This window comes from Eleutherodactylus coqui, chromosome 6 (genome assembly GCF_035609145.1).
Source record: "Eleutherodactylus coqui strain aEleCoq1 chromosome 6, aEleCoq1.hap1, whole genome shotgun sequence".
Lineage (NCBI taxonomy): Eukaryota > Metazoa > Chordata > Amphibia > Anura > Eleutherodactylidae > Eleutherodactylus > Eleutherodactylus coqui.
Genome location: NC_089842.1, coordinates 82,247,534 through 82,319,622, shown reverse-complemented (window position 1 = coordinate 82,319,622; position 72,089 = coordinate 82,247,534). Strand labels below are relative to the sequence as shown.

The 72,089-nt window shown below is 42.0% G+C and overlaps 2 protein-coding genes and 1 pseudogene across 2 annotated transcripts in view; all 3 read left to right on the top strand.

The window, feature by feature from the left end:
* The window catches only part of LOC136633621 (sialic acid-binding Ig-like lectin 13), a 19,070-nt gene extending 18,765 nt beyond the window's left edge, over window positions 1-305 (top strand). Inside the window, exon 6 of the mRNA XM_066609379.1 lies at window positions 252-305. Within this exon, the coding sequence (XP_066465476.1) occupies window positions 252-305 (54 nt within the window). The remainder of the gene's footprint in view (window positions 1-251) is intronic.
* Window positions 306-26,237: 25,932 nt separating this feature from the next.
* On the top strand, window positions 26,238-41,950 carry LOC136631367 (sialic acid-binding Ig-like lectin 13). Its single transcript, XM_066605636.1, has 7 exons — window positions 26,238-26,396; window positions 27,897-28,286; window positions 30,977-31,240; window positions 33,634-33,663; window positions 35,047-35,175; window positions 36,668-36,717; window positions 41,765-41,950. Exons 1-7 carry the CDS (start codon window positions 26,330-26,332, stop codon window positions 41,813-41,815), a joined length of 981 nt encoding a protein of 326 aa, XP_066461733.1. The 5' UTR covers window positions 26,238-26,329; the 3' UTR covers window positions 41,816-41,950.
* A 7,127-nt stretch (window positions 41,951-49,077) lies between these two features.
* Window positions 49,078-49,960, top strand: LOC136633620 (uncharacterized; annotated as a pseudogene).
* Window positions 49,961-72,089: the final 22,129 nt, after the last annotated feature.

The following is a 72,089-nucleotide window of genomic DNA, read 5'->3' as shown; positions in this document are numbered from 1 at the left end:
ATAGATAGATAGATAGATAGATAGATATGAGATAGATAGATATATACATAGATAGATAGATATGAGATAGATAGATAGATAGATATTAGATAGATATGAGATAGATAGATAGATAGGTATGAGATAGATAGATAGATAGATAGAATCTGTCCATCCGACTAAGAAATTCTGCAAACATGATTGAGAGTTGATGATTGACTATAGTGATGAAGTATGAAAATTATTATTCTGTATAAACTTTTGTTTTGAAGGATTTAATAGGACAGAAGGATGACATTTACTACAACTTAAGGATACAGAGATAATGAAGATCTTCATATTCTACAAACTTATTCTTTAAACATTCTCTAATCACATTACCTCTCATAATTAACTTATGTCTAATATAGTCTATTTTTCTTACATTTACAAAAGTTCAACATTCAATTTCCAATAAATGTTTAATGTTTCTTTATATAGAGTTGAGACTTCTTTGTTCATACAATTAAATTGTACTATTCCGACTATAGGGCACATACTACATTTTGTTAATGCAAAGAGTGCTACAGGTATAGTCTTATGTTTCAAATTGGTGGGTGAATATGTGAGATGCTTGTAGAATCATTAACAGGTCACACAGCACTTTGTGTAATCAAGACTGATTTCCTTTATTTGTTAACAGGCCAAAGTTTTTATAATCTTTTTAGACAAATACATTGAAAGCAAGGCTAGAGGACACCTGACTTATGCACATGCAGAACTTGTTATTATTAGTTTATTATTGGTTACTAAACTTTAACACTTGCATTGATTTTGGTATCTGGGCAGAACTCCTCTCTGGTCATGCGCTGTTTGCTAATTGTTTGAGGTTGTTAATTGGTAATCTATCACTGGAGGGCAAGATGACGAGACTCAGACTCACATATTTTGGTCATGTAATATGAGCAGAGTCACTCTAAAGATCTGTAATGCTTCAACAGGTCACTGGTAAAAGAAGACCTGGTTGCCAAAGGACACAATGACTGATACTGTCAAAGTTAATACTGGCATGGATCTGACACAACTGAAAGAAGCAGTGCAAAACTGAAAAACATGGAGAGAGCCTTTAGGGTTGCCAAGGGTCGCTAATGACTAAATGGCTAACAACAACAACAAGCATTCCTGAGTTTAGTTAAGGCTTACATAGTTAAATATATGTGTAGAAGATCAAATTAAGAACTCTTTATCATCTTATTTTACTATTTCTAAAGCAGAGTACATTTCTAAAACAAAGTCCATCTTTAATCAGCCTACTTCCCCTGAGCACACACTTGTGTGAGTGAAGGTCAATTGCAGCTTTTCTTCTTCAGGCCTTATAAACTACTTATTATCTTGTTCATGAGTCAAGACATTTGGATACGAGTTAAGCAATATACAAGAATGGAGTAGAGAACAAGATGGAGTGCAGCAGACATTATAGTTTATCTCACAATACCATATGGAAAAGGCTTCTAAAGATATTCATTCAGTATCGGTAATTCTTTTATTTCTTCTTTGAGACTAACTTTTGTTGTAATGCTGATCCAAATTTTAGACTTAGATATTCGATCTTTAAAAATTGTGTGCAAATAAATTACCTGCCGTTTGCAACTGAATTGCAACAGAGTTTTCATAGCAAAAAAAACGACAGCAAACTCCCACGGCCAAATGTATTCCTAAATGGTGCAAATTTTGCTGCAGAATTTGTTTCAGATTTGCAGCAGGTTTCAAATTTTGTATTGAAATTCGCTGTCCAAGTCCACAGCGTAACTATACATGCTGCGGATTTAGAATCTACAGCATTTTTCAAATACACTGCAGATTCTGTGAGGAAATTTTGGGTTCCATGTGAATTTTTTTAAAATCTTGTCCACATGGCTTGTAAATGCTGTGGACATTCTGCAGCATTTGCAGTATATGATGGTGGCCTAAAACTAACAACAAACACAAGATATTGATCTGCCGCATGTTTATCAACTGGTGAGACTAAACTGTTAGATCAGAGGAGGTACTATAAAAAGCTAAAACAAAACAGCAGGCTTGCACAAAGCAGGAATTGATCATCCACATGGGGTCAAACATGACATTATGTTTTCAGCCAACAGCGGCAGTAAATATCCAACCCGACAAATAACGTTAACAATTTACCATTGGCTTTTGTGAATTATTGTTTGCATTTAATTTTTAAATGATTGGTGGCTGGAATGGTCAAAATCCACAATTTCAGCAACATGTATGTTATGTGTATGGGCAGTTGAAATCATTTGTAAGGTAGTGGAGGAGCACCCCGGGAATAATATCAATATTGGATTCAATTTGTGCATTTAAGAGTTTATTGTGCTGCAAAAATTACATTATTTAGATATGTTTTAACACTGTGAGGTGCAGTGGTATCACAGCGGGTCGTATCCTGGAAAAACATGGGTAGGCATAGCCTGTTGTCATGGTCATCATAGCCAGGAGACAAGTTGCAGTGGGAGGATGCAAAAGATGCAAGAACTTTACATGTCTTATGTCACGGAAGAGAGAGGGGAGACCTGACAGATCCTGCCTCTATGACTGATTTCTCACAGATCGATTATTCCAAACACCTCGCCGCTATGACCACGTGTCACGGTTGAGCCTCGATCGATCACTCTAGTGGGGTTGAAAGCTTGAAGTTGTTAGAATACAGGCTGATTTGTACCTAGCTTCTTCCGGCTTCTGCACGCATGCGAAGCACAAGCTTAAATCACCACCTGATCCAGTCTAATGCACTCCAGCACTCTACAATGCCACGCACATACACACTGCCATCACCAGCTTGTAAGGGAAGCTGGGACCTAGACTATAAATTATGAATACAATCTTCAGAGTTCTGGATCGTTTTAAAACATACAAGGCTTAACTAATAAATTGCAGATTTATTCTAAAAATATAGATATATATACAAAGAATATACAATAAAGATTGTTACATGGGAGTATAAAAGACAATATTTGAAAAGAAACAGGAATAAATTTTAAAAAAGATACAATATTTTTGTTCCAAGGTTCTGATTGGTGGAGTTCCTGGATGCAATGGGAAAGTCCTTATGCTGGGCAAAGGTCTGATGCCTGGCCTCTGTGAGCCCCCCATTATAAAGTTTCCATAAAACACTCCTCCGCTTGCTTCCTTTGAGGTCATACAAAGAAGGAAGGGTTGGATTTGTACGAGCTCCAAAAAAATTATAATTCCCCATTTTAGTCATATCTCCCCACAAGGTCCTTTGCTTGGGCAGATATGCCTGCCATATTTCTGGTCATGATTTATCTATTTATTGATATCAATAATGACACGTAAATTATAACAAGGTACAGGGATACGCAGTTTAAGTGTGTTCCGGGGCTCGTACTGAAACGTGTGTGGGCGTATTTTATTCAGCTGGGCTGCCCAATTCTGGAAATATATTTCATATTGGGCTGGGACCCTCACACAACTAATAATCTTTATTAAAAGATTTTTCCTTAATTTGCATTCTGGCTCCACGAGGTCTGTGAGACTCCACTCCTGGGTGAATGATTTTTCTTAGAATTCATTAACAAGTGCATGGTCATACAACTCAGTATCTTCATGCTAATACTACCCAAACAAACACAGGTAGGAGAAGAAAGAAAGAGGGGTTATTTGCATCACAGCACAGCTCTTGTTCAGGGAAGGTGAGACAATGGCCCTTTCTAAATGTGAATATCAACATGCAGAGGGAAACAGAGAAGCCTCTATAACTGCATTTCTACAATTAAAGGCCTGCATGGGATTATACAGTGGCTAAAAAAATGGATGCTGAATCTAGATCTATGGCCTGACACACAGAGCAAAATGGCTGATGACCTAACAATCTCTATATCACACCTTATGTGTCACTAGGGGAGTCACATGTATTGGTGTTCCTGTTCCCACTCTCATGGTTGGGGTGTTGATGGGGGCTTTGGATGCCGGTTCTCATACAGCTACCCGTATGGATGGAGCTGTGGTAAATCCCAGGGTCTGGAGTGCAAGCAGAGAGATGGAGTGACATAAGGGCACTTTAAGTGTACATAAATCCAGGTTACCAGAGACAAGGGTATCTGTTGCATATCTGCCCTAGGATAAATACCACTGCTGCCAAGGTTGGCCATACTGGCTTTGGATCCTTAGTTATGTCTAACTGTGTTACTGTGGCCAGTTTCTGCAACCCATAAAGACCCATGTTTGCCAATTGCCAGGCCCCTGACATTCTCCATGCGACACCTTGCATCTGACTGATCTCTGCATATGCACGCACAAAAACACGCTTCTGTTAGAAACAATGCATTCCCTATGGTGTGTTCACATGTCCGTGTTTTACAGGTACGTGCCTGTAAAGATACGACATGCGTGCACCATAGGGATGCACGCATTGTCTTCAATAGAGCAGTGGCTGCTGCTGGCGGCTCCATTGAAGACAATGGTCTACCGTCACCCATGAATTGCTTTTCAGGGAAGAGTTTTACATGTAAGCTCTTCCCAGAAAAACAAACATTTTAGTGTAAAAAAAAAATGCAGGCATTGTCTTCAATGGAGCCGCTGCTACTGCCGGCGGCTCCATTGAAGAAGATGGTCTGCTTGCACCCCTGAATTGTTTTTCAGGGAAGAGCTTTATATATAAGCTTTTCCCTGAAAAAACTGAATTTTAGTGTAAAAAAAAATAAATAATGCATGCATTCTCTTCAATGGAGCGGCGGCTGCTGAGTAGGCACTCCTGTGAAGTAAATGCCTTTCCACTTCCAATATTGTGCATTGTCTGTAGCGTTGTGTTTTTTTTTTTAGTTTGGTGTCATCAAACTTACATATTTTTATTTTGCTTCCGGCTATATTTTTGTATATGCCTTGGTCCCCCATTGACGCTCTCCACTGTGTGATGTCCATAGGACCAGTATGTGCCTGCTAACCAGAATTCTGGACGTACCGGAGTTCCCTTTATCTTAAGGGATACCTGATTACGTCAGCGTGAGTCACCAATCTATTATTGTGTCACCTTATTTAATTTTATAAAAACACTATATCTGAACATTCTCTGACCTAGCTCTGGAGCGCTGCCTTTATTGACTATATACTGTACATGTGATTATCCACCCTACCTGCTATCTCCACTGCTCTGAAAAACTTAAATTTAATGCCAACAAACACTTCAGTGGCATAGCAGCTTGCCCATTAGCTTGTTGTTTCCCTTAAAGCCTTATTCATATTTTATTAGCAATAGTGTTCTCATCCCAACCAATAAATTCCTTAGATAGCTTGATAGGAGCATTATTTCTAAAAGAGAGTAAAAAGGGACGTTATTTCTAGAGATGAGCGAGCACCAAAATGCTCGGGTGCTCGTTACTCGGGACGAAATTTTCGCGATGCTCGAGGGTTCGTTTCGAGTAACGAACCCCATTGAAGTCAATGGGCGACCCAAGCATTTTTGTATATCGCCGATGCTCGCTAAGGTTTCCATTTGTGAAAATCTGGGCAATTCAAGAAAGTGATGGGAACGACACAGCAACGGATAGGGCAGGCGAGGGGCTACATGTTGGGCTGCATCTCAAGTTCCCAGGTCCCACTATTAAGCCACAATAGCGGCAAGAGTGCCCCCTCCCAACAATTTTTACTTCTGAAAAGCCCTCATGAGCAATGCATTCCTTAGCTAAGCACCACACTACCTCCAACAAAGCACTATCACTGCCTGCATGACACTCCGCTGCCACTTCTCCTGGGTCACATGCTGCCCAACCCCCCCCCCCCCCACACACACGACCCAGTGTCCACAGCGCACACCAAAGTGTCCCTGCGCAGCCTTCAGCTGCCCTCATGCCACACCACCCTCATGTCTACTTATAAGTGCGTCTGCCATGAGGAGTAACCGCAGGCACACACTGTAGAGGGTTGGCACGGCTAGGCAGCGACCCTCTTTAAAAGGGGCGGGGCGATAGCCCACAATGCTGTACAAAAGCAATGAGAAATATAATCCTGTGCCACCGCCATCAGGAGCTGCACACGTGGGCATAGCAATGGGGAACCTATGTGCCACACACTATTCATTCTGTCAAGGTGTCTGCATGCCCCAGTCAGACCGCGGTTTTTATAAATAGTCATAGGCAGGTACAACTCCGCAATGGGAATGCCGTGTGCACCAACAGCATGGGTGGCTCCCTGGAACCCACCGGCTGTACATAAATGTATCCCATTGCAGTGCCCTGGACAGCAGAGCTAACGTCAGATTAAATGCAGGTGGGCTTCGGCCCACACTGCATGCCCCAACCTGACCGGGGTTTTTAATTCATAGACACAGGCAGGTACAACTCACTATTGTGAAGTCCCTGTGGACCCACAGCATGGGTGGCTCCCTGGAACCCACCGGCGGTACATAAATATATCCCATTACAGTTCCCATCACAGCTGAGGTAATGTCATGTTTAATGCAGGTGGGCTTCAGCCCACACTGCATGCCCTAGTCAGACTGGGGTTCTTTAGAAGTGGACACATGCAGTTACAACTCCGTGTGGACCGACAGCATGGGTGGTTCCCTGGAACCAACCGACGGTACATAAATATATCCCATTGCAGTGCCCAGCACAGCTGAGGTAATGTCATGTTTAATGCAGGTGGGCTTCGGCCCACACTGCATGCCCCAGTCAGACTGGGGTTCTTTAGAAGTGGACGCATGCAGTTACAACTCCGTGTGGACCGACAGCATGGGTGGGTGCCAGGAAGCCACCGGCGGTACATAAATATATCCCATTGCATTGCCCATCACAGCTGAGGTAATGTCATGTTTAATGCAGGTGGGCTTCGGCCCACACTGCATGCCCCAGTCAGACTGGGGTTCTTTAGAAGTGGACACATGCAGTTACAACTCCCGGTGGACCGACAGCATGGGTGGCTCCTGGAACCCACCGACGGTACATAAATATATCCCATTGCAGTGCCCATCACAGCTGAGGTAATGTCATGTTTAATGCAGGTGGGCTTCGGCCCACACTGCATGCCCCAGTCAGACTGGCGTTCTTTAGAAGTGGAAACATGCAGTTACAACTCCGTGTGGACCGACAGCATGGGTGGGTGCCAGGAACCCACCGACGGTACATAAATATATCCCATTGCAGTGCCCAGCACAGCTGAGGTAACGTCAGCTTTAATGCAGGTGGGCAAAAAATTAATTGGATTACACTGTAGGCGAGGGCCCCAAAAAATTGGTGTACCAACAGTACTAATGTACGTCAGAAAAATTGCCCATGCCCAACCAAGAGGGCAGGTGAAACCCATTAATCGTTTTGGTTAATGTGGCTTAATTTGTAACTAGGCCTGGAGGCAGCCCAGTTAAAATAAAAATTGGTTCAGGTGCAAGTTTCAACGCTTTAATGAGCATTGAAACGTATAAAAATTGTTTACAAAAATTATATGACTGAGCCTTGTGTGCCTAAGAAAAATTGCCCGTTCGGCGTGATTACGTCAGGTTTCAGGAGGATGAGCAGGAGGAGGAGGATGGGTGGGTGCCAGGAAGCCACCGGCGGTACATAGAAATATCCCATTGCATTGCCCAACACAGCTGAGGTAGTAATGTCGTGCTTAATGCAGGTGGGCTTCGGCCCACACTGCATGCCCCAGTCAGACTGGGGTTCTTTACAAGTGGACACATGTAGGTTAAACTCCGTGTGCACCTACAGCATGGGTGGCTCCCTGGAACCCACCGGCGGTACATAAAAATATCCCATTGCATTGCCCAACACAGCTGAGGTAGTAATGTCGTGCTTAATGCAGGTGGGCTTCGGCCCACACTGCATGCCCCAGTCAGACTGGGGTTCTTTACAAGTGGAAACAGATGCATTTATAATTCCCTGTGGACCCACAGCATGGGTGGGTGCCAGGAAGCCACTGGCGGTACACAGAAATATCACATTGCATTGCCCAACACAGCGGATGTAACGTCAGCTGTAATGCAGGTGGGCTAAAAATTAATTTGATTACACTGTAGGCGAGGGCCCACAAAAATTGCTGAATCAACAGTACTAATGTACATCAAAAAAATTGGCCATGGCCACCCAAGAGGGCAGGTGAACCCATTAATCGCTTTGGTTAATGTGGCTTAAGTGGTAACTAGGCCTGGAGGCAGCCCATTTTAACTAAAAATTGGTTCAAGTTAAAGTTTCAACGCTTTTAAGAGCATTGAAACATATAAAAATTGTTTAGAAAAATTATGAGTGAGCCTTGTGGCCCTAAGAAAAATTGCCCGTTCAGCGTGATTACGTGAGGTTTCAGGAGGAGGAGCAGGAGGAGGAGGAGGAATATTAGACACAGATTGATCAAGCAGAAATATCCCCGTTTTGGATGGTGAGAGAGAACGTAGCTTCCATCCGCGGGTGCAGCCTATGTATTGCTTACGTATCACTGCTGTCCGCTGGTGGAGAAGAGAAGTCTGGGGAAATCCAGGCTTTGTTCATCTTGATGAGTGTTAGCCTGTCGGCACTGTCGGTTGACAGGCGGGTACGCTTATCTGTGATGATTCCCCCAGCCGCACTAAACACCCTTTCCGACAAGACGCTAGCCGCAGGACAAGCAAGCACCTCCAGGGCATACAGCGCTAGTTCAGGCCACGTGTCCAGCTTCGACACCCAGTAGTTGTAGGGGGCAGAGGCGTCACCGAGGATGGTCGTGCGATCGGCTACGTACTCCCTCACCATCCTTTTACAGTGCTCCCGCCGACTCAGCCTTGACTGGGGAGCGGTGACACAGTCTTGCTGGGGAGCCATAAAGCTGGCCAGGCCCTTAAAGACTGTTGCACTGCCTGGGCTGTACATGCTGCTCGATCTACGCACCTCCCCTGCTACCTGGCCCTCGGAACTGCGCCTTCTGCCACTACCGCTGTCGGATGGGAGTTTTACCATCAGCTTGTCCGCCAGGGTCCTGTGGTATAGCAACACTCTCGAACCCCTTTCCTCTTCGGGAATGAGACTGGGAAGGTTCTCCTTATAGCGTGGGTCGAGCAGTGTGTACACCCAGTAATCCGTAGTGGCCAGAATGTGTTGAATGCTAGGGTCACGAGAAAGGCATCCTAACATGAAGTCAGCCATGTGTGACAGGGTACCTGTACGCAACACATGGCTGTCCGCACTAGGAAGATCACTTTCAGGATCCTCCTCCTCCTCCTCCTCCTCCTCCTCCTCCTCAGGCCATACACGCTGAAATGACGACAGGCAAGCAGCATGGGGACCGTCAGCAGTGGGCCAAGCTGTCTCTTCCCCCTCCTCCTCATCCTCCTCATCCTCCTCCTCCTCCTCCTGAACGCGCTGAGATATAGACAGGAGGGTGCTCTGACTATCCAGCGGCATACTGTCTTCCCCCGGCTCTGTTTCCGAGCGCAAAGCGGCTGCCTTTATGGTTTGCAGGGAACTTCTCAAGATGCATAGCAGAGGAATGGTGACACTAATGATTGCAGCATCGCCGCTCACCACCTGGGTAGACTGATCAAAGTTTCGAAGGACCTGGCAGATGTCTGCCAACCAGGCCCACTCTTCTGAAAAGAATTGAGGAGGCTGACTCCCACTGCGCCGCCCATGTTGGAGTTGATATTCCACTATAGCTCTACGCTGCTCATAGAGCCTAGCCAACATGTGGAGCGTAGAGTTCCACCGTGTGGGCACGTCGCACAGCAGTCGGTGCACTGGCAGATTAAAGCGATGTTGCAGGGTGCGCAGGGTGGCAGCGTCCGTGTGGGACTTGCGGAAATGTGCGCAGAGCCGGCGCACCTTTCCGAGCAGGTCTGACAAGCGTGGGTAGCTTTTCAGAAAGCGCTGAACCACCAAATTAAAGACGTGGGCCAGGCATGGCCAACGGTCCGTCTGCTCTGTCAGACCCTGCAGCAGTTCGTGGGCCGTGTGCCTCCTATCTCCTAAGCTGAGTAGTTTCAGCACGGCCTGCTGACGCTTGCCCACCGCTGTGCTGCCACGCCGTGCGACACCGACTGCTGGCGATGTCCTGCTGCTGCTGACACATCTAGATTGCGAGACAGAGGTTGAGGAGGAGGAGGAGGAGGGTGGTTTAGTGGAAGAAGCATACACCGCCGAACATACCACCACCGAGCTGGGGCCCGCAATTCTGGGGGTGGGTAGGACGTGAGCCACTAACCGCATTGGTGAGGGCGCGTACAATGTTGCGGGAGACGTGGTCGTGCAGGGCTGGGACGGCACATCGGGAAAAGTAGTGGCGACTGGGAACTGAGTAGCGCGGGGCCGCCGCCGCCATCATAGCTTTGAAGGACTCCGTTTCCACAACCCTATACGGCAGCATCTCAAGGCTGATAAATTTGGCTATGTGGACGGTTAACGATTGAGCGTGCGGGTGCGTGGCAGCGTACTTGCGCTTGCGCTCCAACAGTTGCACTAGCGACGGCTGGACTGTGCTGTGCGAGACATTGCTCGATGGGGCCGAGGACAGCGGAGGTGAGGGTGTGGGTGTAGGCCATGAGACGATCGTGCCTGTGTCCTCAGAGGGGGGTTGGATCTCAGTGGCAGGTTGGGGCACAGGGGGAGAGGCAGCGGTGCAAACGGGAGGCGGTGAACGGCCTTCGTCCCACCTTGTGGGGTGCTTGGCCATCATATGTCTGCGCATGCTGGTGGTGGTCAGGCTGTTGGTGGTGGCTCCCCGGCTGATCTTGGCGCGACAAAGGTTGCACACCACTGTTCGTCGGTCGTCAGGCGTCTCGGTGAAAAACTGCCAGACCTTAGAGCACCTCGGCCTCTGCAGGGTGGCATGGCGTGAGGGGGCGCTTTGGGAAACAGTTGGTGGATTATTCGGTCTGGCCCTGCCTCTACCCCTGGCCACCGCACTGCCTCTTGCAACCTGCCCTGCTGCTGCCCGTGCCTCCCCCTCTGAAGACCTGTCCTGTGTAGGCATTGCACACCAGGTGGGGTCAGTCACCTCATCGTCCTGCTGCTCTTCCTCCGAATCCTCTGTGCGCTGCTCCCTCGGACTTACTGCCCTTACTACTACCTCACTGCAAGACAAGTTGCCGGAAGTCCCCAGCCTCATCCCCCGGACCCCGGGAACTTTCCAATGGTTGGGCATCAGTGACGATAAACTCCTCTGGTGGTAGAGGAACCACTGCTGCCCAATCTGAGCAGGGGCCCGAGAAAAGTTCCTGGGAGTGTTCCCGCTCCTGAGCATGTGTCATTGTAGTGGAGTGAGGAGGCTGGGAGGAAGGAGGAGCAGCAGACAGAGGATTCGGATTTGCAGCAGTGGACGGCGCAGAACTGTGGCTGGACGATAGGTTGCTCGAAGCACTTTCTGCCATCCAGGACAGGACCTGCTCACACTGCTCATTTTCTAATAAAGGTCTCCTGCATGGACCCATTAATTGGGCGATGAATGTGGGGACGCCAGAAACGTGCCTCTCTCCTAATCGCGCAGCAGTCGGCTGCGACACACCTGGATCAGGAGCTCGGCCTGTGCCCACACCCTCACTTGGCCCTCCACGTCCTCGGCCGCGTCCACGTCCTCTAGGCCTACCCCTACCCCTCAGCATGCTGTATTACCAGTGATTTGATTTCCCAGGCAGGAAATAAATTGGCGCAAGCCTGCAGGCCAAATATAATTTTTTCGCTTTTTTGCAAAGGGAAGGCCCCACTGCGTATATTCAATGAACAATAACTTTTATAACTGTGGTGTGGCCCTCAAAAAGTGTCACACAACTTTAGTGTAGCAGAGTTATTAACTCTAGCAGAGCAGGTATTTGCCAGTCAGGAAAGACAATGGCGCAAGCCTGCAGTAAACCGTAGCTGGTTGCGTCTGATTTTTGTACGTTCTCCACGCAGCACACACGTACACGGAGACCTTAGGACTGACACAGGCAGGCCAAATATAATTTTTTCGCTTTTTTGCAAAGGGAAAAAGGGAAGGCCCCACTGCATATATTCAATGAACAATAACTTTTATAACTGTGGTGTGGCCCTGAAAAAGTGTCACACAACTTTAGTGTAGCAGAGTTATTAACTCTAGCAGAGCAGGTATTTGCCAGTCAGGAAAGACAATGGCGCAAGCCTGCAGTAAACCGTAGCTGGTTGCGTCTGATTTTGTACGTTTTCCACGCAGCACACACGTACACGGAGACCTTAGGACTGACACAGGCAGGCCAAATATAATTTTTTCGCTTTTTTGCAAAGGGAAAAAGGGAAGGCCCCACTGCGTATATTCAATGAACAATAACTTTTATAACTGTGGTGTGGCCCTGAAAAAGTGTCACACAACTTTAGTGTAGCAGAGTTATTAACTCTAGCAGAGCAGGTATTTGCCAGTCAGGAAAGACAATGGCGTAAGCCTGCAGTAAACCGTAGCTGGTTGCGTCTGAATTTGTACGTTCTCCACGCAGCACACACGTACACGGAGACCTTAGGACTGACACAGGCAGGCCAAATATAATTTTTTCGCTTTTTTGCAAAGGGAAAAAGGGAAGGCCCCACTGCGTATATTCAATGAACAATAACGTTTATAACTGTGGTGTGGCCCTCAAAAAGTGTCACACAACTTTAGTGTAGCAGAGTTATTAACTCTAGCAGAGCAGGTATTTGCCAGTCAGGAAAGACAATGGCGTAAGCCTGCAGTAAACCGTAGCTGGTTGCGTCTGATTTTGTACGTTCTCCACGCAGCACACACGTACACGGAGACCTTAGGACTGACACAGGCAGGCCAAATATAATTTTTTCGCTTTTTTGCAAAGGGAAAAAGGGAAGGCCCCACTGCGTATATTCAATGAACAATAACTTTTATAACTGTGGTGTGGCCCTGAAAAAGTGTCACACAACTTTAGTGTAGCAGAGTTATTAACTCTAGCAGAGCAGGTATTTGCCAGTCAGGAAAGACAATGGCGCAAGCCTGCAGTAAACCGTAGCTGGTTGCGTCTGATTTTTGTACATTCTCCACGCAGCACACACGTACACGGAGACCTTAGGACTGACACAGGCAGGCCAAATATAATTTTTTCGCTTTTTTTCAAAGGGAAGGCCCCACTGCGTATATTCAATGAACAATAACTGTGTTGTGGCCCTGCCTACACAATTCTGTCCCTGTAGTATCAATGGAGGGTGCAATGCTGTGCACAGACGATTTTTAGAAAAAAAAAAAATGCAACACTGCTAACAGCAGCCAGCACAGTACTGCACACGGTTAAATTTGGCCCTAGAAAGGACCGTTGAGGTTCTTGAAGGCTACACTCACTCCTAACACTCTCCCTGCCTATACACCACTTCTGTCCCTAATGCCGGGTGCAATGCTCTGCACTGCCGATTTTGAGAAAAAAAAAACAAAAAACACTGCTAACAGCAGCCTGCACACAGGTAGATGTGGCCCTAAGAAGGACCTTTGGGGTTCTTGAAGCCTACACTGACTCCTAACGCTCTCCCTACAGCAGCACCAGCACGATAGTACTTTCCCTCAGCTAACTCACAAGGCATGTGTGGCGAGCCGCGGGAGGGGCCGACTTTTATACTCGGGTGACATCTGATCGCCCCAGCCACTCACAGCAGGGGGGTGGTATAGGTCTTGAACGTCACAGGGGGAAGTTGTAATGCCTTCCCTGTCTTTCAATTGGCCAGAAAAGCGCGCTAACGTCTCAGAGAGGAAACTGAAAGTAACCGGAACACCGCGTGGTACTCGTTACGAGTAACGAGCATCCCGAACACCCTAATATTCGCACGAATATCAAGCTCGGACGAGTACGTTCGCTCATCTCTAGTAATAATGTAATAACTGTTTGTTAGTGTTATTTAGCACAACATATAATGATATCATGATATTTTATCTATGAGATTGCTGACTGCTTTGCAAAGGAATAACCATTAAATAACAAATTTAACACTGATACATTTATTTTCCTTGGTTATTTGCCAAGTTTCTCATGTATTTGTTTTTGGAAGAGTAGCGGCATAGCATGTGGGCCTTACTTTGAGCTGATTAAAATCTACATAGGCAGAATATTAGGAATACTACTATGAAAAATATGATCTTGTATAATTCATACAATAAATGCAGAGAAGATGAAATGGTAAAAAAGGAAGTGAAGGAAGAGCCGCCGGAGGAAATTACGAAACACAGCAATGTTAAGCAATGAGTGTAAGCAAGAGCTTTCTCGTAAGCAAAATGAGAGGAATAGAGGAATCTTGGTAAGAACTTCATCAGTGGAAGGTGACACAGGACAGAGGGGTCAGTCAGAGGTGCCTTGGTTTATACTCCCATTATTTCTCATTTTACAAGGTGAGTGCAGACTCTTCTTTATCTTTATATATAAGCAATACAATGATCTAAAGTAAAACTCTAGTGCTGGGCATTACCTAACAAATATAGAAATAGTAAAAAGGTAACATACAGCTCACCAAAACTCTTGATCCACAGTGTTCTACCAAACAAAATCAAATCAAAAACTTTTCTTCCTCTAAAGCATCCCAGACTTTTTATCTAAGTTTATTTAAAAACTGTAACACCGCTCATGTCATTTAATGTACTGGTTGTTGTGAGTCATATGTCGGCTGTACATCACGCAAATTAAAACTACATATTGCTGAGCTCTAATCCCTCCTCAGGTGTATATGGAGAGGTTCTTTGTCTGCAGCATCCGGACATTTTTTGAAAATACACCAAGGGGATATATTCTCATTTAAAATCACTGGCATTATAAGGGTGCTCTGCCTAGCGAGAGGTGGAGGTTGGTTTAAAAAAAATGCTTTCAAGAGAGACTTATTGTGTTTTGTGGTTTAAAACTGACTTTCTAATTATTTATTCATTAGTAGGAGTGGTCATGCTTTTGTTATGTCATATCCTGTAACCTTCAAACTACTCGCTTCTTGTACAGGTGATATGCTATGATTAAGACTTGGTTTCTTGCCGAAACACATAGGCCATGTTTACTTATGTGAGCGTTTTTACCTTTTTATGGATATATCCTAATAAATTAGAAGTGCTGGAGCTATATGTTATTTGCATTGCATTCTTAAGCAATCGGCTTGGCGCTGTTCTCCCGTCACTCTCCTAATGAGAGGTGGGCCATTTGGCATAAAGCAGAGGATCAAGATCTTTAGTGAGCTGTATTTTAGTTTTTAACAGTTTATACAATAGGGGTGAGCACCCTACTTGCCACAAGAGCTTACAATCTGGGAGGAAAGTGGATCACACAACACATAGAAGTGTCTATAATGTACAGTAGTCTGTCCGTCTCCTATATACAGTAAATAGAGTAGTAAATATAAAACTGTATAAGCCAGATAGCGGCTGGTAGCTGTCTTCTACAGATATGAAATGCAGTAGGGTGTAAAGGTGTTTAGACAGACGAGAATAGGACATGCAATGTACAGTGTCTGTATACTGGACAGCACACAGACTAGTCTTAGGTTGGTTACTAGATGGCGGAAACACAAAAAGTTCAGTTTTTGAAAGATTCTGTTCAGAGAAAGGACCTAATGTTAGACACAGCGGACAGACAATGACTTGTGTTCTGTAGTAACGCCAGGGTGATGGCACTACAAGTATGTAATTGTGTGTCATCAGAGTAAAGATGATACCGGTAGTCAAATCTTCTGATCAGCAGCACGGTGAACATGGTGAGGGATCTTGGGCAAAGAAAGACAGTAGAGAAAAGAGCCATAGGAATAAAGCAGAGGTCAAGTAGGTTTAAGAGCTCCCAATAGTAGCACCTTCCTTCAGTTGCCTCCTGATTCAGTTCTGGTAGAATTCGGACAGTCACTTATCAAACCTCATATGTATAAATGGCCAAATAGGTTGCTATGGAAGCGATCATACAAAGCTTTTTTATCAGCGCAGAATCTGCTCTGGTAAAAAAGATAGAACAGCGAGTGCCGACTAGTCTGTGAACTCCGTGCTGGGACGCTTTCCATGGTCGTGACCACAGGCTCATATGGGAGCTGCGGCAGCACTGACATGTGAACTGGCGAGTCGGCACTCGCTGTCCTGTCTATGGATCATGAAACAGCTCGTTCACCGCAGAATTCCTGCATGTCAGCAGCATGGTTTACACGTTGCTGTAGCAGCGTGTAAACCATGCTCGTCTGAATGCACCCTTACGCTTCTATCACAGGAGGGCTAGTGGCAACCGCTAGTGCCCATGTTTTCCTGATAATTATCATTGAAGCCTTAGTCACACGGGCGTTTTTTCCCGCGATTTGCGGATCGCATGACGGATGCGCATCCGCAAATCGCGTGACCGGGGCCAAAAAATCGCCCGAAAAAAACTGCTCCTAGACGCGTTTCAATAGAAACGGGCCGGAGCAGTGCAGCGCTGTCCAGCGCATTGAATTCAATGGAGCCGGCAATGCAGCCGGCTCCACTGAAAGCAATGCGCTGCGGGCGATCTCACGATGAATTTTCGGGAAGGGCTTGAATATATAAGCCCTTCCCTGCAATTCATCCAGAAATGTGTAAAAATAAAAAAATATATATATACTCACCTTGTCCCGGCAGACGGAGTTCAGCCGCGGCCGGCGGTAGTTCTCCCGAACTGCTCAGAGTAGTATTCAGCAGCCAGGGATTTAAAATCCCCGCCTGCTGAATGAGCTGCTTCTGATTGGTCACAGCCTGACCAAGCAGAGGCAGCTCTCACTCACACCCATTCATGAATTCATGAATGGGTGTGAGTGAGAGCTGCCTCTGATTGGTCCCTGCGCTGAGCCAATCAGAGGCAGCTCTCACTCACCCATTCATGAATTCATGAATGGATGTGAGTGAGAGCTGCCTCTGATTGGTCAGGCTGTGACCAATCAGAGGCAGCTCATTCAGCAGGCGGGATTTTAAATCCCCGGCTGCTGAATACTACTCTGAGCAGTTCAGGAGAACTGCCGCCGGCCGCGGCTGAACTCCGTCTGCCGGGACAAGGTGAGTATATATATTTTTTTTGTTTTTACACATTTCTGGATGAATTTCAGGGAAGGGCTTATATATTTAAGCCCTTCCCAAAAATTCATCCCGCGATTGCCGACAGCCCATTGCTTTCAATGGAGCCGGCTGTATTGCCGGCTCCATTGAATTCAATGGGCAAACATCATTCTTCTCTGCCACAGCTGTTACAGCTGTGACAGAGGAGAATGATTTGTCCACTATATGTTCTCAATGGGGTCGGTGCTGCTGTATATATATACAAGCTGATATACCCGGGTTCACCCGAGTTAATTTGGTACTGGTGTTTATCTGGTGTTCACATGGAAAATCTTATGAAGTCAAGGTTACTTTAGAGATACCGAGGAAAAAAATATGTTCACCATTTTGCATGGCTCTTTGCGTTACCCAGGAAACACCACGTGGAGGTAACCATGCGACGTTTCCTTTCTATAAAATGACAACAGGAATTAGATTTCGTACGTAAAATTTGAAGGCTAATTCTTTTGCGCTTAGAATTGAACATTCAAGTTGGGACCCATTAACTTTTCCTATATATGACATAATCAATGCCCGTGCCAAATTTCAAGTTTCTTTGCAATTGGGAAGTGAGGGAATTAGATTCCGTACATAAAATTTGGACGCTAATTCGGTTTCGCTAGAATTGAATAATCGAGTTGGGACCCATTAACTTTTCCTCTTTATGACATAATCAATGCCCATGCCAAATTTAAAGTTTCTATGACATCATGAAGTGAGAGAATTAGATTACGTACATAAAATTTGGACGCTAATTCTGTTTTGCTAGAATTGAATAATCGAGTTGGGACCCATGAACTTTTCCTATTTATCACATAATCAATGCCCGTGCCAAATTTCAAGTTTCTATGGCACTGGGAAGTGAGAGCATTAGATTACGTACATAAAATTTGGACGCTAAATCTTTTTCGCTAGAATTGAATAATCGAGTTGGGACCCATTAGCTTTTCCTATTGATGACATAATCAATGCCCGTGCCAAATTTCAAGCTTCTATGACATCGGGAAGTAAGAGAATTAGATTCCGTACGTAAAATTTGGACGCTAATTCTTTTGTGCTTAGAATTGAAAAATCGAGTTGGGACCCAATAACTTTTCCTATTTATGACATAATCAATGCCCGTGCCAAATTTCAAGCTTCTATGACACCGGGAAGTGAGAGAATTAGATTACATACGTATAATTTGGATGCTAATTCTTTTGCGCTTAGAATTAAATAATCGAGTTGGGACCCATTAGCTTTTCCTATTTATGACACAATCAATGCTTGTGCCAAATTTCAAGCTTCTATGACATTGGGAAGTGAGAGAATTAGATCACGTACATAAAATTTGGACGCTAATTCTGTTAAACTAGAATTGAATAATCGAATTGGGACCCATTAGCTTTCCCTATTTATGACATAATCTATACTTGTGCCAAATTTCATGTTTCTATGACATCAGGAAGTGAGAGAATTAGATTCCGTACATGAAATTTGGACGCTAATTCTTTTGCGCTAAAATTGAATAATCGAGTTGGGATCCATTAACTTTTCCTATTTATGACAAAATCAATGCCCGTGCCAAATTTCAAATTTCTATGGCATCGGGAAGTAAGAGAATAAGATTACGTACGTAAAATTTGGACGCTAATTCTTTTGCGCTTAGAAATGAATAATCGAGTTGGGACCCATTAGCTTTTCCTATTTATGACATAATCAGTGCCCGTGCCAAATTTCAAGCTTTTATGACACCGGGAAGTGAGAGAATTAGATTCCGCATGTAAAATTTGGACGCTAATTCTTTTGTGCTTAGAATTGAATAATCGAGTTGGGACCCATTTACTTTTCCTATTTATGACATAATCAACGCTCCTGCCAAATTTCATGTTTTTACGACATCGGGAAGTTGGAGAATTAGATTCCGTACGTAAAATTTGGATGCTATTTTTTTGTGTGCTAGAATTGAAAAATCGAATTGGGACCCATTAGCTTTTCCTATTTATGATATAATCAATGCCCGTGCCAAATTTCAAGTTTCTATGACATCAGGAAGTGAATTAGATTACGTACATAAAATTTGTGCGCTAGTTCTTTTGTGCTAGAATTGAATAATCGAGTTGGGACCCCTTTACTTTTCCTATTTATGACATAATCAATGCTCCTGCCAAATTTCATGTTTTTACGACATCGGGAAGTTGGAGAATTAGATTCCGTACGTAAAATTTGGATGCTAGTTTTTTTGTGCTAGAATTGAAAAATCGAGTTGGGACTAGAGATGAGCGAACGTACTCGTCCGAGCTTGATGCTCGGGCGAATATTAGGGTGTTCGGGATGTTCGTTATTCGTAACGAACACCACACGATGTTCGGATGTTCGGGTTACTTTAACTTTCTTCCCTGAGAAATCTTTTCTATATGCGCTCAATGGGGCCGGCGGCAGCAGCGCCAACCCCATTGAGAACATATAGAAGACAAATCCTTCTTCTCTGCCACAGCTGTAACAGCTGTGACAGAGAAGAACGATGTTTGCCATTGAATTCAATGGAACCGGCAATACAGCCGACTCCACTGAATGCAATGGGCTGCCGGCGATCGCGGGATGAATTGTCGGAAAGGGGTTAAATATATAAGCCCTTCCCTGCAATTCATCCAGAAATGTGTAAAAATAAAAAATATATATATACTCACCTGGTGCCGGCAGACGGAGTTCAGCGCGGCAGGCTGCAGTTCTCCTGAACTGCTCTGAACAGCTGTGAGTAGTATTCAGCAGCCGGGGATTTAAAATCCCCGCCTGCTGAATAAGATGCCTCTGATTGGTCACAGCCTGACCAATCAGAGGCCAGCCCTCACTCACACCCATTCATGAATTCATCCCCGGCTTCCCTGAAAAGCCAATTAAAGGTAGTGTAAAAAAAATAAAATTACTTACCTGTCAGCCGCTGCTGTGTCCCCTGCGGGGATGAAGAATACATCTGCATTCGGCAGATGTTTCCTTCATCCCCTGCTTATTAAAAGAATTCCTACATCTGCCACATCTGTGGCAGATGCAGCAGAGGAATTCTTTAATTCTCTACAGCAGCTGTCACACGTGTCAGCTGCTGTAGGGCAGAGGATTCTGCTGCCGGCAATTGATTTCAGGGAAGTAAAAGTGGTTTATAAAACAAAAAAAAATTGATACTCACCTCCCTTCAGCTGCCGGGGCTCAGCCGCATCTTCTCCTGCTGTCCCCTGCACTGTGGTGCTGATCTATCAGCAGGTGGGGATTTAAAATCCCCGCCTGCTGAAAGAGCTGAATGTGATTGGCTGAGGTGCTCAGCCAATCACAGGCAGCTCTCACCTGTCATTCAATCGGGGAGAGCTGCCTGTGATTGGCTGAGTACCTCAGTCAATCACATTCAGCTCTTTCAGCAGCCAGGGATTTTAAATCCCCGCTGCTGATAGATCAGTACCACAGTGCAGGGGACAGCAGGAGAAGACACGGCTGAGCCCCGGCAGCTGAAGGGAGGTGAGTATCTATTTTTTTTGTTCTTTAAACCACTTTTGCTTGATTTTTAGGGAAGGGCTTATATTTAAAGCCCTTCCCTGAAATCAATTGCCAGCAGCAGAATCCTCTACCACACCTGACATGTGTGACAGCTGCGGTAGAGAATTGAAGAATTCTTCTGCTGCATCTGCCACAGATGTGGCAGATGTAGCAGCAGGGAATTCTTTTAACTAGTGGGGATGAAGGAAACATCTGCTGCATGCGGCAGATGTGTTCTTCATCCCCGCAGGGGACACAACAGCGGCGGACAGGTAAGTAATTTTTTTTTTTTTTTTTACACCAAAATTTTTCTTTTTCAGGGAAGAGCTTATATGTAAAGCTCTTACCTGAAAAACAATTCAGGGGTGCTAGCAGACCATTGTCTTCAATAGAGCCGCCAGCAGCAGCAGCGACTCCATTGAAGAGAATGCCTACATTTTTTTTTTTTTAAACAAATTTTTTTTTTCAGGAAAGAGCTTATATATAAAGCTCTTCCATGAAAAAGAATGCAGGGAGCCGGCAGACCATTGTTTTCAATGGAGCCGCCGGCAGCAGCCGCGGCTCCATTGAAAACAATGGGTGCATTCCCTATGGTGCACGCATGTCCTATCTTTGCAGGCACGCACCTGCAAAGTACGGACATGTGAACACACCATAGGGAATGCATTGTTGTAAATAGAAGCAGAATCAAACAGGTGGGAACTTGAAGTGCCGTGAATAAAAACTCCTTTTATTGTAATCTGTGCATATAAAAATCACAGGTCCAGAGGACCTCATGAGGAGCGGAAACTAGTCCTCTGGACCTGTGATTTTTATATGCACAGATTACAATAAAAGGAGTTTTTATTCACGGCACTTCAAGTTCCCACCTGTTTGATTCTGCTTTACGTATAAATACCACCGGATCGAGTGGTTAATGAAGTATGTGAGTATACTCCTACATGTGAAATATATGCTGCAAGCTGAAGTGGATAAGACGAGGTGAGACTTTTTTTTGCTGCTTTAAAAATGTTGTAAATAGAAGCGTGTTTTTGTGCGTGCATATGTACGCACAAAAACACGCTTGTGTGAACGTACCCTAAATTCAGGGATGGTCTCTTCGTATTTTTTATTGTTATTCATGATAAAATATTTGTTAAAGTTATTTTACGAATATATTTATTTAGATGTAGAGATGTAGAGTTCAAATAAAGATGAGTTAGTTGGTGGACAATAAGATCGACCTTTTTGTAATAGTTCTAGATCATTTTTATACAATGTGTGGCTAGAGATATTGAATATGCCATATTGAGCAGCTATTTGAGGACTTATTTCTGGATTCTGATGAAGGTTTTTCTGTGATTTTTTTGTTATTACTTTTATTTCTTTTTCCGCCTCTTTTTCCTCTCCTGCGTGTGTATTTTTTGTTATTGTTGGGGTTTTGAGTGCTGATGGATGAAAAAACTGGTGTATTTTCAATCTGGTGATCAGTGGTGGGGTTATAACTCCTGTTGTTTTTTTCTTTTTCGTTGATATGATTTCTGAATTTGATGGGGGCACGTTCTTTGTTTTCGGGAGTGCCCCTATAAAATGAAGGGTGCCTTTCTTTTTTAAGGTTGAATTATTTGTGATGGCAACCAAGGCTGTAGAGTTGCTTCCAATAGGGGTCTTTATTGATTCTTTTGTGAATTCTGTTGTTTTTTCTTCAATAGTTGCAAAATTAGGAGGGGATGTACATGAGGGTAGTTTCAGCAAAGTCTGTTCAAAACGAAGAAGGGAAGACAATTCTTCTTGTGTATTTTTTGAAGTTCCTGGAGTAGATGAAATTACCATTGTTGAAATCTTAGATAGACTAAGACATGTAGTGACATTAGATTTATTTTCATTTTTTTTTTTTCATTGTCTATTAGTATCTCGAGGTGTTGGATTTTTAATGTTTTTATATTCGTTTGCATAATAATGTATATTCTTATAATCTAGATGGTCTCGTATAAGCTTGCCTATCTTTTTGTGTATAGTAGGAATATCTATCATATTCATATCAAAGGAATGTAGACTAGAAAGTAGTGAAGAGTTAAAATATAGATTAGACAATAAATTCTGTAATAAAAGATGAGTTAAATATTTTCTTTTTTCCACTAATTTTGTAATCATTAGATATTAGATATTGAGCACAATGAGCCATTCTCCAGAAAAGTCTCATCTTTTTTAGAAAGCCAATTTTAGGGGAAAACCATGAAATTTCTATTATGCGATGTATGGAGACACACACATGATTGTTTTTTTCTGTTAATTTATAAAGAAAATAAGTTAGCAACAGGAGGACTACGTGTTCCCCTAAAATCGGCTTTTCCAAAAGATGAAGACTTTTGGTTTAGCAGAACACATAGATAAGTTGTTGCAAAATACGTTGTCTCCTTACCTACCTATTAAAAAGACACAGGCCATTTGCTTGAACTAGTTAAAGAAATAGAATGGAAAGAGAATTTTATATGGTGTACCTTTATTGTAGAATCACTTTACACTAACCTTCCCCACGATCTAGGCATTTGAGCAATACAAACATTTTTAAACGAGGACCCCCTGATGCTGCCTAATCAGAAATTATTTATTCTTAAAGCCATAGATTTTATTCATAAATATAATTATTTTTTATATAAAAAATCCTTTTATCTCCAAATTCTTGGCACTGCTATGGGCTGTAAGTTCGCACCGTCTTTCGCTAATTTATATATGGTAAATTTTGAAAAGTTGTACTGTATAGATTCTAACATAGCGTTTTATCGGAGATTTATCGATGATATTTTAATTATTTGGAAGGGTTCAGAAGAAAGTTTAAAACAATATTATGTACATAATTTAAACAGAAATGAAAATAATTTAAAATTTACTAGTACTGTAAATAAAAAATAATTTTCTTAGATTTGGTTCTTGCACATGATAATAATAACGCATTTTTAAAAAGTCGACAAAAATACCTATCTCGACTACCAAAGCTGTCACGCCAAGCAATGGAAGAAAAACATTCCTTATGGACAATTAAAAAGCATTAGAAGGAACTGCACGTCGGATAAAGACTATGAGGAACAGTCTGTTATCATCAAAAGACATTTTAAAGAGAAGAACTACCCGAGTAAATTGATTGAAAATGCCTACCAAAAGATTTTCATGGAAACCGATAGTTGAAGACTATCGACAGTTTAGTAAAAAAGAAACATACCACCTTAAATAGTGTAAAGAAACTAAATCCTTCATTTATCACCAAATATAGCAATAATAATGTACAGATCAGAAATATTTAAAAAAAACACATTGGCCAACAGTTTTAAATGATCCTTACCTGTCTGAAAATATTGAAAAAAAACCCTCGATTGGTTTTTAAAAGAAATAAAACAATACAAAATTTTATCGCTCCATCTAACCCCGATAAGAAAAGAATTAATACATCTAAACAAATATCTTTGAACAAACCTGGTATATACAAATGCAATAAAAAGAAATGTAAATGCTGTTCATATATCACGCATAAAAGAACATCAATAGACCATAACACTGAGAGTTACACGCTACGACAGCACATGACTTGCGATACAATAAGGGTTATATACCTAATTGAGTGCCCCTGTGTCTTAAAATACGTCAGAAGAATGAAAAAAAAGCTAAAAACTCGTATTAGCAATCATAGACTAAATGTTAAAAAGAATTTCCGACTACATAGCAAGTCAAGGCATTTCAATGATCATCACGATGCAAATTACTGTGAGGCCTCGGTCAGACGACCGTTTTTTGCCACGATTTGTGGATCACATGACGGATGCGCATCCGCAAATCGCGTGACCGGGCCGACAATTCGCCGAAAAATTTGCAGCTAGCAGCGTTTTCGGCGAAACGGGCCAGACATGAGGAATCGCAGATCGCGCCTATCTGCGATCTGCAATTCCTTGTGTTCTATATATGCTCTCAATGGGGCTGGCGGCAGCAGCGCCGACCCCATTGAGTACATATACTACAAAGATCATTCTCCTCTGCCACAGCTGTAACAGCTGTGGCAGAGAAGAACGATGTTCGCCCATTGAATACAGCCGGCTCCATTGAAAGCAATGGGCTGCCAGCGAGCGCAGCATTAATTTTCGGGAAGGGCTTAAAAATATAAGCCCTTCCCTGAAAATCATCCTAAAATGTGTAAAAATAAAAAAAATATATATACTCACCTTGTCCCTGCAGCCGGAGTTTAGCCGCCGCTGGCCGGCAGTTCTTCTGAACTGCTCTGTGTAGTATTCAGCAGGCGGGGATTTAAAATTCCCGCCTGCTGAATGGGCTGCCTCTGATTGTTCACAGCCCTCACCAATCAGAGGCAGCTCTCACTCACCCATTCATGAATTCATGAATGGGTGAGTGAGTGCTGCCTCTGATTGGCTGAGCGCAGGGACCAATCAGGGGCAGCTCTCAGCTGTCATTCAATAGCTGAAAGCTGCCCCTGATTGGTCCTTGCGCTGAGCCAATCAGAGGCAGCACTCACTCACCCAAAAAGGGTCGTCTGACCGAGGCCTGAAAGTGACCCTATTGGAATTTATATCTGCCAAATCTATCATCAGTCTATGGCAAAAAGAGATGTTTTGGATGCATAGACTGAACACCTCGGCATTCAAATCTTAGAAAAAATTTAAATGTGATTTTATATGAAATTAGGAGAAATACTACATTAGTTAAATTATTTTTTACAGATGTTTATATGGTCATAATGAGATTAATTTTAGACAATTTTAGACAGATTAATTTTAGATAGAAGTATCGACTATCATGCGATAAGGACAAAAAACAATGTGACCTTTATTTGTATACGGTAGCTCCTATATATATTTTATATATATTAATCATTAGTGATTTATATATATATATATATATCATTAAGTGATTTTTTTTGTAAATTTATTCATATATGGTAGCATGTGAATAATGATCGAGGAAGAAGTTCTGTTTTTAATTATCTAAATAGTTATTTTTAACGGGTATATATCTATACACTTGTCTCTCAGATATGAAGATATGATTGCTTGTGGACACCTTGTCTTTTAAGACAAAGTGAAATAAAGTTGGTTTAAAATTTGGAACGCTATGTGCGTTCCATGCGACGTACGATTACGTAACATTTCCCACAGCGGGATTCCCCTCCCTCTGTGATGTCGGAGAACCACCCATGGCGTCCTCCTGCAGCAAATCCATGGGATATGTAAGCTTTATATTGTCTGTGTTGTTTTAATGTATGCAGTTTTGAGCTTGAGAAAGGCTTTACTAGCCGAAACGCGTTGCTCATAATCCATAATAAAAATCGTATGAAGAAATATCAAGGAGACTGAATACTATAATCTTATCCATATGAGCGCGGAAACCTTTTTTTTCCTATTTTGCTTAACTACACATAGAAGTAATGGCTGCATGCTGCAATAGCTCAGCCGTCTCACTATTCTAGTGTTGTAGGTTCTGGGAGAGATCAGCAAACAGCATTCAGAGCAGAGTTTTCAACACATCCAGAAGAATGAGTTTGCGGCGCTCAGCGGTACCTAAAATGTTGCGGTTACTTTATTCCATTGCTTAGTGTGAACAGATCTGTTGCCCCGTCTGTCTCTAATCCCACTAAGTAATGGAATAAAGTAACCGCAAAATCTGTACAATCAGAGAAACAATCTCAGTGCAAAGAAAAAGCCTGCAGAAGCCGTATAGTTACAGCAGTTTTATGTCAGACACAGTAAGATATGTTGTAGTTATCATAATAGTGATGTAAGATGTTCTGCCATATATGTTACTCCTGTGTTACTCTTATAGGACTCCCAACAGGACAGACATAAAGCAAGAACTAATTTGTTCCAAAGAATCTACAATCCATACATGATCTTACCCAAAGGTTCATCTCAGAATCAAGATGAGGCACATAAAGCACAGCAGCATGTGGGTCGGTCTTGTGATTATCCTGCCTCTCTTCTGGGAAGGTAAGTACAACATATGGGTATCTTGGGGATATAAAATAGACCTGATATCAATATTAATGAAGGTATTGAACACTGTTGTCACATCTCAGGTAGGTGAGATCTCCGGCCCTGTCTTGTAGAGTCTCACATGGAAGAGTGTGGGTCAAATGAATCTGTACAGTAAAATGCACACGCAAAATGCACATATGAGAACAAACCCTTTGAAATCAATGTGTTCTATTCTCTATGTTTAGCACACGGACATTTTTCTTGCACAAAATTTGTGCAAGGATACTTGTGTGAAGAAATCCTAAGGGGCTACAAACAAATTTTCACGTAGTCCAGCAAATGAGTCATGTTTGGAAAGCTTATGCGAAGAGGCTAAATCAGTATAATTACAAGGTTATTGTGATCTGCACATGAACACAAAGTTTTCTTATGAAAGAGAAAATTAAAGCCAGTCAGAAGAATTCACAATTTTTTTCCCATAGGCAAACTAAATATGCTGTGGAGCCTTAATCTTCAAGCTGCTGGTGGGGCAGAAACATACAGGGAACATGAGTGTTGCCCACTGATGCTGTTCTCTGTTGTATGTAAATTTGTTTTGCAGCTGTGCACAGCATGATTTAGGTATAGGTACAGGTACAGGTGGGGCATACCCAAGCTGAACTTTTGTACCTGGACCCCTGAGCCTTTAACTCTGACATTGGATGTCAGTCTTTCTCTGAGGCACCTACAGTATAATGTGATGCTTTCTCTCCTGCCCAACACGGATTACACAGATCAGTATCCGCTGCTGCACAGTTTTCAAAGCATCCGGTGGAATGATTGTTGAGGATGCAGTCAGGGTGGTCTGGCACTGGCAGATCCTCTTGAATTTGGACTATAAGACACAGGCACTTTTTGGTAAAATATTTTTAGCACATACTATAATTAGTGGGATGAGGTTGAGTTTTACTGAGTTGTAAAAGAAATAGATAAGGATTAAGAGTGGCTTCAGACAACTATGTGTGCAACTGTGCACACCTCAGCGCAACATATTTGCGTAGTGAACAAGGTTTGATGAGATAGATTTGCGTGAGTATTGACGCATAGTACTATACTTTTCACACAAGCAGGGACTGTTTACATGTGTGTGTGTCACACACCCGCAGTGATTTAAAAGGCTATTAAATCCAGTTGTGTAGACTTTATTTATGACATTGTGCGACGTATTGCGCATTTGCGCACATATTGAGTGCACATTTGCACACCTCCCATAGACTTTTATGGGGCCCTTGGTGTACAAATACGTAAGAAAATAGAGAAGGTACTATTTTTGAAGGGTTTCCTGGGAACAAACCCATTGACATCAATTGGTTCTACTCTCTGCACGTTGTGTGTGTATATTTTATACGCACAATAATGCCCACAAATATGTCACTGAAGAAGTCCTAAGAAAAAACCTCAATGTCTTTGTGGATTATTTGATAAATGTAAAATACTTGATATGGAGTAATGACATATTTTCTCCTTCTGCAGGTATCACATGTCAGGTGGCTGGTTATTCTATTAACGTGCCTCGTAGTGTCCGTGTACAGGAGGGTCTCTGTGTCACGATTCCATGTAACTTTACTGCTAATTATAGAAATATGTTCAAGAATTCCTTTGGATACTGGATGCTGAATCCACCCAATTCACCCAGTCCTTCCAATCCGGCTACTATTGTAGCTACTACTGATAAATTCGGGCCTAGAGGAAGAACAAACTTCTATCTGACAGGAAATCCAGACACTGGAGACTGCAGCCTGACAATAACCGATGCCAAGAAAGAAGATGCCGAGACATATTACTTTAGATTTGAGGAAAGCAAGACCAGTAAAGTGAAACTTAATTTTATTGACTACGTAAAACCCACTATTTCTGTGACCAGTAAGTTCTCAGGAATCCTACAGTAATTATCAACTGTCATTCATATGTACTACAATGTGGTGATTGGTTGGAGCAAATTAAATGAAATGTAGTTTTTTTTGAAATTCTTACATTTGTCAGTAAAATCAATTACTGATAAGAAAATGCAGATTTGTGGAGAACTGCAGCTTTTCCATTAGGCCCACTACACATGAGCATATGCGCATTTGCGCATGCCTAAGCGCTACATATTTGTGATATGGACAATGCTTTTTTGTGCGTATTGGTGTATTTTGCTGCAGTTTTTTGCACCTGCAAGGCATTTTCATTTGCGCACAGCAAGCAAAGACACACCAATTGAAATAGCTAATTAGTCTAATGAGTTGCAGGTGTGTTCTTTTTTTTACACAATTAAGCAGTGCTTCATGCTTTAAGCATCTTCTGCTAGCGTATTTTTCGCACATTTGTACATCCCCTTTGACTTCTATGCGGACTTAGAGGGCGCAAATGTGCACAGAAATAGAGCATGCTGTGTTTTTTTGTGTGACCAAAATGTGTAGGAAAATACACACGTGTATGAACTAGAGATGAGCGAGTATACTCGCTCATCACTAGTATGAACCCATCGAAACCAATGGGTTCTATTCTCTGTGTGGTGCATGCACAAATACACCCGCGTGAAGGGGGCCTTAAACTATAAAAGTACAAAAATTTTTCTTGAGGCATTTGTGTGTTCACAAAATATTTTCATTATGTGCCTCTGGGACATGTCCATGGCATGAGATTACTTGGCTCGGCAGCAGCGGCCTGGCGCTAGTTGCTACAGTTCAGTTCCAAATGTTTCTCTGTGTTAGTTTCACCCAGTAACATTAATATGACAACATTACATATTTCATCATTTTCCTCTTTTTATTGGTTTATGTGACTACTAGTTTAAAAGTGTACAGTGTAAAAAAAGCCATAATGTTCTCTTGTATGCTATTTTGCCATTGTTCTGCGTTTCTTTTTCCATTTTTCTCTCTGTATCTTCATGCAAGACAGGTGCCCAGGTGGCTAATGAAGAAAACAACTAGAGAAATGCAAGGTCACTTCTCTGAAACCTGACAAGAGCAATTATCCTTCTCCTAACTAGATCAAAACTACACGCAGGCTACAGGGGAAAAAAAAAGGGGGGGGGGATATACGTGATTTAAAAGCTTGTTTAGAAACAGATATCTGCATGCATAATTAGTCTATCTATTTATCTATCTATCTCATATCTATCTATCTATCTATCTATCTATCTCTCATATCTATCTATCTATCTATCTATCTATCTATCTATCTATCTATCTATCTATCTATCTATCTATCTCATATCTATCTATCTATCCTCATATCTATCTCTCTACCTCTCTATACTCTATTTAACTTTATATTCCTTAACCAATTAATAATTACTAAACACTGCCAGTAATATACATTAACCAACTAATGATTTTAAAGAACGATAACATATATGTAAGTAACTAGTAACTAGAGATGAGCGAGCATACTCGCTAAGGGCAATTACGCGATCGAGCATTGCTTTTAGCGAGTACCTGCCCGCTCGGAAGAAAAGGTTCGGCTACCGGCGGCGGGCAGGGAGCGGCGGGGGAGAGCGGGGAGGAACGGAGGGGATATCTCTCTCTCCCTCTCTCCCCCTCGCTCCCGCCTGCTCACTGCCACAACTCACCTCTCGCCCGCGCCGGCAGCCGAACCTTTCCTTCCGAGCGGGCAGGTACTCGCTAAGGGCACTGCTCGATCGAGTAATTGTCCTTAGCGAGTATGCTCACTCATCTCTACTAGTAACAGAATTAACTCAGGAAACTTATACATTATATATATATATATATATATATATATATATATATATATATATATATATATATATATATATAATTAAATTAACAAGTCTAGAAATAGTTAATATAACAAACTGTGCATGACTCGATGGGAGTAATAAACAGATGGAATAGATTAGATACAAGGTATAGTTGAGGAATTGGCCAAATCACTTAGGCCCGCAAGACCACTTCAAGGGTCCCCGTGGTCTTGCGGGTCCCTACTCTAATGAGACAGCTAACCCTCATGAATCCTGCCGGCATGCAGGACGATCGTCCCCATAGGGACTGCCCCACTCTGGATCCTATGGAAATAACTCATCCTAGATGGTAAACGATCCAAGTAGCACAGGACACACCTCATGTGGCAACCCACACAGACACACAGGACACCTAGCATAAAAGCAAACACAAGGGGAATGAGGCTGGTATTTAAGTGCCACAGACCAGAGGGGATTGGCTGACTGCAGAACACCACACCCAGCCAGCACAATCATGCCACATCTGAGGAAGTGTACTAATGGAAACCCATAGTATTACAGGTCCCAGAAGCACCTAACACATATGTTTAAGTAAGGTGTCTTCTAGCCTCACTTTCAATGTCTTTGTCTAAAAACCGTAAAAAATACTTCAGCATGTTAACAAATAAACTAGAAATTGTGATAACTGCACAAAATGCTGTGTGAGCAGTCAATCATTTTGTGAGAAGCTCATATTTTAACCCTTAATTTGGAACATTAGAATATACCTGTAGTGCTCCATTGAGCTAACAGAATGTAAATGTTGATTCACAATTATTCCTCTGCATACATTACAGAAGGCATTAGTGTGATATATGTCTTTCTGTAGATCTCACAGAAGAACCAATCATCTCAGATCCTGGAACAGTCATTGCTGGTATAAATAAGACCCTGACCTGCACTCCTCCAGGAAACTGCTCTGCAACATCCTTAGTAATCCAATGGAGGAAGAGTAATGTGGCCGGTATCTGGGAGAATTCATCTACTGTAACATTTACCCCATCTCTATGTGATCACCAGCAAAGCATCACATGTCAGATGACAAACTCCAATGGGAAGACAACTCAAAAAACTATTCTTCTTCATGTCTACAGTAAGTTCATGTTGGCAAGACCCAACAGAGAGGTTCAGATGATCCTACAGAGGGCTTAGACTCTTTTATACAATAATGGCCCAGAATGTTCCAGCAGAAGACAAACCCCTTTGGAGATGACTTTGGAGCAGGCAGTAATTATATCCTGAAGTTTTCACTACACAAAAGTAACAGTCACTGGAATGATCTCTTGACTCTCTCCAAACCATGGGTATACCAAATGGCAACTTATCACGCGTTCCCTTCATCCACATCCATAAACTCTAGACACACTGCTTGCACACCTTGTGAGGGACCCAAGACTTATTTTGATCACCAAGTCTAAGTTTGAATTATGCAAAATTTTAAACTTTGCTTTCTTGACAAATGCACTGATGTTTACCCTTTGACTAGAAACAGCGAAACTGCCAGAAATATAGCAAACGGAATCAGGGCTGTTTAGGCACTTAAAATGAGAAATAGCAGATGCAGGCATGATCTGAGGGAAGGGAAATAAGTGTGTAATTTAAAAAATAAATTTAGCTAATTCACTATGTAGAGCGGCAGACAAGTACTCGCCACACTGTCACACATGTAACTGAATTAACCTAGATGATTAACAACCTGTTTCCAGTTGCCAAGGTTATCCTCCATTTCTCCCCACTTGTGGGAGGTTCGCTCTCGGCCAATCGGAGAACACTTAAAACGAACTTCACAGGCCAACAAGAGATGAACAATCAATCACTTTTAATGCTATTTCCTTTCATAATGAGACCTTGTACTCTCTGAAAATAAGTTCCAAAGCTTTCTTGTATGGAAATTAACAGAGAAGATTCATCTGGCCAAGATTAGTCAATGTGCCTCATGGTAGGGGCGTCCTCTCGGTGCTGGCACCCGTCTTGCCGGTCCAGGTTTGCTGGGTGCTGGAACCGGGCTTGGTCTAGTGAGTTGTATTTAAATTGCATGTCTCTCAATAAAAGTTCTTGCGGGGTATCGACCCAGGCCGGCGCCACCAACATAGCGACGGCACCTTACACAGATATAGGAGACTGCACCTTGACAACAACTGAGGCCAGAAAAGAATATGAGGGGACATATAATTATATCACATAGAAATGACAACCATTATTACAATGACTGGTAATTGTCATACTGTATGTAGACACTTCATGGCAAATATAAGACCGACAGGAAGAAGCTGATACATAAACTCATATAATCCTTCTACAATATATAGTAATGCAGCCCCCTGACATAGGTATTACAAATTGCAGGACATTTAAGCCTCGCTCCAAAAATAATAAGGACACAACTCTTTTATGCAAATTTGAACAAATCTTTTCCCTCACAGTCCTTTTTGAAGGACAATCCAATAAAATATAGAACTGTTGGTGGATATGGTTAATGGTGTGCTGCATTGTGAAATCTCACATCCATTATATATAACCATACGTTTGAATGGATGTCATATACTGTTACATTTCCCTTCTACATGGGGAATGTCTGGCCAGAAGTCACCATGAATTGCACCAACCGCTCAGATCTGCTGTATCTCAAAGAATGAACTTTGCTTCACTATTAAATAGTGAATTTGTAGAATCCAACCCTCTGAAGAACCATCAAATTTGACTATTATATGCTAAACCAGCAGCACACAGAGATAAAGTATACATATGGGTGCTTCTGGTTTGGCTGATGACTGAGTCGTTTCAAGTCTCTTAAAGGGGTTTGACATTAACCTATAGGGTAGTGATGTATGGAGAACACACACAAGAGAGTCCACATCTATCTAGAGGAGTTGTATTTTGATTTACAGTATAGTCACTTCTAGATGATGCACAGAAGACCTTTCTTGCTACCTGGAGTAGCTGAACTTTTATATGTTAAGCGTCTACAGGAGGAGTGTAAATGGCAGTGGTATCTGAAACACAATTTTTTCTATATTTTTCTTGGAGAACAGTGACTTAAATAGCCGAGAGGGGAATGTCAATGGGAACTTAGGAAACAGCGTAGCACAACTTACTATGCTGATTCCGTAATGCCATGAGTTATGGAAACAATGTAGCGTGCAGTGCTATGCTGTTTCCCAGTCACTTCAATGACAGGTACAGAGAGAATGCAGTACTAAGCGCTTCTCTCTTCACAGCAGATAGTCAGAACAGAGATTGTGGGTTTTCTTATTTCGTCCGTGAAAAACTGGGATGGAAATATCCCATGAAAAACTGGGATGAAAATATCCCTTGAAAATCTGATTAAACCTTGCTGGATCTCCACAAGGAGAATCAGTTTCCTAGTAAAGCTGTTCTTAGTTACTAAAACATAGCATTGAAACATATCAATAAAGAATTATTTTTAAATCTCTACTTTGTTTTTTGCTGTTTAATCAGATTTTGGTTCTTCCTTTTTTATTCCAGAATCTCCATCAGACAAGGAGGATACAAATGGTAATGTCTTACTAATATAATACTAAATTGTTTCACTACTCCCCTTCACATCAGTCAGTAAAATGATACAATTCTATCAACCTAAAGCCTTGGCTTAGCTAAAGACTTATAGGCCCTGGTGCAAAAGTTCAGCTTTGGCCCCCTGTTCCCCTTCCCAAATAACTATTCTTTTTGGCTGGCAGTTTTTTTGCTGCAACTTTTCACTGCATTGCTGGGTCTCGTATGTGGCCCAATGATGCAACTCTAGCAGCCATAATTTCGCTGGAGTCTTAAAAGATTAGGGGCACAAACCCTAAAATGTGTTTTGCTGACCACCTACAAAAATTAAATGATATAAATAAAATATCTATAACACAACCTTTATAAAACAGTGGGCTTAGATACAGTGTCTCAGCTCTAGTATACTTCTAAATAATGCAATGACCACATAATAGTCAGATACCAGTTCCACAGAGTGATAGTGATTGCAGTGCAGAAACCTCCAATGATCACAGGTGAAGTGTGATCTATGATTCTCCCCATACTATTTTCAGTGCCCCTCGTAGTATCTCCAATAGTAATAGTGCCACATTTTATTGCCCATACAGTACTAGTGTTCCCCTCTGTGCCCCACAAAATAATAGTGCCCTCAACCAGTAACAATTCCCCCACAGTGCCCACTACAAGAAATAATGCTTTCTTTGTGCCCTGCAGTAATCGTGCCCTGCTTTTTACCTCCCTAGAGTCATAATTATGCTTTGTGCCACCTCACAAAATAATAATGTCCTTTTTTTACCCAGAGACCAATTGGGACCCATCTGACAAAGCAACCCAGTTGCAATTGCGGCCCCTATTGCTGCGTCACTGGGTTGAACTCACTTCCCAAAGTTCGATTAATCCACAGAATAAGCAGTGAGCTCTACCTAGAAGTGATTGCAGGCAGCCAAAATGTCCTCCCCCTTCTGTTCTGAGGTCTGCTATGGATCTCTGATTTCTGTGTATGATCCTCGTTCACAGCATTTGCTACCTGCTCAGAGATGCTAAAGTAGATCATAAAAGAGATATTCAAGAACAGAAGAAGGAAAAAAAGTAAAATCCTCAAAAGAATAGGAACCAAACTCGGTCATGAGGTTTTTTTTAAAAAATAACTTGCATGTACAAAACCTGGGATCTCCTGCGCTCCAGGTGGCAGCTCTCCCCAGCGAGCTATCAGCCTGTTGAACAGCTCCTCTGTTAACAAGAATATAACAAGAAAAACATTTATTTAAAATATTCCTATTGAAAATTTGTTATGTCTTGTGTGATCTAATGAGAAGCTATACTATTTAGGGGTGGGACAACCCCTGTAACCCTGTATTGTAGTAGTGTCATACCTGATGAAACTCATCATTGACATCCTTGCAGTTTGTACAGTAAGAGCCGTGGATTCCACCATCATTATTGGGATAGTTATTGGGAACATCACCGCCTTCATTCTCATTAATGTGGCGTCCTATTTCTGTCTGAAGAGACACATGGAGAAAAGACAATTAGGTAAGGAAGGACAATATTTGGCTGCACTGAGCACAAAGCTCTACGGTTTTCAATGTACTGTATATAAAATGCTGAACGACTTTTTAAGTATTTTGCTAGAAGATTATAAATCGGCCATGGGTGAGACAAATGTGCATAGATAGTTATAGATGTACTAGTAGAAAGCCTGTCCCAGGACGCCGACTGCATTCTATATATATAAATCTCCATGCTTAGGAGCCAGCTCGCTGTTCTTCACTTCTGTTGGCTCTTCCTTGCCTCATTCTCTCTTCTTCACTATTATATATTTGATGACATACTATGACTTCACAGTAATTGTCCCACTTCTAGTTGTTTTGCTGCAGGAAGCAGACAGCTCCGTACATTGCTTTGTGACCCACGTTGGTACTGCAGGTTGAGTCTCATTCACTTTAAAAGGACTCAGCCTGCAGTACCAACTAGGGCCACTGAGTAATGTACAGAGCTGTCTGATTCCTGCAGCAAAACAGCTAGAATCGGACAGCCTATTTAAGGTTGGAATTTGTTAAATTGCGATTTTGTCACATCATGAAACCGCCATTGTTGAATCTCAGCAGATGATTGATACATGTTAGGTATAGGTTGTCTTTGGCAGCTGCTGTCCACTCAACAACAGCCACATTTGAAGATAAATCTGATCACAGCTGGTAACTAATTAAATGCTGTCAATTTTAATGAGTTTAGGGTGCCATCCAGGTGTCATGGCAGATTGGGGCCTTCTGAAGAACCCCAGTGCTGTTATGATTGTTTGCTTATTAAGACATGCCTGTTAAAATACAGCATAATGTAGTGCCATAGTATTGCAGTCACCCTATCTCTAAGAAAAATGTTAACAAAAAGTGATCAAAAGGTCATATGTAACCCAAAATGTGCCAATAACAAGTCACCTCACAAAAAGCAAGCCCCACACACCTGCCTTGATAAAAAATAAAATTGAGGGAGTCAAAAGATGGCAACAAAGTAATATTTTTAAAGGTATTTTTTTAAGCACTACTACATAGGAACTATAAAAATTTGATATGCTATAATTGTAATGACATTTAGAAAAAAATTAACATCATCTTTTCTGCACCATGAATGCTGTAAAAACATACCCCCCCCCCCCCTTCATGGGCAGGTACTCGAAAAGGACAATACTCGCTCGAGTATTTGTCCTTAGCGAGTATGCTCGCTCATCTTAACTCCTGTCCAGATGTTTTACTAGGGCACATAGACATCATCAAGGAGGATTTCCCACATTGAAGAGAAGGAAGGGACATAAATAAATCTTTTTTGACTTGGTGCCATGTAACACTCCGTTTCTCCTGTTATGGTCGCTACAGCGGAAATATGTGGCCTGGTACTTCTGAGAAGTGGTAGACAAGTTGGGGTGACCTCTTTATGCTAATGGTAATAAATAGAAGTGAGGGTGAATACTTATCTAACACTACTATATGGACATACAACTGACTAACAAATATACATTCTTTTCTAGGAAATGCATCTCCTGACTCCAAGACACAAGATAAGGAATCTACATATGAGGTACGAGCCGCTCAAAGGAAAATATTAATATTAGTTGTTTTATTCCATCCTTTCTCATTGAAACGTGAAACCCATCTCCTTGTAAAGAAAGTATTTGGAAAGAATCATTCCTTAATATACAGATGTGTTGTTCCTTAAGGCTACCCTCTGGTCCTGGGCAAACAAAGGTGGCCGACAGGGCCTGTATTTGCGGACGGAGTGGGGTGGGGTGAAAGGTTTGAAGCACACTGGGCAATTGCCCAGGACCCCCTTCCTTCTCTCTTCAGCACCACCACTACTGTAACTGCCATTCAGTGGCAGCGCTGCCCTTCTTGAGGGATTGGGCAGTGCACAGCTGAAAGGAAAGCACAGCTACCTGTCAGTGGCCAGCATAGATCTGCAGAGGCAGGAGCAGCCTTGCCAGGCCCACAGTTCATCCTTGTCTGTGCCGACCCCATTAACTCTCCAAGAATCCTTGGCCGAAGCTCCGACTCCTGCCCTCTCTCCAGCCCCATGACGCCCCCATCACATCTTCCAGTGCCAGGGGTCAGGATGGCTGCAACAAGGCAAGGGGTGACATCACCTACAGAAATACAAAGTTGAGGAGATGCCAGACAGGAGGGCACACTGTTCAGAAGTGCCCAGCACCAGCAGCAGGATGGGAAGGTTAGGTGCACTGACAGCTGTCTGCTGCCACCCCAGGTCTTTAACAGCACAGCAAGTTTGCAGAGTGTGTGCAGCAGGGGGTGGAGGTATAACACAGGTTCAGGATTGCGCATCAGCTGACAGATGGAGACTAGAAATTTATAAAAGAAATACAACTTTTTGAACCAAAACCAGTATAGTATTTCCACCCCATAGGAGGACTCCGTGCTTTAACTTTTCATAAGTTTTAACAAGCATTCCATGTCAACAAAATGTCTTAATTCTCAGAAAGGTAAGAAACCTTCATTTCTCTGGTTGCTGTCCTTCAAACTAGTACTACATACTTTATTTCCGGAGGTCCACCACACACTAACATTTCGGCTTCAAGACGCTGTAGGTGCTGCCGTCCGCAACTAAAGCAAATTGTCTCTCTTGTTTACACGTAAATTCAGAGCTTTGCCACACACTGTAGGTGCAAAAGGTGCATCGAGTACAGCCGCACTAAATGTGGTACCTCATTTCAATATCATAGCTTGCCTATCATTTCAATATCATAGGATCCCAGTATATGGCCGTCATTAACTCTTGCAGAACCAATGCACATCTTTAACATATTGAACTCTCACATTACCAGTGGACATATCAACCCATAACAGCTAGTCATGTCCGACCGTCATGGTCTACAAAGTCCATAAAGTAAATGAACACTTAACCATTTGAGACGAGTCTCACATGTCTGGTAACTTTTGGTGTTCTGAGTCTACTTTGCAATCATCTACTTTGGGACCCTATGGGAAAGGGTCTCCTTCTCCATGTGGTCTATGTCTTTCATTTGGCCCCGGTCATTAGTCCCTTTCTATACATCTTTTTTGCATTGCTTATGCAGTATATGAACAGCGCACTCACACCACTCCATTGCTGCTGATAACAGATATTGACACATCATTCTGCAGCCTCTTCTTTGCCCCCTCTCTCAGTTCTGGGGCCTCTTTTACACACTATGGGTTGCAGCTCTGCAGACCCTAGTGGAATTGCATATCTGGTCTGTCTGCCTCTCCTCTGTCTGCCCGTGTCTGTGATGCAGCTCCCAGGTCTTTTATATGCACCTATGGTGCCAAAACCTTCATGGGCTCTCTGAGCTTTGCTTCAGTGCTCATTTTTTCCCCTAGCCGTATCAGCCTAAGGGGCGGGACTCTTTTTATTCAGCCTCTATGAGGTCACAACAAAATGGCTCCACCTTGTGCTCTTCAACTTGGCGCTCTGCGCCCTTCTCTGTCTCCCTGGCTGTGGCTCTGGCCGTTGGAGGGGAGCTTGTTATACAATGCTCACAGACCAGCAAGCACCTGTCCCCTCGTTCCTCTCCTAGCCAAGTATCACTCTAAGGGGGGTGGGGCTTACCACACAGTACTCATGGCAAATTTTTTATAAAGGCAGACTGCTCCTGTGTGTAAGCACCCCCCTCTTGCACAAACATAGAATCATAGAATAGTAGAGTTGGAAGGGACCTCCAGGGTCATCTAGTCCAATCTGGTCCAACCATCTGCTCAGTGCAGGATTCACTAAATCATCCCAGATAGATATTTGTCCAGCCTTTGTTTGAAAACTTCCATTGAAGGAGAACTCACCACCCCCGTGGTAACCTGTTCCACTCATTGATCACCCTCACTGTCAGAAAGTTTTTTCTAATATCTAATCTGTATCTCCTCCCTTGCAGTTTCACCTCATTGCTTCTAGTCTTTCCTTGTGCAAATGAGAATAGGGTTGATCCCTCTGCACTGTGACAGCCCTTCAGATATTTGTAGACCACTATTGAGTCTCCTCTCAGCCTGCTTTTTTGCAAGCTAAACATTCCTAGATCCATTAACCAATCCTCATAGGACATGATTTACAGATCACTCACCATCTTGGTGACTCTTCTCAGAACTTGCTACAGTTTGTCTATGTCTTTTTTAAAGTGGAGTGCCCAGAACTGGACACAGTATTCCAGATGAAGTCTGCCTAAAGAAGAGTAAAGGCGGATAATTACCTCACGTGATCTAGACTCTATGCTTCTCCTAATACATCCCAAAATTGTGTTTGCCTTTTGGGCTGCTGCATCACATTGTTGACTCATGTTCAATCTACGATCTATTAGTATACCCAAGTCTTTTTCACATGTGGTGCTGCTTAGCCCAATTCCTCCCATTCTGTATGTGCTTTTTTAATTTTTCTTGCCCAGATGTAGGATTTTGCATTTCTCTTTGCTAAATACTATTCTGTTAGTCGCCGCTCGCTGTTCAAGCTTTTCCAGATCTTTTTGAATACTCTCTCTCTCATCCCTAGTGTTAGCTATCCCTCTTAGCTTTGTGTCGTTGGCAAATTTGATCAGTTTCCCATCGATTCCCTCCTCAAGATCATTTATAAAAATGTTGAACAACACTGGGCCTAGGACAGAGCCTTGTAGTACCTCACTTGATACATTCTTCCACTTGGATGCACAGCCATTTATGACCACTTTTTGAGTACGATCACTCAGCCAGTTGTGAATCCACCTAACAGTTGCCCTGTCAATCCCATATTTGGTCATTTTTTCAATAAGTATAGTATGAGATAATTTGTCAAATGCTTTACTCAGGTCAAGATATACTATATCCACCGCATTTCCCTGATCAATCCAGTCAGTGTTATTGTTATACAAGGAAATTAGATTCGTCTGGCATGACTTGTTTGTTACAAACCGATGCTGGCTCTGGTTAATTACTCCATTTTCACCCAAGTACTTGCATACATGCTGTTTAATAATTTGTTTAAAGATCTTTCCTGGTATAAAAGTCAGGCTCATAGGTCTGTAGTTTCCTAGATCCACCTTCTTCCCTTTTTTGAAGATAGGGACAACATTTGCCCTTTTCCAATCTTCTGGGACTTCTCCTGTTCTCCAGGAATTTTCAAAGATTATGGCGAGTGGTTCAGCAATTATCTCTGCTGCTTTCTTCTGTATGCTAGGATGTAATTCATCTGGACCTTGAGATTTGAATTAATTTAAGTTAGCTAAGTGTTCCCTCACCATCTTTCTGCTTATAGATAGCCTGCATTTTTTTATTCCCCCAGTAGCACAGGGAAGATCACTTGATGTTCCATCTACTTTCTGAGAGAAAACAGATACAAAATAGGAATTTAAAAGTTCGACCTTCTCCACATCATTGTTAACCAGTTCACCATTTTCATCTTGTAAGAATCCAATAGCATCTTTGACTTTTCTTTTGCTTTTGACATACCCCCTAAATCCTTTTTTATTGCTTTTGGCCTTTGTTGCAAGCATCATTTCATTATCAGCTTTAGCTTTTCTGACACTTACCCTACAGTTTCCGCAGACGGCATTATATTCTTCTTTAGATATTCCCTACTCTTTCCATTTGATAAACATATTTTTCTTCGTTTTTAACATGTACATAATTTCCGTGTTTATCCATCCTGGTCTGTTTAAATGCTTCCCATTCTTCCTTCTTTTAGGGATTGTTAACGGTTGTGCTTTGAGAATTTCATTTTGCAATATTTCCCAACTTTCTTGGACATTTCGGTTCTTAAGAACATCCAGCCATTGGATTCTTCCTACTCTCTTTCTGAAAAAGATATATGTTTGACAGATGCCGTCCATCATCCAAAGATTTTTTTTCACTGGATGGTGTGAGACTATATTGAATTGGTACTATGACAAATTGTATTACTTAACAAAGTTCTAACTAAGTTAAAGAGGTTATCCGAGAAAGATTAAAAACAAAAAAAAAGCAGGTCGCCCATGCAGAAAATTATAAACTAATAGATCTACCACGCCAACAACTCCCTAGTATTGTACTGTTAAGCTTCAGTAGCCTTTGTGCAGGACATCACAAGCTGCTGTCACCAATCCCAGACCTCAAAGCTCATTCGCGGAGATCAGTGATTGGCTGTAGCTGCTGATTGGCAGTATTTTGTCCAGGTACCAGAAGCTCATCATGGAGTTAAATCATCATATTGTACCCCAATTTTCAACTTCATTTCACCAGAAAGAACTGATATGTACATATGCATGCACACATTTAATATATATATATATATACTAACTTATATATTTTACACACACAGTATTCATTATGATAGAATGTCCAGCTCCATCACTGCGCCTCTTACAGTATGTATTTCCAAACGAGTCAGTGCTTGATTTCAAACAAGAGCAACATGTCTATCATTTATCGACAGACGTCCCTATACTGCACATCACCATCCTTCATGTCCCCACAGACCATCTGATTATCTGGGGATCATTATTAGATAGCGGCTCCTGACGGTCAACTTAAAAGTCCCATTTAGCTGCATAAATTTTGGTCTTGCTTTTACGGAAAAAAAGCAGATCTGGATGTATTCATCTTCTGATCATGTTTCTTTTTTATCAATTTCTGTTTTATAGGAATTATCAGGACAGAAAACTGCTATCTACTACAACTTGAAAGCACAATAATAATAAAGACCTCTATTATTTTATTTCCCATTACTTATGGAGCGCTAACATGTCCTGCAACGTTGTACAGTGTATATCACCACTTACGTCTGCCACTAATGGGGCTCATCATCTGATTTCCCTTAAACTCATTAGGACCAATTTCATAGTGCAGAAAACCTACTAGTATGTTTGTGGACTGTGAGAGAAAACTAACCAATGGTGGATTATAATAGGGGCAAAGGCTGTGGGCGCCCTAGGCTCAAAGCTATAGGGGGGCCTATGGCCATTCAAATCGCCCCTATTAATGATGCATCACTAGACTGCTGCCACAACATTAATGATACTTTTCTGTTGCTCCACCCTCATTGGATCCTCAGTCAAGCAGGCATAGCCTTACCCGTAGCAATGGACGGTGTGATGATTTCCCACGCATGGGAAGTGCTGCTAAATGGGTCATGTAAGGAGAGGTGCCAGCCAGGGACAGCAAAGGAAGAGGGCTAAGGGAGATCTGGCTGGGTCTCAGGCCACCGTCCGCCGAACATGGGAGGCTTGGAGGAATACTGAAAGACAAAGGAAGAGGCAGGAAGCGCCTTTTACACCAGACAACCATTGGTCACTTAAGCAATGGAGGGCTGTTACAGCAATTATCACTCCTGTGATTTTACACAACAGTGATAATTGCTCCCTGGATGGAGGAGGAGCGTGACGAAAATCTCTTCCAGGTGCCTGTCTCAATTTAGAGTAAACAGGCAGTCATTCATAGATGAATGACTGCCTGTTAAACTGGCTGATAGTCACTTGTTTTTTAGTTGCAATATAAACTTAGAGACTCTGATACGTGAGTGATTGTCGCTCACTTGCTTTGTGGGTTTCTGTGTTTACACAGCACAAGAATCGCCCATAATCACTCGTTTGATCTATACTGGGGTGACTATTGATGTATGTAAAAGTATTAGGTGATATACCTGGCTTCGCCCAAGTTAATTTGAAGCAGATGTTTATGTCTTGTTCACACTGAGACTTTTGATGTATATAAAAGCATTCTAGCCAGAGAAATTTTGGGTATGTAAGTTCCCTCTGTGCTTAACATGCAGCTTGCCATAGTAGCCTTAGGAAATATACACGGACTACAATATATTTACATCAACAATGTCACTGGTGTACTCTATACCCAGAACACTGGTAATTTGACATATGTCCGTTATTACAGTCGTCCTGACTTTTCATTACATTTATATGTAATCCTTGATGGAAGAAAATTGTGGAGGTATTGCTGCCTGGTCAAAAGCCCCACAATCATCATGGCATCATTGCTAGAGGTTTTCCCTTAAAAGTTAAAGCATTGATGGCATTGTTAACAAAGGGGCATTTCTTTGAAAATGTGAATGGTTTTATGTATTCTGTTGAATGGCAAAAGGGAGGTCTTCCTCATATCCACATTTTGTTGTGGCTAGAGCAAGGCATTTCTCCAAGCTAAATAGATGATGATATCTGTGCAGAGATACCAAAACCTGAAAAAAATCCTCTCATTCATGAAATGATCAAGGCCAATATAATCCATGGGCCTTGTGGTCATTTATAGAGATGAGCGAGCACACTTGAGCCTGCAGTTATTCGAGAAGAGCGAAGCTCGCTTGAATAACTGCCTTATCCAAGCGTGCTGGCTCATCTCTAGTAATTTAAACACCAATGCTCCCTGTATGAAAGAAGGTCGCTGCAGCAAAAAGTATCCTCGACCCCTCCTGAAAGAAACTCAAACAGGAAATGATGAATACCCACAGTACCGGCAAAGAGCTTCAAAGGACGATGGTTTCACTGTTGAAATGCATGGTATAACCCTGGATAACCGCTGGGTGGTGCCTTATATTTCTGTTGTATAACATACATATGTTGCCCATGTTAGTGCAAATAAATGTATTTGCTATATGGTTAGCTTCTGGGGTCAAAATTTAGTTAGAGGATAGCTGAGGCCAGGAAATAACGTTCGCCACAACACAGCTGGACGTGTACGAAATTTATTGATTGATTGACAGGCAGCAGTTTTTATAGAGGCACATGCTTCAGTTACAATAATTGAAAATTATAATTAATTTATTGGTGGATAAAATCTAAACACAAATATGAATATGCAAGATAAAAAATTTAACATCTAAAATGCCAAACACACAGGCTCAGTAGAATCATACATGATTAGCTTCTCAGAACACAAAAGTACAGTAATGGTAAACAATAAGTTATTTAGAGAGAAATTGGAGAATAGGGCACTACAATCTGAGTAATTCAATCCAGGACCTTGGAATGTTCTAATCACCGAGGTCCATTTTTATTCTTCAATACATTTGAGCAAATCTTGTTCAAAACAGTACAGAAAAGTACAAAACATTGACACAGACTATATCATACCAAATGGAAGGAGCCTACTAGAAATTGGATAGGGGAAAATCGAGTCATATTTATTTCACTAACACCCATATTAACATAGAATATTGCAGTTCTGGAAAATCTATTAAATACATATGGAAATATGTTAATAAAGACAGTGACCAGGCTTGATTTGGTCTTGAAAATGAGAGTGATTAGATCAAATTACATGATAGTGGTTGATACATTAGCTGTTTTGAGGCAGTCTGGAGAATTCTGCAGTTTCCCATACACGAAAGGTTTCCAACAGTCGTTCATCTTGCTGTGCATTTGGAAAATGGCCAGTGTATCTATTTAATCCAAATGACAACAATAATTTGCTACACAACATTAACAGCCCCATGAAAACTACACTTTTAAAATTTTTTGACCCTTGCAAAACAGATGATTATGCAAAACTTCTTCTTTATGTGGAAGTTCCTTCCTACAATGTTTAGAAAAGTAACAGATTTGAGAGGAGAAAATGTGGAAATGACTTTAATGGCTGGCCAGAAGTAAAAAGGGATCAAGCTTTGGGCACAGTGTACACCGTCCACCCTAATAACTCTGAGTGCTATTATCTTCATCTTCTACTTCATGAAATTAGAAGTCCAACGTTATTCTTGGATTTGAACACTGTTAATCGTATTGTTCACCCGACATATCAGTCAGTCTGTAAGGCTCTAGGCTTGCTACAGGATGACAAGCACTGGAATGCGACTATGGAAGAAGCTTTATGATTCTCCACTCAGACTATGAGAATCAGAAACTTTTCTCAGTATTGTTGATATTTTGTCAACTGCCAGACGCTTTATGTCTTTGGGTTAAATACAAGGATAGTATGTCAAATGATGGATGCTCCTGCGGGTACTGAAAAAATAAATTGGCCTAAATCTACTACTAGCCAGAATACGGAAAGGTTGTTGGGATGGCTTTGGATGTCATGTCTTCTGGCATTGCTGACACATTAGTATATGGAGGTAACATAGCTCATTCAGCTTTTAAACTGCCCTTAAATCTGATGCCTGTAGAGACACCTCTGTTCAACATATCAAATCAGAATAATATGGGGCAGATGCTGAAAGAGACTAAGCTAATAGTATGACAGAATTCACAGTGTAGCTAAATGGAATGTCTAAGTTAGGACTTGGGATATCACTGAAAAAAACCCTAAAATATGACTTTTATTAAATTATCTAAAATCACAGAGGTGAGAGAAGAAATGTCAAAGACATAACTCACAGAAAAGGTCGCCAAAAAATGCAGCATCTGATAAACAGCAGAGTAGGTTCAATCACCATAAATTCTGATAGAATGCAGAAAACCAGATAGTAATGTGAGAGAACCAAATGTTCAAGTGGAGACTAATATGCAGCCACCCAGCTCCACCCAGCCCAGATTGGGGGAGGGGTGACTGCAAACAACATAGTCTGCATATGTGAACTCATACCAAGGATGCCAGCAAAAGATAAATGTAACACACCATATAAGAATGCAACCCTTACTGACAAAGGAGCGGATTGCCCTGTATCACCATAGTGTGCCAAACTGGCATGACATCCGGGGCTTGCTTTGCATCAATAGCAAACTACATGAAAGAAAACACACTGATAAATGCAGTTGTTGGTCTGAATTTTGGCTAAAACAAATAAGCTGATGGGCCACGGCAAGGCCACTGCACGTACATCAGAACCTACATTATGAATAAATAGCTTTTCTTACCCACATCACAGGCCTCTCTCTAGCAAAGCGAGAACCCTGCTGCACACTGATGAGTGGCAAATACTCTGAAACAACTGTCTGTGTATGGAGTCTGGCTTTGCTTTAAAATCCTGGTCATTGTTAGAAGGCTTGTATAAAGAGCCTAACATTGACTTGAAGGAATGCTGCCTTCCAATAGGTGGCATTGTGAAGGTATAGTTCCATCTCCATTATTTGCATCTGTCAGTCATAAATGGTCATCAATAAGCATGTTTATAAGATGGAAAAGATGCTGACCAAGTCATGCCCCCAAAGTAGATCGTAAACTACAGTTGAAGGTAAGATTATCATTACACCAAGCTTAGCGATAGTGATGACATATCTTAAGGAATCGACTGCTTTGCTCAAAAATGACAAAGCAGCTGCTATTAATGATCTTTTGCTGAAATCATTTGAAGGAGAAGAAAAGCAATATAAAGTCTATAGATTCAGTACTACAAACTGATGTCGCAGTAAATTATTCCATGGAATTCCTAAATACCCTCAACCCAACCGATCTCTCCCACATAACCTCATTCTTAAGATTAGCGCACCAGTTATGTTACTAAGGAATAGAGATGAGCGAGTATACTCGCTAAAGGCAATTGCTCGAGCGAGCATATCCTTTAGCGAGTATCTCCCTGCTCGAGACTGAAGGTTCGGGTGCCGGCGCGGGGGAGCGGTGAGTAGCGGCAGTCAGCAGGAGGGAGCGAGAGGGAGAGAGAGAGATCTCCCCTCCGTTCCGCCCCGCTCTCCCCCGCAGCTCCCTGCCCGCTGCCGGCACCCAAACCTTCAGTCTCGAGCAGGCAGGTACTCGCTAAAGGCAATGCTCGCTCGAGCAATTGCCTTTAGCGAGTATACTTGCTCATCTCTACTAAGGAACCTAAACTCTCTAAAATTATGAAATAGCACAAGACTGCAAATAAAAGTTCTCCTTCAAAATGTTATCGAGGCCACAGTAATCACTGGATGTGCTAAAGGGAAAATTGTATTCGTACTTAGTTATTACCCACTGAATACCCGTTTGAGTTCAAAAGACTACAGTTTTCCCTCAAGGTCTACTTTGCAATGATGATCAATAAATCACAGGGGCAATTGTTGACAGCCAGAATAGACTTGAGGGAGGACTGTTTTTCACATGGCCAGTTCTATGTGGCCTGTTCCAAAGTGAGTTCTGCTGGCAGTCTGGTAATCCTTGCACCTGAAGGTAATACTACAAATGCAGTTTACAAAAAAGTCTTTCAATAATCAGAATTAGTGATGGACCTCTCATAATCCAAGTATTATTAGAATGGTTTCTATAATAAAGAAACACCAAAAATATATGATAAAGAAAGATAAAGGTTTATAACATAAGCTAATTAGCGATCAGTTAGCAACATATTAATTATAGTTATCATTTGTACCATCTAGAAAGCGTAATACGAATTTCTCATGGACAAAGGAATTTACCTTGAATCACTGGGAGGTAGCATCATCTGACTTGAATATCAGCAGCCAGAGAAGCCAACTTTCAATTGGCGCCAAGACAGAGGAATTCTCCAAATTCTACTAGTAGAGTAGAGTAGTAACTCATCTGAATGGCTTCTGTCTTGGCTCCAGAAAGTAAAAGTTTTATGCTGAATTAGCAAAAAATGACTACTTGCCGATTTACTAGTCTTTATGACAGAATATCGTCATTTTCTGCCGTGAGAAAGAAAAATAAATCTATTGTGTTCAGTCTTTATCCTAAAAACACACACAGGTGATCCTGCTCCAAGACAATAACATAACTCTTTATTGTGTAATAATTTACTCTTGACACATACACATCTTCATTTTATTATACAGCTTATGGCCCATTTACACGCAATGATTGTTGTTTAAAATTTGTTCAAATTTTGAACGATGGTGAATGGTAATTGTTACATGTAAACACAAAGCCATTGTGCACTTTTCGTTCAGTAGTCGTTGGTCGCTGAGTTTCAGTCTGCATAAAAATAGTCACCAGTTCATTCACTTGTCGTTTGGTTTAAAGAGCACTCGTTCAGTCATTCAAAAAGCTCGAAGGGTGGGGTGATTGTTTGTCAGGGCGTACTCTCATGCACCACTAAAAGCCTCAGCGATTGGCTGCCAGCATAACAAAGCGAGTCTGATTTACACACCCTCCTAATGCTCTACCACTGGCTGGTAAATCATCGGCTGGTATGACGTACTCCACAGGAACTACACAAAAGCCTTGAAATACATTCGCCATTCCCTTTACATGCTAAGTTTACGCCCTATATTTCAAGGATTTATCTTTGGTCGCCAGCAGGTTTTGCTACTTCTTCAAACGTATATTCGTTATAGTGAACGCTTCTAACTATAAGGTGAGTTTGCTTGCTCTAATGTTTTGTTAACAAGACCAACATGTACCCTCTAGTAGCAGCCAGAATACTGCAACCTTAACTCCTGTTGCTGGGAACAAGCATTGCAGTGCCCTTCGAAGTAGCAAACAAAATGTCTCGCAGGTGGCAGCATCTCGCGGCTCTATGAAGATATTCTTAACAGTGAATGAATAGCCATGTGGCCCTGCCATCAGGGAAATGATTTTATCTACTACTTTAAAGAATATTTCAGCATATTTGTTCGTCATTACTGCCTTCCTCATTTGATTCCCATTTCAGCATTATTGATTTCAAAGAGAGCATAGGTTCACTCGAATTAGGGAACACAAATGTTTCGCTGGTGGCAGCCATTTAGAAAGGACTGTTAGAGCCACACAGCGCGACCACCTGCGAGGCATCTTTGTTCGCTACTGCGAAGATTATTTATACCTGCGAATGTTTTTTTTCTTACAGTTGTTGATGAAGAGGAAGTTTGCCACTTTCACAGCGACGATGCTAACTAATGTGAAAATCTTTTTGGTAGCAAAAATCATAAAGCACATACCACAGATGGAGGAAGAAAAAGAGGAACGTCCCCGCAAGTGTCAATATAGAGTTTCTTCCAAATGGTGGTGCAGCATAGAGACAGCTTGTCACACATGGGGTGTGTTATGGAGATACAGAAAAATAACCAAGAGGATTTTAGAAATTTTCTGTGCATGTCTGAGGAATCATTTTCTGCTTTCCCAGCATATGTGAAGCCATTTATTGTAAAATTAAACACTGTCATGCATGAAGCTATCTCAGCAGAGCAGCGGTTGCTGTAACATCACGGTTATTGGCTACCGGCAGATCACTGCAAGACCTAAAGTTCCGGAAACGTGTTGCCATAGTGAGAAGCCTGAAAGTGGATTATATCAAGGTAGGTTGTTGTAGTTACGTATGTGTTACATTGCCCACTCTAAGAACAAGCTAGGGTGGGCTATGTAAGGTCTGGTAAATTCTTTTTATTCTCCTGCATGGTGATTGATTAATGTTTACTTCTGCATGTGAGCTTTACTCCTGTGTCATTTCTTGTAACCAACTTTGAACTCTTTTTACAGTTCCCAAACACCGCAAAGGAGTAATAGACTGTGGCCAATGAATTAGATTGGCATTGGCAATTCCCCAACTGTGGAAGGGTCCTGGATGTCAAACATGTTTGGATCCCACAGCCTACAAACTCAGGCTCTTACTACTACAACTACAAGGGCTGCTTTAGCATAATCTTGATGGCCCTCGTGAATGCAAGCTAGGAATTCCTAATGGTAGATGTCGTCAAGAATGGGTATTGAATGATAGTTTATTAGACCACACCAAATTCATGGAGATGTTAGAAGTAGACAGGCTACAACTACCAAGCAATACAAAGACTAAAGAAAATATGAATTTTGTGTTCATTGGAGATGAGGACTTCCCACTGCAGAAACATCTACTAATACCTTTTCACCAAAGACTATTGTACACTGAAAGGAAAATATTTAATTATCGTCTGTCAAGATCAAGATGTGTGGTGGAGAATGCTTTTGGCATTATGGCCAACTGATTCCACATATTTCACACCAGGATTAATTTGCTTCCAGAAACCATAGGCAAGGTAGTGCTTGCCTATTGTGCCTTGCACAACTACTTGTGATGTCATGATACACTGTCCTACTTCCATCTGCAATGCTTGATAGTGAAAACGTAGACAGCATGGAAATGGAGAGCGGTGTTCTAAAGCACCAAGGATCTTACCCCTCCAGCCCCGCCATGTTCGCCATGCCTGTGATGATGCCATTCACTGTTGTGAGCGCTACAGGACATATTTCAACATGGTTGAAGCAGTACCATGGCAGACAGGAATGATATGATGTGCATGCAATGCTTGTCCTAATGCGTGGATGTGTTGAAATGTAGCCTATAGATAGCATGTTATAGATCATGGGGAGCTGGCTAGATTGATATGTATTTTTATAGAGAAAGATTCAGTATGATTCCTACTAGATTCACTCATATCTCTGTACATCATAAGCCGAAAAGATCGATGGCCAGGATGTGCAGAGATACAAATGAATACACAACCTGGGTCTCTCCCCATGAAACTGTGCGTCAAGCAGCACTGCTCCTCTGGCTCTACAACATACTGCTTGCTTATTGGACAGCTGACAGACTTCCCTAAAGCCCATTTTGCTTAGAGGGAGTCTGTCAGCTCAAATTATGTCAGTAATCACTCTATATGACATGTGCCACCTGGCTGACATTTGTGTATGTAAATGTCACGCACATGGCAGATATGATGAAGGCTCGTGAAAGGTATTTTAAGGAACCATTTATGTGAGCTGATCGATCTTCACTGTTATGAGGAAGTTGTACTGTATTGATTTATGCTTAATAAATGAGTACAAACACACAAACGCAGTCTGTTTAGCTGTAAACATTTTCTATAACTTAAGAAAATGACAACATTGTAACTGGGATGCTAGGAAACGCTACATAGTAACCCAGCTAATAGACTAGCAGAAGAATCAGGGATGGGCCCCATCTGCATCTGACTTCATAGAAGCAACGGATCCTGAGGGTTCCGCAGATGCTGGAGAGAAGAGATCGTACCATCTATGAAGTGCAGTGACCTAAACCTCACCATTGGTAGTGGGCCTCTTGCAGGAGGGAGGAAATGTCTTCTATGCGTCAGAGGGCCTCGAAAAAATGCACCCCCTTCTCAGCAGGGGGAAAGTCTTGCAACACTGTGGAACAAAGAATAAGTATCAGTGACACAACCTGTTATTAAAAACTATGCTTAATAAAAGAACAATAATAGTATTCCGTGTGCAGGAACAAAGAATGTAACAAGTGTGAAACAGTACTTCCTGTTCCCTGACCTCTGAGGCCCAGGAGGTATGGGTTATTAGGCCAGTAAGGTCACTGAACGGGGAGTGCTGCTTCCAACTCACCATAACCCCTGTTCCTGTGCCCCAGTTATGCCCCATTAACACTAGAGGAGCTGTCAAGCAATCGATGCCTGACAGCTCATCCCACTAATGCTCGCTCCAGTGGTATTATACAGGGAGTGTTTTTCCCCTGCTGCATGCATTCTCTTTAGGCCGTTTTCACAAGAACTTTTGATGGCTTGATCGCTCCTGCATTATGATGTAATACATTGCATTATCATATCACAATCTGACTGGCTTTTTATTAAGCCCCGCCACAGGCATGGCTTGATAGGCAATCTGCAATGGCAGCCCTGGGGGCTTTCACATGGCAATCTCATCGAAAGGGGCAGTGCTGGAGAGGACAACAGTCACTTCCTTCAACACTAAAGGTCTGAACTCACCAATCACACGTCACCATGTTTTCTCGCTATTGAGGGAAACAAAATCGCACATTGCGTTTCTTCAGGAAATGTACTTTAAAAATGGCAGACTCCCCTTATTCCCAAAAAGCTGTTTATCAGAATGGTTCCATAACTGTGACCCTCATCAGCTTCAAAAGGAGTCTCAATTGCCTTCCATAAAGCAATTCCTTTTAGCTGTAGCAGACAATACATAGATGCAAAAGGCAGGATACTTTTTTGAAAGGCACGATAGACAGTATTGTCAGCACAATGGAGCTCAACAGGTATATTCTTGTGTTCCAAATGGTTAAGTATGAGCTGCTCGGAGAATCACAGGTCACACAGCATTTGTGTAAAGCATGAATCATTCTGTTTATTTGTTAACAAGCCAAAGTATTTATAGTCCTTTCAGACAAATATATTGAAAATAAGGCTAGAGGACACCTGACTTATACACAAGCATAACTTGTTACAATTCTCTGTTATTGCTTATTAAACCTTTGCATGTGAAGTGACATCGATCTTTGGGTAAAACTCTTCTCTAGTCACACGCTGTTTGCTAACTTCCTTGGATTGTAAATTGGTTAATCTATAAGCATTCTTGAGGTTAGTTAAGGCTTACATAGTTAAATATATGTATAAAAGATCAAATAAATAACTTTTTATCATCTGTTTTACTAATTGCTGAGCAGAGTACATTCCTAAAACAAAGTCCATCTTTAGTCAGACGTCTTCTTCTGAGCACACACTTGTGTGAGCGAAGGTCAATCGCAGCTTTCTTCTTCAGACCTTGTAAATTTCTGAATGTTCATATGCCAAAATATCTGAATACGTGTGTCAAGAAAGCTACAAAATGGAGTGTGGGACAAGATGGTGTTCACACAGAATTGTTTCCTTCACAAGTTCATATTACACATTTTCCAATATTTATGCTCCAAATTTGAGCCAGGCCTCTTGGTTGATAAAAACAGTGGACCTCCTTAAACATTTTTCAGAAGGTCATATCATTTTAGGAGGCAACATAAACATTACAATCAACCTCATTGTAGACTCCTCATCTAGGAGGTCCCAGGACTCATAGACTGCAATTAGGAAGAAATACCTTGCAGGATCTCAAATTGTTAGATATTTGGCACCAGGTAAATCTGTCTGTCCTCGATTACACTTTCTATTCCCCTGTACATTCGTCTCACCAAAGCCTAGACTACGTTTTATTGTCATCAGATTTATTAAATACTAATAAACCAGCACAAGTTAGTAACATTACAATTTCAGATCATACTCCAGTCCATGTCATTCTTAATCTATTCCCTGATACATCAGATGAATGGCGACTAAATGAGATAGCTTTAGATTCCAAAGAGATACAAAAAAGAAGTTTCTGCATGTCTAAAAGAGTTCTTTAAATTCAACTCTAGGGGCAATAGAGTTGGGAAAAACACAAATTTATCATAGGCGTTTTTGAAGCACAGAGCTCAAAACTTAAAGAGCAGAGACAAAAAGAAACAGCTGTCTGGGATGATTTAGTGAATGCTGCATTGATTAGGGAGGTTGGACCTGATGACAATGGAGGAACCTTCCAACTCTACCATTCAGTGAGTCAGGCAATATCCTTCACCAAACTGAAATATTAGAACACACTGGTAAACGCTTGGCCATCTGAAGAGATCAGAACAAACTCATCTTCCTGAGAGAAAACCTAAAAGCTCTCCGGGATTTCATACACATTGAATCATATATAAACTATGGACACATGATCTTTGCTCATGGGGATGAAGGTGGGAAACTGATTTCCTCCTTAATTAAGAAAGCCTGTGAAAAAACTTTCATAAAAGCAATTAAAAACAAACTCTGGATCGGGAGCTACTTCTACTTCAGATATAGCCAAAGCTTTCCAAGCCAACTATTAAAGACTCTATAATCTTAACGCATTTACTCCCCTATGATCCCCTGACTTTAAAGAGCAGGTGACAGGTATTTTCCTTGATGCCCTCAAATCTTCCCTGTCTTGACCAGGCAGCGGTCGATGAATTAGTGGTTCCCATCTCCTTTTCAGAACTCAGCTTAGTAGTTAACAGCTTTCCGCATGGTAAAAGGCCTGGCCCTGACAAACTGCAATTAATGTATTACGAAACATTCCAGAAAACAGACCTACCCCAATTGCTACTTTCCCTTAACGCAATCATGAAGAGTGTTTTTTTCAGTAAATAAGCACATATCACACTTATTCCTCAGCATGGTAATGACACAATGCAGTATGGTAGTTACAGACATATATCTCTCCTAAACTATGGCATTAAGATTTGGGTCAAATAGCCTCCAGATTTAGTAAATATATAAATTAGTAGCAGATGAACAAGCAGGGTTTTTTTTACAGGTAGGAAGGGTTCGGATAGAGCAGCTTGCCTCTTGCATGCTATGCAGCATGCTCAACAGGGTAAAACCCCTTTGGTCTCCTTGGGAATAGATGTGGAAAAGGCCTTTGATAGGGTGGATTGGTCATTTATGAAGGCTGTGCTGTACAAAATTAATTTACCTACACAATTCACTGAAGCTATATTTACTTTATCTTCTCAACCACACGCCAGACTTACAATAAATGACGATTTGTCATCAGACTTGATATCACAAATGGCACTAGCCAAGGATGCCCCCTCTCTCATACACTCTTCATTTTGACCTTAGAGACTTTGCTGCAGGCAGTTAGATGGTACCCCTGGATATGGGGATTACTCTTTGCAAAGAATACATCCAATTGGCAGCCTTTGCTGATATTCTTCCTCGGGTAACCTTTGATTTCCAACTGCAAGCAGATATAGAGTTTGCAGGTGGAAAGACATTAAACCTTCTCTTGCATGGTCCCTGCGAGGCTTGGGATTCCCTCAAATCCCCTCTTGCACTTTCTCCATCACCAACCACCCCATTAAAGTTACTTACAAAACTTTTAGACAAGTAGCCTGACCTTACATTTTATGAAACCTGCAACCTTCTTGCTGGTTACTTAATCACAGACTTCCAAGCCCTCTGCCATCTGGATCTTGCTTTGGTAACCCAAACTCTTTTTCCACACTCGATTTTTCCCACTTACAATCTAAACATTTTACAACACTTTTCACAATCTTAAAGAAACAATTCCGTTCCATAAAACCTCTCACAGAATTTGAAAAGTTGTGCAACATTCAAGGTGGAAATCTAACAAGATTTCTAAATTAATTAATAAATTTATTGCACCCTCTGTGTTCTCCAGGCCAACTTTCCTTATATCCTGGGAGAAGGAATTAAGGATCAGAACATCGGACTCTGAATTTAAAACTATTCTCGGGATAGCATATGGAATTTCACCATGTGTCCATTTGCAAGATAGTCACTATAAAGTACTATCAAGTTGGTATAAGACACTTGAGTGGCTTTACATATACAAACTGTCAAACTCAAACAAATGCTGGAGATGTCATGATTATGTTGGTTCATACATGCACATTTGGTGAAAATGTGCCAAAAGTAAACCTTTATGGTCATATAAAAAAAAACATAAAAATAACTGGATACTCACCCCTAACAAAATAATTCTTAGCAGACAAAATGCACTCTTACATTCACTGAGAGACAGACTAGTATGTTACTTACTAGCAGTGGCAAAGTCTTTGGTCTCACTTAACTTGCGCAACATGGAGACCCCCATCTGTGGAGGAAGAAGTTCAACCAGTTGTAAAGATTTGAGTAGCTAGTCAGTTAGACCAAGCAAACTCATGACAGCTTTACTGAAAATTGGAACCCTTAGTTGCATCTCAACTGGCAAACTTTATAATTTGTTAACATGCTTACCCGCCTTTTGCGCTTTTGGCCCTTTAGATATCGTTTGCACCTCCTTATTAATTCTTGGGGAACTTGGCCTGGAATTTACCTGCTAAAGATTCCTCAATTATAAAAGGTGTTTTCATGTAATGTTTAATCCATTTTACTTGACGTGCCTTATGGTGTTAAACAACCCCCTGGCCCCACTCAATTTTTTACTCTTGATCCATCAGACCCCCCTTTTGTTCCCTTCCTCCCCTTTCCTCCTTATATGCTCATTTTACATATTTACAGTTCTCAGTTTTGTATTTCTTACCAATTTCTCTCCTTTGCAGAAAATTAGCCTTAAAAAATAAGAGATAGTAACATAGTATGTAAGGCGAAAAAAGTCCATCCAGTTCAGCCTATTACCCGACAATGTTGAACCAGAGGATGGCAAAAAAATAAATAAACAATGATGTAGAAGCCAATTTTCCCCATTTGAGGCAAAAAATTTCTTCCTGACTCCAATCTGGCAATTGGAATAATCCGGGTTCAACAACCCTACTGAAATAATAAACTATAATATTATAAGGCTCAAGAAAGACATCCAGGCCCTTCTTGAACTCTTTTATCCAATTCACCATTATCACATCCTCAGACAGAGAGTTCCATTGTTTCACTGCTCTTACAGTGAAGAACCTCTCTTCTATGTTGATATAGAAACCTTCTTTCCTCTAGGTGCAGAGGATGCCCCCTTGTTTGCACCATCTTAGTCCGCTACCTGGAGTGACTTCCCACTGTCTGCATCATCTGCACTGAGGTACCACACTATACACTCCAGATGCTGGGACTACTGCTCCCATTTTTGCTTTGTTCTCCAAATTTTTGTATTTTGTTGTTTTGCTCTAAGCGGGTCCCTACCTGTGCATGGGCTGGCATTACGACAGACAACATCATTTCTACCTAGCTCCGTAGGCAGCCCACAATGAAAATTGCCAATATTATTTTAACTAAACTAGCTTCACTCCCAGACCCACTCTACCACATTACTCCGCCTGATAACATGCTCCCTGACCTACTGACTGCAATCCCTGCTAGCCATCATAAACCGCTCCTGCAGTCACACCGTTTCTGCCGTCACACGGCTAAATGTCTGACCATTGTCTATGTGTATAACATCGCTCACACTTCGCCATACCGTGCACATCTCCAGCCCCTTTACCCTCTGTATCACCCCATTACTTGTAGTATGTAAGCTGGTTGGAGCAGGACCCTCACCCCTATTGTTTCCATCAACTGATTACTATATGTAACCGTGGTTCTGTTATGTTTGTATTTTGTCTTTCTGTATTCCCCCCTGTCTATGTAAGCGCTGCGGAATATGTTGGCGCTATACAAATAAAGTTTATTATTAAGTTTATTATTTCCAGGAGGAGGAACAGATCCATCGTGACTACCATCTTAATTTATCCTCATTGCTTAAACCTCTCCCGAGTCGGGACTGTTGCAGAAACATCCTATGAGAAACCATATTTGGGCTGCTATTACTCATCTGAGATCTGAACAGATAAGTTATTGGCTGTACAGTTTTCTGTATATAGAATAGGCAAATAACAGAAAGGAGAAGTTTAAGAGAATGATAAAATGCTTCAGACTTAGACTAAAGAGCACAGAGAGAAGTGAAGGGAGTTGGTGAGTATCATGCTGGTTGGTAGAGGCATAGACCTTTTATTTGTTTAAGATTTGTACACCTGCCCCCCCACACACCCCACTACCCACTTACCCCATGTATCATCTACAATATTGCTCTCTCCTATTGTGGCAGAGGAGCCTTTAAGTCCCCCTCGAGCACCAGAACTCAGATGTGACGGGTTACTCTTCACCCCTGTAGTTAGAATATAGATTACACATGTTATGGGGCTGTTATTAAATCATTGTTGTATGTATGGCAAGTTTTATTACATAGAGCAATATTTACACAGCAATTACCTTCAGCTGGAGCTGTGAGTCTTATGTATGGAGAAGTTATAGCTGGAGAATATATCAAGCAGCAGCAGACCTTGGGACCCCCATAGATATTTTTAGACATTGTTGACCAAGTTATAATATTTCCAGGCAGTTTAATGAAATTTTGGTGCAATTTATGATTTTCTCCACAAAAAGAGCTGAAACTTGTCATCTCCAGATAGGGTTGGACTAGTAGTCAGGGGTCTATGGGGTCAACTAAAATGGCTTCTGATGATTCAATATTAAGTTTCTATTATTACGGGAAGAAGTAGAAGGAAGACGTCATATTTGGGTTCATTTTCAGGGTGAAAAAGATGGATAAAGTTCTGCTGGTCACCACTAAGCTGTGGGCCCAATCATCAGATTCATACAAGCGTATTTGCCCACCTGTTTGTACACAAAGAATTTGCGCATGCAATATGCAGAAAATAAAAAACCACTGATGTTAACAGATTCATTAACATGCGCGTATTTGGCATGCAGAAATCGGTTGTGCAAAAAAATATGCAGCATGCTCTATATTCCTGCGCATTTGAGCAGGGAAAGAGTACATTTTGAACTCATGAAACCTTTGGCCATTTCAATGGCTGAGAGCATTGGAGTGTTTTTCTTGCATGCAATTGCGCATGACTTGAGTGAGGAAAAAGTACAGTAAAATATGCTAATGCTCGTGCAAGTACAAAACGTCCATTCTGCAAAATTATTGAAAATACACTTATGTTTGTGTTTGGTGTTCCTGCAGTGATTGCTTGCCCTTTATTAACACCACTGGTGTGGTGAAGCCCCCAGGGGACATGAGTTTTGCTCCCTGTTGTCCTTCACTGTTGTGAGGTATACCAAATATGTTCAATGTTATTTTTCTGTAAGTCTGTAATTTGAAAAACATTCCTACAACATAAAAACTACCAAGTAAATTCCTGGAGTCTTCATGCTGTCTCCGGGCACTCGTTTATATGGATGCTGCAACATGTTTAACAGAGAGGAGGTAAAAGGTTTAGTAGCTCCAAGAGTTTTCTATTTTGGCTTCCTTTCCGTGTTGTAATGCATCGATAATATCATGTTCTGCTCATCGCTATTTTATTACTCAGCAGAGTAAAATAAAGTCTGTAATGCCACCATATACTGTATTATATCCTCAAGACCTGGTCCAACTGTGGGTCTAATTGCCTGAACTAAGAGGGCCCTATGATCATTCAGGTCATTAGCCAAAGAGGTGGAACTTGAGGTCTTAGTGCTAAAAAAATATATATATTTAAATACAAAAATGCTTGCACCTTTTTTTTTACCAACTAGAACTTGTATAGTTGAAGGGGTTTGGGTTAGGCCGGTGGGGGTGGAAATGCAAACAGCAGGACAGGGAACCAGGGTTATCTGACCGTGTGGTAGTTCATGTTCCCATGAGCCTCCCAAGTAGGGAACGTGCAGGCCAGATATCAAAGGACATACAGCCCCAAACTCCAAGCATCATAGCACCCAGGATATGAGCACTGATGACAGGAGTGCTGTCGGTAACACTGCAGCTTATGATTGGCCACAGTGGTCACATGCTTCTGCCCAGTTGCCTATGCAGACGGCAGCGCCAAAGGTCTGGAATGAGGTGAATATGATCTATTTTTTTTTTTACTTTGTAATGGGCCCAGCTGCTGGAGAAGCTTGTCACAGAGACGGAAAAAGTCTATAGACTAAATTATTTGGCCCTTATCACAGTTATAGACTAAAATGTATATACTTTAATGGAAATTTAACTTAAAAACATGAATGGGCTCACACACATGCGTATCGCATGGACGAACAAAACAACCACACAAAAACACAAAGGTCGCCTCTTCCTTATCTCAGGAAACTTATGGAGGCTAGAAAAATCAATATTGATAAAGGACTACTAATGTTATGTCCTCTATTTTTTATTTATATCACATAGGAGGTAGGAGGAAGGCTCTATCTGCTGTAGGGCGCCTGTAAGTATAATGCCCCCCGCAGAGTATTTTAGGTAGGGAACCTCTTCCTAACAAAAATTCGCCCCTCTGTGATTACAGTATAGCGCTTAGCGCATGACGAGATGGTTCAAATAGGAGAAACTCCAAGAGAACTAGACCCTTATGCGCAAGAATTGCGGCGCAGACCAGGGTTATTCAATTGCAGTATGCTCGGCTCAACGCGTTTCCCCACACGAATGTGGTTCATCAGGAGCACAAATATTTTGAAGAAAGAATGATAAATCAGGATGATAACTGATTCTGCTTTTTGTTGTTTTTTCGTGATAAATAGATATTTTAAAATATTAGAACAGGGTAGCTTGGGAAAGCGCAATTTATGTGCTCGATCATATATAGACTGGATCACAGCATCTGATTTATTCAGGACAATTTCGAGCACTAAATCGCCATGGCGTGTCTCTATAGCCAAGTTCTTGGGAAATCCACACAATGGATAGCTATAGTGACAAATAACAGTACAGCTAGGGCTGAATGCGATTCACCACAAAAAGCCCACAAGTAGATCTTGCCCAGAACTAGGTATTGATTGCCGCAGGCAAAAGAAGTTGTTGCAGAGATAAATGCAACAGCCCCAAAAAGGCTAATAAGCCCTAGAGATTTTTTTTGATCCTTATTTGGTGTATTAGCTGCAGATGATGCAGCCAATTTCAAGAGTCAGCAGCTCATGAACAGCAAATAGTTCTATCATAAAACCCAGTGAGGGTATTAGAGGAGCTATCTAATAGAGCCTGCAAGTAGATGTCAGATATCTAATTCGCCAAAGTATCCCTAAAAGCACCCAATAATGCTCCTGTGGCTCACCATCAGAGCCACAGGCTTTATCCTTTTATTTATTTGTTTTTCTATTATTGGGTGCTTTTAGGGATACTTTGGCGAATTAGATATCTGACATCTACTTGCAGGCTCTATTAGATAGCTCCTCTAATACCCTCACTGGGTTTTATGATAGAACTATTTGCTGTTCATGAGCTGCTGACTCTTGAAATTGGCTGCATCATCTGCAGCTAATACACCAAATAAGGATCAAAAAATCTCTAGGGCTTATTAGCCTTTTTGGGGCTGTTGCATTTATCTCTGCAACAACCATTTGCTGCTCATGAGCTGCTGACTCTTGAAATTGGCTGCACCATCTGCAGCTAATACACCAAACAAGGGTCAAAAAATCTCTAGGGCTTATTAGCCTTTTTGGGGCTGTTGCATTTATCTCTGCAACAACTTCTTTTGCCTGCGGCAATCAATACCTAGTTCTGGGCAAGATCTACTTGTGGGCTTTTTGTGGTGAATCGCATTCAGCCCTAGCTGTACTGTTATTTGTCACTATAGCTATCCATTGTGTGGATTTCCCAAGAACTTGGCTATAGAGACACGCCATGGCGATTTAGTGCTCGAAATTGTCCTGAATAAATCAGATGCTGTGATCCAGTCTATATATGATCGAGCACATAAATTGCGCTTTCCCAAGCCACCCTGTTCTAATATTTTAAAATATCTATTTATCACGAAAAAACAACAAAAAGCAGAATCAGTTATCATCCTGATTTATCATTCTTTCTTCAAAATATTTGTGCTCCTGATGAACCACATTCGTGTGGGGAAACGCGTTGAGCCGAGCATACTGCAATTGAATAACCCTGGTCTGCGCCGCAATTCTTGCGCATAAGGGTCTAGTTCTCTTGGAGTTTCTCCTATTTGAACCATCTCGTCATGCGCTAAGCGCTATACTGTAATCACAGAGGGGCGAATTTTTGTTAGGAAGAGGTTCCCTACCTAAAATACTCTGCGGGGGGCATTATACTTACAGGCGCCCTACAGCAGATAGAGCCTTCCTCCTACCTCCTATGTGATATAAATAAAAAATAGAGGACATAACATTAGGAGTCCTTTATCAATATTGATTTTTCTAGCCTCCATAAGTTTCCTGAGATAAGGAAGAGGCGACCTTTGTGTTTTTGTGTGGTTGTTTTGTTCGTCCATGCGATACGCATGTGTGTGAGCCCATTCATGTTTTTAAGTTAAATTTCCATTAAAGTATATACATTTTAGTCTATAACTGTGATAACAGCTGCTGGAGAAGGTTTTATAGTCATGATGAAACCTCTTTAAGCATGGCACTTACTAACTATTGACCTCGTACACATCAGCATACCATAACGTATGCCCCATACCATAACTCAGGCGTCTCCTCCTCTGTTGTGCCTTGTATAGAGCCTCCCCAGAAACAGTGGCACCAGGAACCCAGGAGCAAACAAGTGACTAATGGCAACTTCCCACTTTTTTTTTTAACAAGGCCTTTCAGATGGAGCATAATGAGGCTGCTTCAGATCAAAGAACCCCTGTCTACAGACATTTTTCCTATACTATTGCCTCCAGCAGCTCTGACTTGTCCTTAGAGTTGCTAAACTGGCACAATATGTAACAGAGCTGAGTTTACCAGTGTCATTTATCAAAACATATAATAATAATATCACATATATCAGTGCAAAGAAATAACCATTAAATAACAAATTTAGCTCAGAAACTTTCATTCTTCTCAGTTAGTTGGCAAGTTGGCGGTATAAATTGATCTTTGGAAGAGCAAAGGTGAAGCATGAGGACCTTACTTTCATCTGACTACATGCACCAAAATCTACAGACGTAGCAGTCATCAGAATGACTGACACATCATGGTTACTCCATTTACAGTATTTTTGTATATTGTAGTTAAGTTATCATAACACGTTAATATTAGCTATATCTGTACAAGCAGATTACAAGGAATGTTATTATGCAAATATCATCTATAATGCTTCAGAAAACAAATGCAGAGAAGATAAACATGTAAAAAAGCAAGGAAGTAAGGAAGTGAGGCTAACTTCACATAGGCAAGCGCGATATGGGGCAGTTAATCCCACCCCCATATCACACTCGCCATCCATGTGAAAGCTCTTTGGATGTGAGGCATTTTCATGTAAAAACAGCTTTGCATCACTTCAGCGATAAAGGGAATCCCCCGCCGCAGCTGTCAGTCATAATGGGGGATTGCGAAGTTTCTCCCATTGTTTTCAATGGGAGATATCGCATCGCGTGCACCATGCACATGGTGCGATGCTGCTACCTACCCCATTGAGAACAATAGGCGCTGCGATGCGAGAGCACGCAGCATGATAGAACATAGCATCAGTGCCATACACGGAAACATTGCTCATGTGTATGACCTCATTCAAGAGATGCCCAATTCCTCCCACATGAAGGGCTGCCTAAAAGACATTGGTATCCCTCTTATATTGCTGTTGGCTCTTATAGCTTTTTCCAGTGGCTCTAATGTCATAATGAATAAGATAGGTGATAGTGAGCATTCTTGTTGTGTCCCATTTGTTATATGGAAAGAGCCTGTATATCATTTATTAGAACTCAGGATTGTCCCTCGAACCCAAATTTTTGTAATACTGCAAATGCAAAATTTCAATGTATCCTGTTGGACATCTTCTGTGCATCCAGCGTGAGGAAGAGAGAAGGCATTCGAACGGTTACTGCCCTATACATTAAATCAATAACATGTGTTGTACCATCCGGGGCTTATCAGCCCATTTACGAACCCTGCCTGGTCGCTATGAATTAAAGAGGGAATTATTTTTAAAAGTCTTTGGGCTAAGATCTTGGCATATAGTTTAGTATCACTGTTGAGAAGTGAGGTTAGCCTTAAGTTTGCTGGGAAAGTTGGGGCCTTGCCTGGTTTGGAGATTGCTGTTATTCTTGCTTGGAGCATTTCTTTCTGGAAATTGCCTGTTACCCTGGCTTTGTTAAACATCTTTACTAGGTGTGGAACCAGGGTGTCTTTATGAATCTTGCATTACTCATTCGAGAACCTATCCGCTCCTGGGGCCTTGTCTTTTTTAGATGCATTTATGGTCTCTAATACCTCCTGTGGGTTGAAAGGTAAATTTAAGGAGGTAATTTGTTCTGTAGTTAGCTTGGGCAGTTGTATGAGATCAAGGAATGCTTTTATTAGGTTGTCTCAGGGTCCTGTCTCAGGTGGTATGGTTTTTGGTAGAAATTACATAACATTTCTGCAATATCTTGTGGGTTACATATCTTGTGCTTGGAGCTAGGTTCTATCAGATATTAGACCTTCGCTTTCAATCTTTTTTTGTTTGACTCTATGTGCCATCAACCTACTGCATTTATTGTAAGCTGATTAGTAGGATAATTTCAGGGTTTTTATCTGCCTATCATAATCCGCCATCAACAAGCCCCTGTGCTCATGTTGCTTCTTCATCAGTTCTTTATGTCAGGCCTTAGTGGGTTTATCCCTAACCTGTCCCTCTATTTCTTTAATCAATGCTAGAAGAGAGGCTACTTTCTTGTTTTTTTTTCTCTTTTCTAGATAGATCCCTGTTAAATCATAATGCCTCTAACTACAGACTTGTGAGCATTCCACAGTATAAATGGGTTAGTTTCTGGTAGATCATTAAGAGCAAAATATTCCTACAAGGGTTGTTCAATTTTCTCCTGCTGCACAGGGAGCCCCATCAGATACATGTTATTGTGCCAGATCTTATCTATATGGGAAGGCATGGACATGGTTAATGTCAAGATGATGAGGGTGTGGTCCGACCAGGAGATTTTTCCAATAGAAGCTTTTCTCATTCTCTGTGCCAGGAAAAAAATCAACCACAATCATTTCAATTCTAGAAAAGGTCTAGAAGAACAGAAATAATATTCTCTAGACTGTGCATTAAGGCAGCTAAAAGAGTCATACAGTTCCTCTTTGTTTATCCACGGAGACAGTGAGGGCACAGACATCCTGCCCCGGCTACTGGAATCTATTTCCCTGTCGGCTCCTAGGTTAAAGTCTCTACAAAACAGTAGAGTTTTTTTGTTTATTGCTATATTCAGAGACCCCTGACACTTTTTCTTTTTTTTGTTGATCGTCTTGTGAAAGAGGTTTTTTTGAGTTGTACGATTTAACAGCACCACTTTTTGATTAATGCAGTTTTGATCACTTTCTATTCCATTTTTTGTAAAGTGAGCTATTTTCCTCACAGTTTTTTCATGGCATGCACTGTACGGGTTAAATATTGTACTAACATTTTTCTCTGGGTCATTAAAAAAACACAGCGATACTACATAGTAAAAAGGGACGTGGAGTTTTGACATTTTTGCTTTTATTATTTTTTTACTATTTTTCATACTTTTTTAAAACTTTTTATTTTTGTCCTACTTGGGAACTGTAATATCAGCATCTTTTATCTGCCTTTTATCGTTCTGAGCCTCATAGGCCAATGTAGCTGGCAGACCCAGAGGCTATATTCAAGCCTTCAGGTGCCATAGCAACCCAACGGGACCCCGTGATCACATCACAGGGGTTCAATGGGTGATAAAGGGAGCCCCCTCAATCCAATCAAGCATCTGTGGGATGAAAAAACAAGTCCAATCCTTGGAGGCCACAATTTACAGGATTTAAATTACCTGCTGCTAATGTGTTGGTTTCAAATTATTGTAAGGGATTTCTCCTAAGGAGTTAAACTTTTTGCATAGAAATTGCCCGGCTGTGAAATTTGTGTGACAATTTAAAATGAGCATGCTCCCCAGCCTATGTTTGATTGGGCATTACATAGTATGTAAAATAAACTTGATTTTTAAGCTGCATCAGTGGTGATGGTGGTGTGCCGCTTCGAGAGAGCAGCCTGTTGTGGGCAGTGCTATTGCTCTGGCAGGGGCAGAGGCTTTCAAGTGAGCAGGACTGCTTTGTGGCAGAAGAGATAGCTGAGTGAAATAGCTTATAGAGTTGTTATAGAACAGCAGGCTGAGAAGCTGGTGCTGCTGACGGGATGCAGGTACCCCTAGTTATATGACTGGAGAACGTCTGGGTCTGTGAAATATAGCAACAGAGAGTGCCTAAAGCGTGCAGAAGGGCTTCAAATTGAGGAGCAACGATCTGAGGATTTGGTACTGCACTGTGGATACAATGAATCAGAGCGCACTGGAGGACATCAAGAGTTTCTCCAGCATTGTGTTGTAAGTGAGGTCAGACTCATTAAAAGCTGAACATTGTGCACATCAATGGTGACTTTTTACGGACTAAGCAGACTCGTTAATAGTGTAACACAACAAAGGCTTAACTTTAGGACAATGTTAATTGTAAGGCTTGAATACATACTTGCTATTTGAAACTGTGACTTCTGTCAAAATTGAGCCTGGAATTATTGGATGACAGCATTAGAGGCCCAAAAAGTGATTCCACCCTTGACCTATAAAAATTCTCTCAGAGTCTACTCAAATATGTGTACTAGACCCCTTTTTCCACTTGTGTAAAGCTAGTTGACCACTAGACATACCTCTATGAAGGATCAAAAATATTTAGCCCAGTTAAATGACTTTGAGAGGGGCACATTATTGGAATGTGAGGAGCTGAATGGCCATATCAACAAATCTCCGCCTCCTGGGCTGTTTTCCGACCAGACTGTTAGAAAGTGTTGTGACCACTAGATGTGCGAGAGCGTGCAGAAAAGGTGATTACACCTGGGACGTCCCCAACAAACCAACTGTAGAGAGGATCATCTGATTGTTCGATAACATTAGCAACTCAAACTGCTTCATTGTCTGCCATCCAGAGACAGGTGGAACCCTTGTTACAGGACCCCATGTCTGTTGGAACCATTTGCAGGCACTAGCTGAAGTACATTTGGTCTCACAGCACCCATTACATGTACTACCTTTGACACTCACCATCACCTCCATTTGCAGTGGTGTCATGAATGACAAAACTGGACTACTAGTGGAACTGGGTTGTCTTCAGTAATGAATCCAAGATTAGTTTGGGCACTGACGACGGCTGTGTTCGTGTCTGGAAACCTAGCGGTGAGCTCTTCAATCCTGCCTTTGCTGTGAAACGGCACACTGCCCCCTGCTGGTGTGATGATCTAGGGTGGCCATCACATACAACAGTCGGTCACCCCTAGTAGTGGTACAAGGGACAATGACAGCTCAGTGATATGTTTAGGACATCCTGCAGCCACATATTTCTCTCATGGCGGCTTCCAAGAGGCATTTTCCAGCAGAATAATGTTCGGCCACACACACAAGGGGTCACATGAATGTCCCCACAACATTGCCACACTTCCGTGACTTGCCTGGTTGCCTGGTTTATTGCCAATAGAACACGTATGGGACCATCTGGGATGTCAACTTAGACAGCCTATGAGTTGGCATAATCTAGAGGCTCATTAACAGCAAATGTGGATGGTATGCTTCAGGATATCATACAGCACTTTTATGCCTCCATGCCCACCTGTATCACATCTTGCATCCAAGTTAAAGGTGATCCAACAGGGTCTTAGTGCCTCCATGCCCGTCCATATCACATCTTGAATCCAAGCTAGAGGTGGTACAACAGGGTACTAAAACCTCTATGCCCACCCGTATCATATCTTGTATCCGAGCTAGAGGCGGTACAACAGAATACTATAGCCTCCATGCCCCCTGTATCACATCTTGTACCCGAGCTAGAAGCGGTACAACAAGGTACTAGAGCCTCCATGCCGGCCCGTATCACATCTTGTATACAAGCTAGAGGTGGTACAACAGGGTACTAGAGTCTCCATGCCGGCCCGTATCACATCTTGTATACAAGCTAGAGGCAGTACAACAGGGTACTAGAGTCGCCCTACAAGGGGTTAGTTTTCCGTAATAAATTATCCTTTTGCTCTGATATTGTAATCACTTAATTATATCACTGTTACAATCACATGTGAAAAGTTTCAGTTAGTTCCGACAACTCATGCTAGGGGCTTGATGTTTTTTGACAACGAGGGTTCCTAAACACAGATATATGCACAATTGTGTACGCTTCAGTGCAATGTATTTGTGCTATGAATCAGGTACGTTTGCGTGAATTTGCACATTTTACTTTACTTTTTTGCACATGCAGGGCATGTTCACATGTGCAAAGGGCATCCCCCTCCCTGATTTAAAAAGCATATTTAGCCTAATGAGATCCAAAATTGATCTTTTCCCTGTGGTTTTGTGCTGCATTTCACGCATACCTTTGTATATTGCGTGTACATTTGTGCATAGTCAAAGGCTTCTTTGGGGCCCTTAGTGTGCAAATAGAGCATGTTCAATTTTTTTGTACACAGAAGAAATGCGTGCACAAAAAAGGAATGTAAATGAACCGAGTGAAATCAATGGGTTATCCTCTCTGCATTTTGTGCACACAATTCTTGTGTGCGCAAATACGCCTGTGTTAAGGAGCCCTGAGTGTGATGCTATATTGTGATAGAGATGCCCTTCTGCTGCATTGATCCCTGTAAGCACACATTTATTAGATATATTTTGGCATGAAATTGGCAAATAGGGGAGTTAATTGAAGACAGATTTATCCAGCTGGTGCAGATTGTAATGGCCCTGTAATAACTCTGTACAGTTCGCTCCTCTAGTGGTTGCACAAATAACGTGTAACAAATCACCACACAGAAGTAATGGCGGCATGCTGCAATATCTCAGCCGTCTCACTATTCTGGGGTGTGTAGGTTCTGGGGAAGATCAGCAAACAGCGTTCAGAGCAGAGTTTACAGCACATCTAGAGGAATGAGTTTGCGTCTCTCAGCGGTACCTAAAATGTTGTAGTTACTTTATTCTATTACTTGGTGGGATCAGATCTGTTGCCCCGTCTGTCTCTGGTCCCACTAAGTAATGGAATAAAGTAACCACAAAATCTGTACAAGCAGAGAAACAATCTCAGTGCAAAAAAAGCCTGCAGAAGCCGTATAGTTACAGCAGTTTTATATCAGTCATAGTAAGATATGTTGCAGTCATCATAATAGTGATGTCAGATGTTCTGCCATATATGTTACTCCTGTGTTACTCTTATAGGACTCCCAACAGGACAGACATAAAGCAAGAACTAATTTGTTACAAAGAATCTACAATCCATACGTGATCTTACCCAAAGGTTCATCTCAGAATCAAGATGAGACACATAAAGCACAGCAGCATGGGGGTCGGTCTTGTGATTATCCTGCCTCTCTTCTGGGAAGGTAAGTACAACATACGGATGTCTTGGTGATATAAAATAGGAAAATAATATTCCATAGTAATTAAAACCTCTGCAGTGGTCCAAGGAAGTCAAGGGGTCAATGTTACTAATGTTGGTGGTCTTGGATAAGGCCTCCGCTTCTGGTATGCTACACTAGGGGCCGAGGTTAATAGACAACAGTAAGCTCCTGTTAAACTTAATGTGTCCTCAACTCCTCATCTTTTGACCAATGAAATAAATTGCAGCGGTGCATGTATATTAGCAAGAAAAGGTGTGGGAATCCGGACACATGGATAAAATTTTTCCTTTGCTTTATTTCCTTACCAGGCTTGCATAGTCAGATACATGGTTTCACAGATACATGGTTTTACAAGTACAAGAACGCGTATCGGCGTAAAGCCTTGGTGCATGTATATACCTCATTACATTTTGCTGTCCACATTAGGCCTCCTGCACACGGGCAGATTTGCATTGCGAAATCTGGAGCGGAATTCCGCCTCCGGACTCTGCAGTAAATGCAGCCGATAGCGTGCTATGAGAAAACACGATTTTCTGCCCATGAGCGGAAATCGATTGCGATTTTCCGCTCGCGGGGGAAAAATATCAGCATGCTGAATTTTGGCAAGGCTATGGACGGCTGGCTTCCATTGAAGTCAATGGAAGCCACCAATCCCGTGCCCATTCTGCAATCATCAATGCAGAATGGCCGCATTAACCACGTCATCGCTATAACGGCGGCGCAAACTCCTCTCACTTGCGCATATGTGCTGGCGCTCCATCTGGCACATTTGCAGCAGAGGAGAGGATGGTGGAGAGGTAAGCTGGGGTCACCGGTCGGGCACTGGTCAAACTACACTGTGGGAATCCCGCATGTGGGGTCCGACCTGACCGTGTGCCGGTGGCCTTAATGTCTGCATTACATGTCTCCGTGTCCTGCTTTGTCTTTTCTCCTTTGCTGTATTTTTATGATGTATGGTATTTTATAATCCCTTTATGACATTATGCACACACTATACACACACACAGCACTGCTGCATATGCAGTATATATATATACACACACACACAGCTCTGCTACTCGTAAAATTTAAATACACACACAACTCTGCTGCACACAAGATAAGGCCTCATGTCCACGGGCACGCACGGTGGATTCCTGCAGCAGTTTTCACCCGTGCCCGCAGCCATGAGGCCAAAAATGACACTTTACTCACCTGCCCGGTTGCTGCGGGCTCTCCTCTGTCACGGCCGGATCTACTTTCTTCAGCACGGCGAATGTGCACGGCAAATCGGCAGCGTGCTGTGTGCATGCGCCGTGCACACTTTTTTCTTTTGAATCTTCTGCTCTCCCACAAATTCACGGCACGGCACAATGACAGCTGCGGGTGTGCCGCGGGTCTGGACGACTTCCATTGTCTTTAATGGAAGCCGCGGGAGACGTCCATGTGGGAGATCCGCAGGAAAATAGAGCATGCTGCAATTTCTCCTGGCGCGTGCGACCGGCATGCCGGGAAAAAAAAAATCACATCTGCATGCATTTATTTGCCCTGAGGATACTAATGCATCACTATGGGCTTCTGGAGCTGTGGATCTCCCACGCGGGAGACACATGGATTTTATTATTAAAATCTGCACGTGGACAGCAGGCCTAAGTCGGGAGGATCTGGCTCACATACACTAACAGTTCTGCTTATTTATTTTAATCATGGCTATAAACACTAATGCACACTAGACTAGTAGCCGATGTAGAAGGTTTTCCTCCGGCTGCCTGATTCTCACCAGGCATCAAACTGGTCACATAATCATGAAGGGTCCTTCAGTCCAGGATATTTCAGCTCCTTCTCTGCTGCTGGCTGTGTTCCCTTTTGTCCTTCTCAGTGGGATGTCAGTCCTTCTCTGCGGCACCTACTGTATATCTAACAGCTGAATGTGATGCTTTCTCTCCTGCCCAACATGGATTGCACAGATCAATATCCGCTGCTGCACAGTTCTCAAAGGCATCTGGCGGAATGATTGTTGGGGATGTAGTCAGGGTGGTCTGGCACTGGCAGATCCTCTTGAGTTTGGACTATAAGGCTGGCTTCACACTGGCGATGGCGATATTCGGCTGTGATTCATGGCCCAATATCACTCTAGCAATCCTCCTGAAATACCCTGGATGCGAGTGGCCTGTGACAGGCTGAACTAGATGGACATTGTCTTCATTCGGCCATACATACTATGTTACTATCACTGCGGGGCTGAAGGAATCCCCACCGCAGCTGTCACAGCTGCAGCAGGGGATCGCAATATTCTCCCATTGTTTTCAATGGGGCTGGCGCTGTGGCCACTGGCCCCATTGAAAACAATGGGCGATATTGCAAATAGAAAGGACGTTTTTATTTTTTTTCATGCAGGATTGCAGGAGTGAAAACACCGCAAATGAGAATGAAACCATTGAAAATCATTGGTTTAATAACGATGCGTTTTCACTCACTCTCGCATCGGAACGAAATCATGCAATTTTCGCGCCAGTGTGAAGGAGCCCTAAGACACAGGCACTTTTTGGTAAAGTATAGCACATACTAAACTTAGTGGGATGAGGTTGAGTTTTATTGATTTATGAATGAAACAGATTAGGATTAAGAAAAAAAACCCTTCAATGTCTTTGTGGATTATGTGATAAATGTAAAATACCCGATATGGAGTAATGACATATTTTCTCCTTCTACAGGTATCACATGTCAGTTGGCTGGTTATTCCATTAACGTGCCTCCTAGTGTCAGTGTACAGGAGGGTCTCTGTGTCACGATTCCATGTAACTTTACTGCTAATCATAGAAATACATTCAGTAATTCCTTTGGATACTGGATGCTCCTAAACACCAATCCAATTACTATCGTAGCTAGTAATGATAAATCCAATCCTGGGACAAGAACAAACTTCAATCTGACAGGAAACCCAGATTCTGGAGACTGCAGCCTGACAATAACCGATGCCAGGAAAGGAGATGCCGGGACATATTGCTTTAGATTTGAAGAAAACAAGAGCAGTAACGTGAAATTTAATTATATCAATGGTTACGTAACACCTATTATTACTGTGCCTGGTAAGTTCTTGGGGATCCTACAGTAATATCAGACATCATTCTTATGTACTACAGTGTGGTGATTGGTTGGAGCAAATGAAATGAAATGAAATTTAATTTTTGGGAAATTCTTACGTTTGTCAGTAAAATCAATTACTGATAAGTAAATGCAGATTTGTTGAGAGCGGCAACTTTTTCGGTCCACTACATCCGAGTGTATGTGTATTTGCAGCATGGACAATGCTTTTTTGCAGGCACTGGCATATTTTACTGCACTTTGCGCCCGCAATGCAGGTTCATTTGCGCTCAGTAAATTAAGACACACCTATATAAATGGCTAATCAGTCTGAGCTCCAGATGTGTTCTTTTTTCTACACAATTAAGCAGTGTTTCATGCTTCTCTTAGAGCAGCGATGGCGAACCTTTTAGAGACCGAGTGCCCAAACTGCAACCCAAAACCCACTTGTTTATTGCAAAGTGCCAACATGTCAGGGGGTGGGGCTTATCACGACGTATGATTTTACACCCGTCATTCTAAAATGGACAGGGCCGCTTCAAAATAGACAGGGTGCAGATTGTGACTGCTTTT

What these genes read in the sequence shown, in the direction of transcription:
- LOC136631367 (XM_066605636.1), top strand. Translation starts at nt 26,330, where the DNA reads ATGAGGCACATAAAGCACAGCAGCATGTGGGTCGGTCTTGTGATTATC. An exon ending in ACCCACTATTTCTGTGACCA is followed by an intron (nt 28,287 to 30,976) that starts GTAAGTTCTCAG and finishes GTCTTTCTGTAG; the next exon opens with ATCTCACAGAAGAACCAATC. An exon ending in ATAAGGAATCTACATATGAG is followed by an intron (nt 36,718 to 41,764) that starts GTACGAGCCGCT and finishes TCTGTTTTATAG; the next exon opens with GAATTATCAGGACAGAAAAC.